Source organism: Vulpes lagopus, chromosome 8 (assembly GCF_018345385.1).
Source record: "Vulpes lagopus strain Blue_001 chromosome 8, ASM1834538v1, whole genome shotgun sequence".
Lineage (NCBI taxonomy): Eukaryota > Metazoa > Chordata > Mammalia > Carnivora > Canidae > Vulpes > Vulpes lagopus.
The window spans coordinates 111,886,480-111,958,568 of NC_054831.1; positions in this window are offsets into that span (position 1 = coordinate 111,886,480).

Sequence of the window (72,089 nt, forward strand, 5' to 3'; positions counted from 1 at the left end):
AGAGATTGCAGCTGTTGATCTGGAAGCCCTTTCTAGCATTGTCGAGGTCTGTGGTCCTTTTCTTACTACAACAAATGGAAGGAACAATGGAAAGAGGAGGGGTTCTGGAGCCAGGCAGAGCAGAATCACAACTCCCTTTCTCCCGGGCATACCTCTTAGATCTTAGGTAAGTTACTGCACTTCTCTGAATCTCAGTTTCCTAAGTCTCTAATATGAAAATAATCACTACTCCATAAGGTTGTTATAAAGATTAATGGGTTAGGGGCACCTGGGTGGCTAGTCAGTCAAGCGGTTGACTCTTGAATTTGGCTCAGGTCACGATGTCAGGGCTGTGAGCTCAAGCCCTGCGTCAGGCTCCATGCTGGGCATGAAGCCGGCTTGGGATTCTCTCTCTCTCTCTCTTTGCCCATCTGCCCTCTGCTCATGCTGTCTCATAAGGAAAAAAAAAATTAAAGGATTAAATGAGATAATGTATGTAAAGCCCTTGGCACATCACTGGAGCTCACTAAAGGGTGGCTTGTGATGATTATTTATGGGTGAAATAATGAGAGGCAGTGCAGTGTTGTGGTTCATAGGATGCTTCTTGAGTGAGACCACCTAGGTTCTCATCCCACCTTTACCTCTTATACAGCATCTTCATGACTCAGTTTCTTTTTTTGTGTGTGACATTTTATGGATTTATTTGATAGAGAGAGAGCTTGTGAGAGCATTAGCAAGGGATGGAGGAGGAGGGACAGGGAGAAAGGGAGAGAAGCTGACTCCCTGCTGAGAAGGGAGTCTTGCATGGGGCTGGATCCCAGGACCCCGAGATCATGACCTAAGCTGAAGCCAGACGCTTAACCAACTAAGCCACCCAGGAGCCCTCCATGACTCAGTTACTTTACCTAAAAATGGCAATTATAGCAATAATAGAGTTTTTCATTTGTGAAGTTATTATGTGAAGTAAGTCATTTAAGGAATGCAAAGTGGGGTGCCTGGATAGTTCAAAGTTGAATGCCTGCCTTTGGATCAGGTTGTCATCCCAGGCTCTTGGGTGCAATACCTCATCAGGCTCTTTGCAGAGAGCCTGCTTCTCACTCTGCCTATGTCTCTGCCTCTCTCTGTGTCTCTCATTAATTAATAAATTAATAAATATATTAAAAAAAATAGGAATGCAAAGCACCCAGTGTCAGGTATATAGCAAGTAGCCAATAGTTTCTAATTTATGGTAAGCATAGGTCTCATATTTAGTGGCACACCTAGTATCTTTTAAAAAAAGGAGATCATTTTTAAATATCTCTCTTTTCTATACAGCAAAATTATCTTCAATAATAACTACATAATAATTAATGAAATTGCTACAATCATTATTGCTTCATTTGTCCTTTAGCTTTAAAACAAAGAATAAGCAAGTTTAAAAGAATAAATTTCAATTTCAGAGATATTATTCCAATTTTGGTAAATATATCATATGTGAATTAAACTTTGCTTTCACCAAACAAAAAAATTATACCTAGCTGTTTGTACTGTTTCACTATGTTACTCACAAATAAAAGTTTCTATTTGTCACAAGGAACAACAGAACTGGAGTCACTCAAATTCCTCATTTTTATATCCCTCATTATATCATTGTTTAGTATGAATCTACCCTATAAATGTAGAAATGTGTCATACTCTAGGGGTTAGAGACACATGCTATGTCGGAAGCAAGCTTGAGCAATTCTGAAACTTCACAGAATTATTCTCTTGAGATATACCCTGTAGCTGAGTTCTGATGCAGTGGGGGGCCCCTGAATAAGCAGAAGTTGTCTGAATTACCTCGTGTTTAGAATATAATATTTATGAAGGCATAAGGAATAAAAATATCCTAATTTGAAGCTTATATATATATATATTGTTAACTCAACTGATAGTGCAACAATTATTTAGAATTTAGACCAAGAAAAGATTTTTTTTTTTTTACTATGAAACATTGATGAACAAAGCTGGAGATGAGGAAAATAAGTAGAATGATACCCCATGTTCGTGGATTGAAATAATTAATATTGTTAAAATTCTATATTACCCAGAGCTATCTACAGACTCAGTGTAATCCCTATCAAGAATACAAAGGTGAGGTGCCTATGTAGCTTAGTCAGTTGTGCATTGGGCTCTTGATTTTTGGCTTGGTTTGTGACCAGGGTCATAGGATTGAGACCCCGTGTCTGGTTTTGTGCTGGATGTGGAGTCTGCTTGGGATTCTTTCTTTCCCTCTCCCTCTGCCCTCTGCTCTTCCTGCCCCCAGCCCTCTCTCTTTCTAAGAAAAAAATAAAGAAAAGAAAAAGAAAAAAATACAAAGGCATTTTTCACAGACATAGGTCTTTTATAGTCTTAAAATTCATGTGGAATTACAAGAGACCCCAAGTAGTTGAGGCAATGTTGAACAAAAAGAATAAAGCTAGAAGCATCATGCTACTTGCTTTTGAAATATGCCTCAAAGCTATAGTAATCAAAAGAGCATGGTACTGGCCTGAAAATAGACTTATAAACCAATGGAACAGAAAGAGAGCCCAGAAATAAACTCACACATTTAGCAAAGGACACACAAGGGAGAAAGGACAATGTTTTCAATAAATGGCATTTGGAAAACTGATAATCCACATACAGAAGAATAAAACTGGACCCTTTCATCACTCTCTATACAAAGATAATCTCAAAATATACTAAAGACTTAAACATAAGACCTGAAACCATAAAACTACTAGAAGAAAACAGAAGGGAAAAATCTTCTTGACATAGGTCTTGGCAATTATTTTTTGGATATGACCCCCAAAGCACAGGCAACAAAAGTAAAAATAGGCAAATGGAATTCTATCAAACTAAAGAGCTTGTGCACAGCAAGGCAACAATCAACAGAGTGAAGAGGCAACCTATGAAACGGGAGAAAATGGCTGTACATCGTATGTCTGAAAAGGTGTTCACATCCAAAATATATAAGGAACTCAAACAACTCAACAGTGAGAAAACAAAGAACCTGATTAAAAATAGGCAAAGGACCTGAACAGACATTTCTCAAAAAAAGACACAATGAGGGATCCCTGGGTGGCGCAGTGGTTTAGCGCCTGCCTTTGGCCCAGGGCGCGATCCTGGAGACCCGGGATCGAATCCCACATCAGGCTCCCGGTGCATGGAGCCTGCTTCTCCCTCTGCCTGTGTCTCTGCCTCTCTCTCTCTCTCACTGTGTGCCTATCATAAATAAATAAAAATTAAAAAAAAAAAATTAAAAAAAAAAAAAAAAAGACACAATGAATGGCCAGCAGGTATATGAAAAGGTGCTCAACATCACTCATCATCAGGGAAATTCAAATCAAACCACAATGAGATATCACTTCATCCCTGTCAAAATGGCTATTATCAAAAAGACAAAAGATAGTAAGTATTGGTGAGAATGTGGAACAGGGACCTAGGTACAGTGTAGGTGGAATGTAAATTAATGTGGCTGCTATGAAAAACAGTATAGAGGTTCACTAAAAAATTAAAAATAGAACTACCATATGATCCAATATTCCCACTTCTGAGTATATGTCCAAAGGAAATAAAAACAGGATATTGAAGAAATTACCTTCAGTTTCATGTTCTAGTGTAGCATAATTCACAATGACCAAGAGGTTGAAACAACACAAATGTCCACTAGTGGGTGAATGGATAAAGAAAAAAAGGTGATATATACACACAATGGATTATTATTCAGTCTTTAAAAAGAAGGGAAATCTGCCATTTCTGACAACATGGATGAGTCTGGGGGACATTATGCTAAGTGAAATAAGCCAGGCACAAAAAGTCAAAAACTACATGATCTCATTTATATGTGGGATCTAAAAATGTTGAACTCATAGAAGCACAGAGTAGCATGGTGGTTACCAGGGGCTGGTGAGGGAGGAAGGAGGGAAGTGGGGAAATATATTTGTCAAAGACCACAAAGTTATGTAGGATAAATAAATCTATAAATCTAATGTACCCTTGATGACTATAGTTAATAATACTGTACTAAATACTGGAGATCTGTTAAGGAAGTAGATTTCAGGCACTTTCACCAGACAAGAAAGTGGTAACTATGTGAGATGATATGTTCATTAGCTTGACTATAGTAATCAACCCACTAGGTATCAAATCTTCATGTCAAATCATCACCTTGTATACCTTCAATATGTAAAATTTTTATTTGAAAAATAATATAGTCCTCATTAATGCTATACTATGGATAAACTTTGGAAACATTTTTCTAAGAAAAAGAAACTAGACACAAAAGGCTGTATATTCTGGGTTTCCACTTATGTGAGATGTCCAGAATTGGCAACTCCATACAGAGGGAAGACAGATTAGTAGTTGCCTTGGGTAGGGAGGACTAGAAGGGCCATAGCTAAAGAGTACAGGGTTTCTTTGGAGAATGGTGAAAATGTTCCAAAATTTATTGTAGTAGTAGTCACATAAATCCATGAATATACTAAAAACCATTGAATTGTGCACTTAAGTAGGTAAATTATATGATATGTGAATTATATCTCAATAAAGCTGTTACTTAAAAAAAAGATTTTCAGTATTTGTCACTGACACAGTTGAAATTGCTGGTGCATGGTGATGATGGAAAGAAAATCAAATTTTAGTTTTGTTATGGTTTCCAAAATATCTACAATGAAAAACAAACAAACAAATAAATAAATAAAATCTCTACAATGAGCTTTGTATCTCTCTAGTGCTCAGTCTGTAGTAGGTCCCTAACAAATACTTGTTGACCTAATTAATAAAAGATAGCAAGCATTTTGATCAGGGGAGAGATCCTGCCTCTAAGAGGGGCACCTCTCCTAATTTAAGAGGGTAAAGAAAGCCTCACCAGCCAGGACATTGAAGATGAGCCTTGAATCATGTGTAAGAGGTTGTTAGGCAGGAGAATGAGGAATAGCGCTTTGACAGGTGGCACAACATGTGCAAAGGCTTGGAGGTGAAAGAAAGAGGATTGTAGGTTGATTAGAAAGATCCTACAGTGGAAGGAGAAGGGTGAAGGTGGGGAGGGGAGAGGAAGAGAGGAAGAGGAAGGAAAAGAGGAGTAGGGCACTGTGGCAGGGGCCAAATCAAAATGTGCGTTTGCAGGACACTTGTCAAAACATTTTAACATTATCCTGAAGGGAATTAAAAACAAGCTGTAGGTATCATAGAGATTCCTGAAGGGTGGGAGGTCAGATGTCCTCTGGGAAGAGTTATGTTGGCCACAAGGTGGAAAACCAGTTCCAGAGAGCAGGGAGGTAATTCGGTAAATGGGCTAAAAGGCTGTTGGAGTAATCCAAACAGGAAATGATGGTGACCCAAGGAAGTGTATGGCAGGGAACCGACCATGAGGAGGGGGCTTGAAAGATATTTAAGAACTAGAACTGATGTGGAGTGAGGAATGGATAGGCATCAACAATGACCCACTGCTACTCAACCCAGCAGTGGGTGAACCATGGTGCATGGATTGATAAAGAGCATTGGCGGTGTTCATTTGTGGTGAGTTTCAGATGTCTGTGAGATATCTCCATGGAAGTATCTGGAAGGGTTAGGTGTGCACCTCTGAGTCTGAGGAGGGTGATCTTGGCCAGAGTCAGGATACAGAGTTATCCAGACACACACATTGACCAGTACTGAATGGCAGGAGACCATGGGGAACTGAGCAGGACTGTGTAGACTGAGGAGGGAAGAGGACCAAAATAGAACCCGATAGAAATAAAGCCTTGTTGGGATGGATATATAGCACTGGGAGGAATGAGAACACCAAAGACAAATTTCTTCTCTCTCTCACTTTCTCTCTCTCTCTTATTTTTTTCTAAGAGCAGCCATCCCTATTAGGAATGAGCAGTTGGGATTCTCTTTGTAATTATAACTTTCAGTCATTACTCTATCTGGGGTAGATGGAAAGGCTCTTCTTGAAGGCTTGCTGCATTTATGTAAGGATAAGGTAAGGATTATCTCCTGTCTACTATCTACCATCTACTGCAGGATTTCTTTTGGCCTGTCAGGAAACTGCCTGTGCCAGAGAACTCATAGCGGGGAAAGAGACAGGTTTGGCATAGGGGCCACTGAGCTTCCTGGGAAAAGTTATACTCTAGAAAACCTCAGACACAACTCTTTGAGCTGTAACATTACTAGAACCTGCCTGCTAGGCTAGGGTAATCCAACATGAGATCCCTAAGCCAGCACAGACTCACCATGAGACAAGATCACCTAGGTCTTGGTGTTTTGCTCACAGGTATGTCCTGCACAATCTGGCTGCAAGATGCATATGTGATTGCACAGGACTGGGGTTCCAGAATGACACTGTTTCCAGGTGGCAAGAATATTGATGCTTATCCATATAAACCCCTGGTTTCATGGACAACTAAACAGAAGCCTTTAGAAGAGGTACTGAACTCCCTACCAATATAGGCAGATGACTGGTGAAACAATGATTGTCAAAAGGAAGAGATTACTGTTACTGTATTTGAACCTCAAGCAAGCCAAAAGATCAGTGAACATGAAGACCCTCATGAAGATGTTTTTTAGGATCACTGCCCTATGTATTCTCCCTCTTTTTCCCTACCCTGAGATAGAAATCTGGGAGATTTTTAATGGGCCAGTATAGAAAACCCGTGCATATAGCTGGAAATACATGGCAAACTCTCTTTGCCCTTAAATGAATCTGACTGCATTTTAGAATAGTTTTCTTCCCCCTTAGTGTGCGATCTTTGAAAATTTTGTAAGTATTAGGCTGTGTAGGTCTCTACGTAGACATATGTAGTTTCCATATGGTGTATAGAAGCATAAAATGGTGGTTGGAAAGAGGTGTCCAAGAGGTGTGGGTTGTGCAATTTCAATTAGGCTTCCTTCTCCCTTTACAAAATCTCCTTAACCATTTGAAAAGAACTTTCAGGGGTGTCTGAGTGGTGGAATCAGTTAAGAATACAACTCTTGATATCAGCTTGGATCCTGATCTAAGGGTTGTGAGACTGATCTCTGTGTCGAACCCTGTGACAAGCCCCAAGTTGAGCCCTGTGTTGGACTCCATGCTCAGCTTGGAATCTGCTTAAGAGTCTTTCTCCCTCTGCCCCTCCCCCTGCTCTCTCTCTCTCTCTCTCTCATTCTCTTTCTCTCTCTAAAGTAAATAAATAAATATTTTTAAAAAAGAATTTTCAAACCTGACTTTTCCCCATTTCTCCATGTAATAAAACATGGTCATGTGATTCTGAATGCAATATAGGACTGTCTGATGGTAAAAGGTTGTTTAATTAGGAACACAGGAAGCAATGTTAGTTCATATTTATTTGTTGATAAACTCAGAGATCATTATTTATAGTACTTTTTAAAAAGTTATACAGTATTCTCTTTGATTTAGGGAAAATAATTAGGAGTAATGCAACAGTTAAATTTAACAAATTTCCTTCTTTCCTTTGGGTGCCTGTCATTTGAACACTCTCATTTATTTCTATTAAAAATTTTAAAAGTGTTCCTTAATTGCCTTTGTCAGTACTTATTATATTCAAGATTTCTATTAGTTTTTAAATGTCCCATTTTATTTCCTTCATTTTTCTCATTAAAGAGACTGGTTAGAAAAATGAATTCAATTCAGTAGCCAACAATTGCCCATCCACTGTAGGTTCTACTAATAAATTGTATGTTGGTTCTTGTAGCCCCCTTGAGACTACAGGGAAGATCTTGAAAAACCAAGTATGATTTAAAAAATCAAAAAGACCTATTGTGGTTTGTTTTAGAGGAAATTGAAGACCTTAAATAGCATTTTTAAAAAAATATGGTGATATTATACAATTCATGCAGTAAACTCAGACTAACATTATTTATATAGCTAGGCCCTGTCTGTCTCGGTTGGCAGCCATTTAAAGCAACTTAAAAGAATATAAGAAATAAAATAAAATAAAATAAAATAAAATAAAATAAAATAAAATAAAATAGAAAAAAAATCAGGGCCTTGAAATATAGGTAGACTAGAGCATAAAAACTGGGGAAAATTAAAATGAGTAAGCCATATTAACATAATACAGTTATCAAAAGTGAGCTGGGTCAAGGATTTGGTTTTTATATCCATCAGTTTTCCTCTGCAGGACTTTTGGTGAGTATTGGCACAGCAAGAGAAGCCAAGGATTGGACTGGAAAAGGAAAGTGAAATCACTTCATCTCTTTCTTAGAAGTAATAATTCTGCTAAAGAAAGGAGACAGCAATGACCACAGAAGTCTCCTACTCTCAAGACAATTGAAATCAGAAGTAGACTAAAAGTAGCTTAGTTACAACCCAGCCACCACTCATCAAAATTCCTGACTCAATCAAGGTGAAAAGACCTTCAACTAATTTCTCTGACACTAGAAGCTTAATATCAAATTACAGTCTTTCATTTCTTTTACATAACTGTCTAGCATAGATAAAAATGTGACACAGGAGAAGGAGCAGGAAACTGCAACCCATAATCAAGAGAATAAATAGCCAATAGAAACAGACAGATTCATACACCTGTCATACATTGCTGGTGGGGTTGTAAAACAGTGCAACTCTAGAAAACACTTTGATACTTTTGTGTAGAGTTAAATATATACACTTACCAAAAGACCTAGCAATTCCACTCTCAGCTCCAAAAGAGAAGAAACATATGCCCCAGTAGAGATCATAAATTTTCATAGCAGCAAAACTTGGAAATGTTCAGCAGGTGAAGGGAAAAACAAGTTCCTCAGGCTAAGGGAACTATTCCCAGTTGAAAGGAAAGAAGTACAGAGGGAACAAAGGGTTCTTGAAAAGACACATACATGAATATGTGTAAAAGATTATTGATTGCTTAAAGCAAATGACCCTATCTCATGGTGTTTATAGCATATGAAGTTAAATATAAAACCACAATAACAAAAAGGTTGGGGGTGACAAATCACTTATAAGGCTATAATTTTAAGGTGAAAAAATTGGTGTTGAGCTTCCTAGAAGCCAAAGCAAAAAGTGAAATATTACTATTTCTAAAATCAATGTGTCCATAGAAAAGTCTATTCTTATTCTTCAGGAGAAATAAAACTTTCTTGTGAGGGCTAAAATAAAATTTTGATTTGCTATTTTTGGAAAGGACACTGAATATAGTGGAAGATACACTTTAAAAACTTCTCTATAATAAAGGAACTAATGTGTTTGTTCAGCATGTTCTTAAAGTATCTCACGATATAAGCCAAAGGCTGGGTGAAGACTATTCTATTGGTGAAAAGTACAATGTAATTTATCATTCAACCTGAAATTGTTATCTGATTGGTCAGAAGGCCATTTCTCCTAACTTTCATATCACATTAATATCTTGAAATGACATTCATGAACATTTTTGAAGCTTCTTTAAATCCTAACATATCAGTAATTGCCTTAAATATAAATGATCTAAATACACCAATTAAAAAGCAGAGATTAGAAGAGTAGATTAAAAATCACCATCCAACAGATTCTGTCTACAAGAAATTCATTTCAAATACTTCATACTAGTAAAAATTTGAAACAATAAAAATCTGCAGGGATCCCTGGGTGGCGCAGCGGTTTGGCGCCTGCCTTTGGCCCAGGGCGCGATCCTGGAGACCCGGGATCGAATCGCACATCGGGCTCCCGGTGCATGGAGCCTGCTTCTCCCTCTGCCTGTGTCTCTGCCTCTCTCTCTCTCTCTCTCTGTATGTGACTATCATAAATAAAAAAAAAAAATCTGCAAAGTGTATATTTTGCTCAAGTTGGTAAAAATTATCCAATACATTTGTGAAGTAATTTGGCAAGTTACTTATGATAAACTAATATCCAAAACAAAAAGGAAAACAAAGGCAACATAGGCACTGGCTAGTTTTGGAATTACTATTCCTATCTTAGCAATTTATAGGGTAGCATGTGTTTACTAAGTGAATATTTTGGATCAAAGTGCAATCTTTTTCAGTGGATTGAATCCATTCAGCTCTGCAATTGGTCCAACTCAGTTATTAGGATAGAGATTGAAAATATTGCATTTTGAACAGAAAGCTAACACTTTTATTCTCAGGAAACTGGCTATCAACCAAACAAGACTTCAATAATTTAGACAAAGAGAAGTTATATTTGAATTTAACAAGAGGAAAAATAAAAGTTAATCAGGACTCAGATCTACTTGTATGTACTGAAATGCTTTTGTTGTTATTATTATTTTTTACTTTGAATCACTGCTCTACTATAGAAAAAAGATATTTGCATCAACAACTTTTAATGTTTTTACTTCCTTTATCTTTTGATGGTGAAAAGAATTTTTAAGAGATTTTATTTATTTATTCATGATAGAGAGAGAGAGGCAGTGACACAGGAAGAGGGAGAAGCAGGCTCCACGCCAGGAGCCCCACGCGGGACTCGATCCCCCGGGACTCTAGGATCACGGCCTGGGCTGAAGGCAGGTGCCAAACCGCTGAGCCACCCAGAGATCCCCTTAAAAGAATTTTTTAAGGCATGTATTTCCCCTCCAAGGATTTTAAGAATCCTTGAATTTTTCCAAGAATTTTTAAGGAATACAAGTATTTGTATTACTATGATAAAGTCAGGGAATATTTTATCGATGTGTTAGTTATAGAAATAGAAGTTTGCATAATCAAGAAGTTTGCATAATCTTAATGCTAAAAACTGATAAACTAGCAGAAAATAAGAAAATAAGTCTCAGTTTGGAATATAGAGACTATAATCCTGAATAATGCATTAGCAAATATAATATAATGTCTTGGGCTCAGATCAAGGGGAAAGAAAATCTCTTAGCATGAATTGCTGCTATGTATGTATAATCACTTACGACTCCACACCGGTTGAAGAAAAAAAGTCTTACAAGTTGGAGTTGTCAAAACATTTTATTTCATTTTTCAAAAAACAACAAAAGCATTTTGGTGTTAGATATTCTGAGTAATGGAATACAATCCTGTCTGCTTATGGCTCTTCTGATTTTATATTGCTATGGTAAATTATGAGCAACTTTATGATGGGATTCTTGATTTACTTTTTAAAAAGACATTAGCTCTATTATTTATTAATTCTAACAGATTTCTTCTATAAAGATTCCATAAATATTAATATATCTGATGGATTGAAAAGATCTGATGAAAGTAAAAAAAAAAGTTATGCCTGATGTATGGTGACGATTTGACAACATTCTCCTTTTATGTTATTTGTTCTTTATTGTTTTTGATAGCAAAAAGTGCAATTAATTAACAGCTCATGTCAGTGGAAGAAAAAGCTGTAGTATTTAAATGTAGAGGGTTTTAGATTCTTCTACCAGGAGAAAATGCATCATTATTTCTAGAAGTTTATGGTCCCATTATTCGAAGTTTTCCTAGATTCAAATTTTGCTAAAAAGTTTTCTTTAATTTGCTACTGGAAATTATTTTCAACAGAATCAAAGGTTTTATTATTAAACTGGAGAAATAACCAGTGTCACATTGTCATATTTTCCCTTTTACAAAGTCTTGAAAATGAAGTAGATCTGGAGCTTGTCTTCAGGAAGACTTCCACAACATACAGATATTAATTAAGTGATTAAGTGCTCATTATGATGATGGGTTGCATGTGTGTTTGTGTGTGTGTGTGTGTGTGTGTGTGAGAGAGAGAGAGAGAGAGAGAGAGAGAGAGAGGCTGAAAAAGTAGAAATAGCACAGAATAATGAATGCAAAAACCCATGTGGCGGGGAATGCTAGTCTTAATGTCTTTTAGTAACATATATACTTTCTATATTTAGTTCAGAAATTTTAAAAAAATTTTAAAAGCCAATTAACAAGTTAAAATTCTAGACCACGGTGACTTCCCCTTCCACAGTCCGCCCCCCCACCCCCCTGCTCCAATTTCAACGTGCAAATGGAAAAGATGACTAACAAGAAGCCCATCAGTGTTCTCCCCATGGACGAGAAGTATGTGGGTAATGAGTGTATATGTACTATTTTAAGTTATCACAGATATTTCTTGAGTGTCGTGTGTGTCTGGCACTGTGCTAAGAGGCTTCCATGTATTGTTTCCTTATCATTTATTGCAAATCTGTGAAGTAGGTGCTATTATTATCTCATTTTTTTTATATACACGAGAGCATAAAAGCCTAGGAACAGATCACTAATAAAACTGAATTGCCCACTGAGAAAGTTATTCTCTTTTAAATTGTCTCATTCCTTGTGATTTCAACAAAGAAGTCTGGGGAGTTTGTATGTTTTTAACACCTCTGTAACATTTGCTAATCAATTTCTCTCCCAAGCTTTCTCTTTCTCACCTTCAATAAAGATAAAGCCCAGGCTCAGAGCCCCTGGAAAGTAATAGTTTTAACTAGATTGTAACAACATTGTTTTGTTTTAATTCTATTTTCATCATATACTTTCTATTTATGGTCAGAGATACTAGTGTTCCGTATTTAGTAGTAGCCCAAATTGCCTTTTGAAATTAATTTAAGTAGAAAAATAGTGAGTCATTTAAAGATATTGAGCAAACAATGACAGTATTTATGAAGGTAGTAAGTAAAAGACAGGTTTGGGAAATAGTGTAGAATGCACTGCTTGCTGCTTTAGTCATTAACAAAAGTTCATACGTATTTTAAAATCCGTTTGTATCTGAGGCACACATTTTCTGGAGATTTTTAAAATGATGTATGTAGCACTGGGCTCTGCAATAATTGATGGTTCTGATATTTATTATCTTTGAATATATAGACCTAAGTTGACCAAACCAACATGAGTACAATGAGCATTTATGATTTTTTTTTTTTACTTTAGGAAGAAAGAGAAATAAAAACAAAAGAGAAAAGTTTAAAACTTAAGATATCCTTGGTTAGGGCAAGACAGTCTGACTTCCATTTTTTAAATAACATTTATTGATCATTTTTGTATGTCAGTCATTTTGCTAAATGCCTTAATGTTCATTACCTCCATTCCTGCAACAACCTCACAATATAAGACCACAGTTGTCTTGGTTTTAAGAAAACATAGTAGATTATCATAGATTAGGAAACTTGATCAATACACTGAACTTCAAGTTTTGAGTCTTCCTATGTACTACCTAACATTCACAGCTATGTTCTTGCTACTGTGCTAGGCACTCTGTGGACATTCTCCCCAATTTCTTAATAGCTATACAGAGGGAAGAATTAACCCAGTAATGTAGGAAGGCGATGTTAAATGACTGATCCACAATCATAAGGTTTTTAAGTGGCAGAGCTGAGATTTGATTCTAGGTTCCCTGGTTGTATACGGTTTACTTCATACTCTTCTGTTTCTTCCCTCCTCCCTCTCTTAATTTCTAGGAAAATTAAGAGAAGGAAAGAGAAATGTAATCTTTAATATTTACCCTCATATTCAACATTTTTGGTGCTCTTCATTTCTATGAATAGATCTGAGTTTCTATGTGGATCAAGTCCACTAGCCTGAAGAATTTCCTTTAGGTATTGTAGTATAGACAGTTGCTGACAAACTGTCTCAACTTTTGCTTATCCAACAGTGCTTTTATTTTCCCCCAATTTTTAAAAGCTGTATTTTGCTGGATATGAAATTCTGATTTGACAGCATTTTCTTTCACAACTGAAAAGATGTTATCTTATTATCTCTTACTTGTGTTTTTTTTTTTATAGGAAGTTGGCTAATGTTGGTATCATTATTTCTTTCTTTCCATGTAAGGTGTTGGTTTTCTGCAGCTGTTTGGGATTTTCATTTTTCATTTTCAGGAGCTTAAGAATGATGTGCCTAGTTGCAACTTCTCTGAATTTGTCCTTTGTAGGTTTTGTCAAACTTCTTAGATCTGTTTTTCATTAAATATGGAAAAATTTACACCTTTATATATTTTTTAGTTTTTATTTTAATTCCAGTTGGTTAACATACAATGTTATATTAGTTTCAGGTGTACAGTGTAGTGATCCAACAGTTCTATAGATCACCTGGCTCTCATCACTACAAGTGCCCTCCTGAATCCCCTATTTGCCCCATTTCCTCTCCCACCTCCCCTCTGGTAACTGTCAGTTTGTTCGCTGTAGTTAAGAGTCTGTTTCTTGATTTTTTTTCTCTTTTTTCCCTTTGCTCATTTGTTTCATTTCTCAAATTCTACAGATGAATAAAATTATGTGGTATGTCTTTCTTTGGCTGGCTTATTTCACTTAGCATTATACTCTCTGGATCCATTCATGTTGCTACAAGTAGCAAGATTTCATTCTTTTTTTAGGCTAATATTCCTCTGTACATATATACATACCATATCTTCTTTACCCATCCATCTACCTGTGGATTCTTGGGCTGCTTCCATATCTTGGCTATTATAAATAATGCTGCAATAAACATAGGGGTACGTGTATCCCTTTGAAATAGTGTTCTTGTATTCCTTGGTAAATGCTGAGTAGTATGATTATTGAATCATAAGGTGGTTCTATTTTTAACTTTTTGATGAACCTCCATACTGTTTTCCACAGTGGCTACACCGGTTCGCATGCCTAGTAGTCGTGAATGAGTGCTCCTTTTTCTCCACATCCTCACCAACACCGGTTTTTTCTTGTGTTGCTGATTTTAGCGATTCTGAAAGGTGTAAGGTAATATCTTATCGTGGTTTTGATTTGTATTTCCCTGATAATAAGTGATCTTGAGCATCTTTTTATGTGTCTGTTGACAATCTAGATGTCTTCTTTGGAGAAATGTCTGTTCATGTCTTCTGCCCATTTTTAATTGGATTATTTGGTTTTGGGGTGTTGAGTGTATAAGTTCTTTATATATTTTGGATACTAACCTGTCATTGGATATGTCATTTATAAAAATCTTCTCCCATTCCCTAGGTTCTCATTTACTTTTTTGTTGATTGTTTCCTTTGCTGTGCAGAAGCATTTTATGTTGATGTTGTCTCAATAGTTAATTTTTGCTTTTGTTTCCCTTGCCTCAGGAGACCTATCAAGAAAAATGTTGCTATGGCTGAGAAGTTACTGCCTGTATGATCTTCTAGGATTTTTTAGTTTCAGGTCATTCACATTTAGGTCTAAAATCCATTTTGGATTTATTTTTGCATATGGTGTAAGAAAGTGGTCCGATTTCATTCTTTTGCATGTGACTGTCCAGTTTTCCCAACACCATTCATCGACATCATTATTTAAAAAACAAAATAAAACAAAACTTTTCCTTAGCTCCATCTTTGTTGCTGCAAATGGCAAGATTTCATTCTTTTTATAGATGAAAAATATCCCATAGTAATATGGCTGAATAGTATATATATAAATATCTTCTCAGTCTCTCTTGTCTTTCTAGTATTGCAACATGTGCCTCATTACTGTCACTCAGGTCACTGAGGCTCTCCAATTTTTTCAACTTTAAAAATATGTAACATTCTTATGGGATAATTGTGACTGCCTTGTTTTAAAGGTCAGCAACCATTTTTCTTCCTTTTCTATTGTCCAGCTCATCCAGTGAGTTTTCTATTTCAAATATTTTTTTGAATGATCATTCCGGCTTTTAATTTCTCTGGATCCATTTCAAATATTGTACTTTTCAGTCATAGAATTTCCATTTAGTTCTTTTCATACCTTCTGTTTTCCCTTGAAGTTTACTCTTTACTAAGTAAGACCATTTTTCATTTAAGTCTTTGAATTTATTTATAACTGCTTTAAAGTCCTTGACTATTATTCCAACTTCTGGGTCATCTCAGTGCCTGTTTCTATTGATGGATTTCATTTTGATCATGGGTCACATTTTCCTGTTTCTTCGTATGTCTAATAAACTTTTATGGTATTCTGTACATGGTGGGTAGTATATTTCAAGGAACCTGAGTTATGATATCTTCCTTTAAAGAATGTTGAGTTTTTTTCCTGGCAAGTTTGGTGTGACCTTGAGTATGTCTATTCCACCTGAGTATGTCTCAGTGACATGGTAATTGTTTCCTGCTCTATCTTGTGGAGTATTACCCTGTTCAGGTTTTAACAAGCACACACGGAATGTCTTCATACAAGCTTCTGGAGATGTTTTCTCTGTGAAGCAGCTTCCTCCCCAGCAGCCCATCCTGCAAGTTCCAGCTGCTTCATTGGTCTTAAAGTCTAGACTTTACCTCCTCAGCTTAGTAGGAACATCCTGTTCTGTTTGGGTTTCACCTTCCTGTGTCATGGTCAGGAAACTGTCCCCATACAGACAGTATAGTAAACAAGGGGCTCACATCATATGTATTTCTTCTTTCTCACATTCCTATGCTACATTTTGCCTAATGTTTGAAAATAGTTGTCTTATATATTTTATTCTGTTTTATAGCAATTTATGATGAGTGCTAGCTAATCTTTCCTTTTTTTCTCCTTCATCTTTGCTTGTGCTATTTCTCCCCTGCCGCTCTTGGTTTCCTCTCCTATTCAAAAAGGGTGATGTTACTATAGACATTACTAAAGACATATATTTGCTGCCCTAATGGTATATTTCAAATTAACCAGGTTTTCTCTTTACATCCCATGCTGGCTTCTTTTTTTTTTAATTTTTTTTTAATTTTTATTTATTTATGATAGTCACACACAGAGAGAGAGAGAGGCAGAGACACAGGCAGAGGGAGAAGCAGGCTCCATGCACCGGGAGCCCGATGTGGGATTCGATCCCGGGTCTCCAGGATCGCGCCCTGGGCCAAAGGCAGGCGCTAAACCGCTGCGCCACCCAGGGATCCCCCCATGCTGGCTTCTTAAAAAAAAAATCTGCTGGTCTTACCTCAATCTTAACACTGTCAGGTGCAATTGAATATCTATGTGGGAAAAAATGTATTTTGACCTTTACCTCACACCATACAAAATAATTAATTCTACATACATGGTGGACTAAGGTCTGCGAATCAACACAATAACACTTTTAGAAGAAAACTGGAGAAAATATCTATGACCTTGGAGTAGACAAAGATTTTTTAAACAAGATACAAAAATTGCTATTCATAAAGGAAAAGCAATTGATAAACTGGAGTACATTAAGTCTGAGAACTTCCATCCCCCAAAATACACAATAATGTGAAAAGGCAAAACATTTTGTATATTCAAAAATAGACCTAAAGCTCCTACAAATCAATATGGAAGAGAAAGAAATAATCTAATAGAAAAATGAGCAAAACACTTGAACAGATAATTCACAAAGAAGGGTGTCAAATTACCAAAAAGCTTATGAGAAAGTAGTACATTTCACTAGAGCATCTAGTATATGAGGTTTAAAACTACTATGCAATGCCACTTACATGCCAACGAGAATAGTGAAAATGGAAAAGACAAAAAAACACCAAGAACTTGTAAAGACATGGAGAAACTGAAACACTGTGAGAGTATAGACTTTGCAAAAGCCTTTAGCAATATCCACTAAGGTAAAAACTTGCTTATATCCACCTGGGTGTGGATTGAAGAGAAACTCATACACATAATCAGCAAAGATAGGTACAGAAGCATAATTTGTAATAGTCATAAATTGGAAACTACTCGAATGCCCATCAGTGGCAGCTTAGGTATATAAACGGTGGTATGGCCACTCAAAGGAATACTGTATATTGAGTATGAATACTATATAGCCATATGCAACAGTATAAATGAAGCTCACATGCATGATGGTTAAAAAGGGGATCCCTGGGTGGCGCAGTGGTTTAGCTCCTGCCTTTGGCCCAGGGCGCGATCCTGGAGACCCGGGATCGAATCCCACGTCGGGCTCCAGGTGCATGGAGCCTGCTTCTCCCTCTGCCTGTGTCTCTGCCCCTCTCTTTCTCTCTCTCTGTGTGTGACTATCATAAATTTAAAAAAATTTAAAAAAAAGGGCATCACACAAAAGTGAAAACTGCATGATCTGTTTCCAAAAATACAAAGCAAGCAAAACTAATCTATGCATGCCATTGTAGTACAGTGGTTACCCTTGAGGGAGTAACTAGAAAGAAGCATAAGGGCTTCTGTGATGTTGATAATGGTCTATTTTTTTAAACTAATTTTTATTGGTGTTCAATTTACCAACATACAGAAAAACACCCAGTGCTCATCCCGTCAAGTGTCCACCTCAGTGCCCGTCACCCAATCCCCTCCAACACCCGCCCTCCTCCCCCCTTCCACCACCCCTAGTTCGTTTCCCCGAGTTAGGAGTCTTTATGTTCTGTCTCCCTTCCTGATATTTCCAACCTTTCTTCTCCCTTCCTTTATATTCCCTTTCACTATTATTTATATTCCCCAAATGAATGGTCTATTTTTTTTTAACATAGTGTTGGTTTGGATTTTTTTAAGGTTTATTTATTTGAGAGAGAGAGTGAGAGAGAGAGAGAGAGAGAGAGAGAGAGAGAATAAACAGGGGGAAGAGCAGAGGGAGGGGGAGGGGAAAGAATCTCAAACAGGCTCCACACCGAGTGCAAAGCCCTGGTGGGGCTCGATTCCATGACTCTGAGACCATGACCTGAGCCAGAACCAAGAGTCAGATGCTTAATCAACTAAGGCACCCAGACACCCCTTAATGTGGGTGCTGGTTACACAGGGGCATTTAGTTTGTGATAATTTATTGAGCTGTATATTCATGATTTGGGTAAATATGTATATATATATCATGTCTGTATATCTATATCTTTATATCTACTTCTATCTATATCTTTATTACACTTAATACTTTTAATTGGTCAGTGACAGAGCTGGCAAAGATCTGTCCCTTTGTTACTGTTGATAGAATTGAGCTGAATGAGAATTTTACGGTTATGGATTGCTCTTGTATCTTGAGTGATTGATCCAGTTTACATTTTCTACAGCCTCTGTAAGTGCCATTTTAAGGACCAGAGTGGCTTGCAGTGGGTTTGGCATCTGTCCCAGCTTCTCTCTTCAAGTGGAAGGTGTAATCTGAATTGCTAGCAAACACACCTCAGAAGCCAGATTGTTCTTTGGCTAAGACCAATGAGCTTTAGAGCTGCTCAGCTCTGTGCGGGGCTTACCAGATGCACACAGATTTAGACGGCTGCCATGGGAGGGGGAACTGGCTCACACTCACTCTCTTAATGCTTTTCACTCTATTTAGGTCCAAAACTCTCCTCAAGAACCCCAGAAAAGTCAGCTCTAGCTGCTGGCCCTCCCATAGCTTTTGTAAGCTCTGGAGTCCTGGTGTTTTTCTTCTGCATCTGCCACGATTAAGTCACATGGCTTCATAGTTATTTCAAATCTTTGGGGCTTTGTTTTGTCATCTCTTAAGGCACAGTTCATATACTTCCTCCTCTACAAAGCCTTCCCTTAATAGCCACCCAGGTGAATCCTTTTTCTATTTGCTCCCATTTTACGTTGCATGAATATCCATTTCAGTTCTCATTATTTTTATATGTAAATTGTTATCTGGACAATTTACTCTGCCTTAAGCATTTGGAAAGCTGAACTACAATCTTTTTGGTTTATATCCTTAAGAACCTTGGTCTTTACCTCAATAAGTTTTTGTTGAAAAGATGAACTTCATGCATATTAATTTGTGTGATTATTTGTTCAGTGTTTGTCTCTCCAACTAGACTATAAGCTCCCAAGGGCAGGGACTGTATCCTAGCACATAATAGGTACTCAATAAATATTTTTAGATAAATGAATGAGTCAAAAATGAAGAGGTTAGTTAGACCAGATCATCTTTGTAGTCTGTGCCAGTTTTAGAATGTTCTAATGAATCAGATGTATTGGATTTAGTTTCTTTAAAAAATAGCTGTGTCTACATATATATATATATATATGTCTGTATACATAAATATATAGACACACACGTAGTATATATATAGTAACATATATGTGTATATAGTTATATACATATATAGTAATACATACGAATGCATGAGCTCAAATCAATCTATATATCTATATATAGATATATACATATATAGTGTATATATGTATATATATGGTTTATATGCATATATATGAATATAGTATATGTATATTATACATATGTGGTAATATATATGTCAATTCAAGTTAATGAATATTTAAATTGGTTTATAGGGACATCACATATTTTTTAAATTGTGTGATTATCTGTTTAATGTTTTTCCTTTCATTTGATTGTAAGCATCAGAGGCATGAAATTTTACAATGTCTTTCTTAACTGGTGTATCTCTAGCACTTGATATAACTCCTGTCATAGAGTAGGTGTTCAATAATGATTTTTTGAATGAATGTAACTAATCCTTGAAAGAGTGAAGATGCTTCCTACTCATTTTTGCACTGCACAAGATTGTGCACATAGCTATCATCAAATATATTTGGGTAGTCTCATATTCTATATATCCATCTTAGAGATTTACTACCCATGTTAGTGTACTAACAGCTCTGAGAGGTCCAGGCTTTTGAACCTAGCCTTTCTCAAACTCCTTAATTCCATTAACTTTTTGCTAAACAATATCTATTAAAATTCTGAAGAGTTAGTATTCCATGGAACACAAATTGGGGAACACTTCCCTGAGTTTATTTAGATTTGCTGATGACTTGCTTTCACCCATCTTACCGGACCAGAGTATAGGTTTTACTGGCTGTCCCAGGTACAGTTCCAGGGGATGCCATTCACAGTGCAACCCCACCATCATAAATGGTGGTCCTGATTTTGTATCATATATTCTATTTCCCATGAAAATTGTATTCTTCTGAGAACATATTTTTAATTTCCTCCTTCTACTTCTAGTAGCAAGAAGAGCTTTATTTGCACAATATGGAAGCTCCTTTTGGGCTTCAGATATGATGGCTTACACTAGATTAGGGATAACCTTAGGCTAAATTATGATGGAGTTAGATATTTTTTTTCTTCTTTGTACCTCTCTTATCTATGCCTCTCTTTCACTCCATTGCCTGAATCCTCCTATGGCAACTTTTCCTTTCTACCCGTCAAAAGCTGTTTTGCATCAGTCCTTTACACTTTAGTCTGAATTGACTCAATCTATCCTAGAGGAATTTGTACCTTAAGCTTTATCTTCTATTGTGAAAGGAAAGCTTCAGGCCTTTATTAAAGTTAAGTCAGGAGGGATCACACTTGGGACAGTGACCCCCACTTGCCAATCACAGGTTAATTGCTAGCTTCACCTTAGGTGGTTAGGACTAGCCCTGTAGAGGACATCTATTATTTTTGCAGATCTGTTCCCCATTATCCTTCCTCTATAAGAATATCCTGATTCTCCCCAACTTTCAGCTCTTGTGCTTGGATAGAGCTCCATAGTTGGTTATGGATGCAGCATATCATCAGGTCAGTCCACAAATAGGATTCTTCTGGCCACAGTAATTGGTTGAGGAATGGTACTTCTTTTAATCAAAGCCAAGAAACACAATGATATTTTTACTGGGAATGCTGGGAGAGCCATGGGTTTCTAGCATTAAAGCAGAAAGGACGTATAGTCTAGAGCACTGTTGCCATTTTGGTCTTTTGTGGAACCAGAGGATGAAGCCACCATAGCCAAGACTCAGTTGAAAGAGAGAGAAACTGAGTCCCCACTTCTCAGGTCCCTTCTAGCTACTCAGGCAGTTCAGTAGAAAATTGAGCAGAATATCCTAATATGATGTTTTCCAAATCTTGAGTCATAACCCACTAGTGAGTTGTAAAAATAAATTCAATGAGTCAGAGCATTACAGAGAGAGAGAAAATAGAGAGAGAGAGAGAGAGAGAGAGAGAGAGAGAGAGAGAGAGAGGGAATAGGCAAGAATAACTGGGTTGCAATGAAATGCATTTACTATTAGGAATCAAAAAGTTTTTTTTATTTCAAATTTTTAAAAAATATTTTATTTATTTATGAGAGACATGGAGAGAGAGGCAGAGACACAGGCAGAGGGAGAAGCAGGCTCCCCTTGGGGATCCTGATGTGGGATTTGATCCTGGGACTCCAGGATCAATCCCTGGGCTGAAGGCAGACACTCAACCGCTGAGCCACCCAGGTGTCAAAAAGTATTTTAAAGTCACAGCTAGTTGGTGATACATTTTAGTAACTTCTTCCTGTATATAGAACAATTATTTCCTTAAATCCTCTAATGATTTAAAAATAATGTATAATGACTAATATTGATTACATCTGATAATTAACAAGAGAGAAAATAAACAATGTATTTTTCATTTTAAAAAAAGGAGAAGAAAAGACGGAACCATGTGGCACCTGTAGCCCTGGTCTTTTCTGTTGGGCTCACCTCATTTCCGTTGTTTTTGCTTTTTAAAAGATATTATTTGGGCACCCCCCGTGGCGCAGCGGTTTAGCGCCGCCTGCAGCCTGGGGTCTGATCCTGGAGACCCAGGATCGAGTCCCGCGTCAGGCTCCCTGCATGGAGCCCGCTTCTCCCTCTGCCTGTGTCTCTGCCTCTCAGTCTCTCTGTCTCTGTCTGAATAAATAAATTTAAAAAATGCTTATTTAAAAGATATTATTTATTTATTCATGAGAGATACACAGAGAGAGGCACAGGCACAGGAGAAGCAGGCTCCCTGCTGGGAGCCCAAATGTGGGACTCAATCCCAGGACTCCAGGATCACGACCTGAGTCCAAGGCAGACGTTCAACCACTGAGCCACCCAGACATCCCTCTCATTTCCATTTTGTTTTTTTTGTTTTTTTTTAATTAACTTTTATTGGTGTTCAATTTACCAACATACAGAAAAACACCCAGTGCTCATCCCGTCAAGTGTCCACCTCAGTGCCCGTCACCCATTCCCCTCCAACACCCGCCCTCCTCCCCTTCCACCACCCCTAGTTCGTTTCCCCGAGTTAGGAGTCTTTATGTTCTGTCTCCCTTCCTGATATTTCCCAACATTTCTTTTCCCTTCCTTTATATTCCCTTTCACTATTATTCATATTCCCCAAATGAATGAGAACATACACTGTTTGTCCTTCTCCGATTGACTTATTTCACTCAGCATAATACCCTCCAGTTCCATCCACGTTGAAGCAAATGGTGGGTATTTGTCGTTTCTAATTGCTGAGTAATATTCCATTGTATACATAGACCACATCTTCTTTATCCATTCATCTTTTGATGGACACTGAGGCTCCTTCCACAGTTTGGCTATTGTGGTCATTGCTGATAGAAACATCGGGGTACAGGTGTCCCGACGTTTCATTGCATCTGAATCTTTGGGGTAAATCCCCAACAGTGCAATTGCTGGGTCGTAGGGCAGGTCTATTTTTAACTCTTTGAGGAACCTCCACACAGTTTTCCAGAGTGGCTGCACCAATTCACATTCCCACCAACAGTGTAAGAGGGTTCCCTTTTCTCCGCATCCTCTCCAACATTTGTGGTTTCCTGCCTTGTTAATTTTCCCCATTCTCACTGGTGTGAGGTGGTATCTCATTGTGGTTTTGATTTGTATTTCCCTGATGGCAAGTGATGCAGAGCATTTTCTCATGTGCTTGTTGGCCATGTCCATGTCTTCCTCTGTGAGATTTCTCTTCATGTCTTTTGCCCATTTCATGATTGGATTGTTTGTTTCTTTGGTGTTGAGTTTAATAAGTTCTTTATAGATTTTGGAAACTAGCCCTTTATCTGATATGTCATTTGCAAATATCTTCTCCCATTCTGTAGGTTGTCTTTTAGTTTTGTTGACTGTATCCTTTGCTGTGCAAAAGCTTCTTATCTTGATGAAGTCCCAATAGTTCATTTTTGCTTTTGTTTCTTTTGCCTTTGTGGATGTATCTTGCAAGAAATTACTGTGGCCAAGTTCAAAAAGGGTGTTGCCTGTGTTCTCCTCTAGGATTTTAATGGAATCTTGTCTCACATTTAGATCTCTCATCCATTTTGAGTTTATCTTTGTGTATGGTGAAAGAGAGTGGTCCAGTTTCATTCTTCTGCAAGTGGATGTCCAATTTTCCCAGCACCTTTTATTGAAGAGACTATCATTTCCATTTTGCTTAAGAAAGTCTTAGCTCAATTTTTTGTCAGGTGAAACCAAGAGAAATTGAACACATTAGCCAAAAAGGTGCTCCTACCTTTTGGGGATTTATGGTTCCCTAACAAAGTTCACCATTGTCAAAAGAATTCTAGTGGAAGAAATAAAAGAAAAACTTGAAAGATCTGTCCAACATCCAAGCACTACCTCTGGTGGAAATATTTGAACTGACTTTCTCTTTGGATCTACAAATATGTCAGTGCTAATGTTATTTCTAAGAGCAGTACAAATTCCTCAGAACCCAAGAGGATCCCAATTCACATGTGCACAAACAGACATCTGTTTGCATGCTGGGGTGACATGTAAGGAGAGGCTGAGAGACTGGGGGGATGCCTCGCACATGCATGTAAAGCATGGCTATGGCTTGCGGCGGAGTGAATTCAGTCTTGGAGAAGTGCAGAAACATCCTGAAATCTATGCTGGAAGGCCTGGGTGCTATTACAGATTGTCTATCTATGGGGACCAAGTGGCTGCCACTTGAAACTCTCCTGGAAAATAGTCCCCTAACCTAACCAGTGTGCCAAGAGGCTTCTAGAAACTTCCTTAGGTCTCTGTGTACTTATCCACCCTCAAGTTGCAAATACCGGCATGGAATCTTATAGAGGAGGATAGGCAGTTTTCTCTGCCCACGAGCAATACAGGGTTACCTCTTAAAGGGGCTGCTAGGTTCAGAAGTGCCTATGCCCCCTGGAAGAAAGGGGTTTCTGGAAGAAGTACAAACACACAGAAAACTCGGTGACATTTCCTTCTTTCTTGGCCCTGTGACAGGTTGAAGGAGGAAGAGGTCTATTTTTCCAGGATTCCCCACTGAAGATTTAGAGCATCCGTTCTTCAAGACGAAGATACAAAGTAGGAAGGAATAAAGGGCATTTTGAAATAATTGGCAGGGAGCCAGTAAAATCAAATAATATTACCGCAAAATCCTTCTAGTCTCAGTAATAACCTGGCAGGGCCTGAGCGCAGGAGCTCTGTTTGCTCTGTAGTTGTTTTATTATGTATTTTTATTGGGTATTTTCCCCTCTATTCCCTGTTGATAGAGGGTACTTAACTGTTTATGAGTCCTGTTCAAGGGTGATATTTGTGATTTTCTGCCTAGAATTCTAAGTGAATGGGGGTGGATGGAGCAGCGGGGGAAGGTCACTAACATGGGCCAGGGTGACAGGGAGTGGAGCTGTTCATGGCCCCTTTGAGCCCGGCCTGTGCATGCATAGCTTACCATGCTGCTGGGCTCCTAGTACCCTTCAGCAGCTCCCACAGCCCAGGGATCTAAGCCTGAGGCCTCAGCAGAGCCTAGGTGGTCCTGTAGGATACAGCTTCGTCTCTCTCTCTCTCTCTCTCTCTCTCTGGCCATTGTTCCCCCTGATTCTGTTATTCCAACCTCCTCCTACGTACTCCATCAACAACTAGTATTGTTCAAGGGCCTCAAAGCAGCCGTGATTCCTTCTTGTTCAGGGCTTTGCACATGCTGTTCCCTCTGCCTGGAATATTCTCTCTGACACAATGAGGCCGGATGAGTTTCCTGTTACATGGTCTCATAACTTCTTACACTTCTCCTTCATAACCCTTGCTTTCAATGTGGGTTTCTTCCAAAGCAGAACCAGGACTGGGATTTGGGAGGTGACCTCAGTGCACATGGTAAAGGAGGGGCATGGGGAGGCTGGGAAGGGAAATGAGACCATTAGTGTATTAGTGGGTAAATACAGCTATGGGTAACTGGACCCAATTCCTCCAGGGACTCTTTGAGAGTCTAGAATGGTTGTAGGCAAACTACGGCTTGGGGGCCACCTGCCTATTTTTGTAAAGTTGTATTGGAATATGGCCATGCTTCTTTGTTATGTACTGTCTGCAGTAGAGTAGTTGTGACAGAGACCACATGGCCCACAAAGCCTAAAATGTTTACTATCTAGCTCTTTGAGGAAAAGCTTGCTGACCCTGCTCTAGAACATGTCTCAGAATTGTCTTCTCAAGGGGCAAGGAAGATGGAGTACTATTCATTGACTCCCTTTTCTCATTGCAAATTGCTCCCGGGTGTGTCCTCTGCCCCAGAGGAAGCTCTCAGGCATAGAGACATCAGTGCCAGGGGAAGAGCTGTCAGCTGTCATTCAAAGTTACAGGTGATCTGCAGGTGCAAAGGGGATGTCGGCATGCTGTCAATCCATAGCACCTACTCTGGCACTTACCACAATTATAGTTGATTAATTAGCTATTGAATTGTGTGATTATTTGTTTAGGGCCTGTCTCCCCTGCTTCACTCCATGCTCCATGAAGGTGGAAACCACATGGTCTCACTTATGTCACATCCCCAGGGCCTGGCACAATGGCTGGCCCATAGCAGCTGGTCAAAAACGTCTGTTGACTGAATGACGAAGGAATGATGATATTGCATACAGAAACCAAGACTCAGAGAGGTTATGTATCTTGGTTAAGGTACAAGAGATTTATACCTAGGCCTTTTGACTACACACCCAGAACATGCTCCTTTTCACAAGACAAAATATAATGAATTGCCCAATGTGTATAGAGGAGCTAGGAAGGAAGAGGATAATGAGGAGCTAAGTAATCATGGAGGAGGTGGGTCAAGTAGAATAAATGAGCTTTTGCAGAAAGGGAAATTCTAAAGGACCCTTGAATAGAGTTTACAGAAAATGTAGGCCTTCAAATGAGAAATGGTAAAAGCAATTGCACCGAGGTAGGGCTGGACAGAGGGCTCTGTTATTGAGGTACTGGGGTGCATAGCATCCTATAAGTGGAAAGTGGGTGTGATTAAGTTTGGGTAGAGGAGGGGAAGCCCTTATCATGGTGGGCCTGGCTTGTGAGACAATATAGGGTCTTCATCTGAAAAATAAAAGTTATTTTAGAAAGGTGACTACCTTAGCTTATTTTGGGGGCAGATCTGGAATATCGCTATAATGTACTGCATGGACAAATGTGCACAAGTGCATGGCAGGGAGGGACACAGACTTATCATCATACATCTTGATGACTTTAGATTGCTTATTTGCCTTGTGGTTTTACACATGGAACTGTGGGTCCTATAAGAGGAGAGTTAGGGAAACTTTGAAAAACAACACCTCACATTTGTTGGATGCTAATCTCACATCTCTCTTGTGATGTGCTAATAATAATAATAATAATAATAATAATAATAATAACAGGTAATACTTATCTAGCACTTACTGTGTTCTAAGCACTATCTAAACTCTTCATATGAATTAAATTATTTTCACAACAACTTCATGAGGTAGATAGTACATTATTATGCTTTGACTACTGAGTATATTAAGTCCCAGGAAGATTAAGATGTTTGCCCAAGGTCACATTGCCTTTAAGTAGTGGAGCTAGGATGCAAACCTAGGGAGCACAAGGGCAGAATCTGTGGATATGAGTGCCATGGACTGTCCAGCACACTAACTTGAGTTGTCTGCTTGTGTCCTTGAGCATCTCTGAAAGTCTTAAACTTATAACTTCTAGTTATAAATTTCCTTGGGGAAGAGTTTACCTGGAATAGCATTTTCCTGCCAACATGAGGGTGGTTGAGTGTTAACCTCAGTCACTCATGTTAGGACCAAAGTAACTGGGGGTAGAATTTTCAAAAGTCAATGTTATCATCAGGGGAGCAGCACGGGTCAGCCCAATACCTGTCCTTCCTCAATCTGTACAGGACACAGATTTCCAAAACCAGGGATACTTTTACAGAATCCCTGTCTCTGTTCATATTTTTCCAATGTGACTCCAAAAGAGCCCAAAGAGAGACATCTGGGTGGCTCAGTCAGTTGAACGTCCAAGTCTTGGTTTTGGCTCAGGTCATGATCTCAGGTTCATGAGACTGAGCCCTGTGTCGGCTTCTGTGCTCATCAGGGAGTCTGCTGGAGATTCTCTCCCTCTGCCCCTCCCCTTTCTTGCACACTCCCTCTCTCACTCTCTTTTTCTCTCTTTCAAATAAATAAATAAATCTTTTTAAAAAAAGTCAAAGATTTAAGTGCAAGTAATTTATTTGGGAGGTGCCAAGGACACCAATGGGGTAGTAGAGACATGATACAGGAAAGGGAACACAGCCAATAAAAGGTGCTTTGTTAGGTCATCTCCCACAGTGGGTGGCTGGAGCTCAGCCCCAGAAGAAACACATGGCCTCAGAATTATCCCCTCCTTGCAAGGGATGAGGGAACCGGGACATTTATACACCAATACTCAAGAATTGTCAGTTGACAGCTCCTTCTGGGGTCCTAATTCCCTAGTACTTCTAGCCTGCTCTGCAAAGGGAATACAGCCTTCTGCAGATCTGGTTGGACCTGGAGGACCTGATACTAATTGAAATACTCCAGGCCCAGAGAGACAAATACGGAATGATCTTACTTATAGGTTGAATCTAAAGATGTCAAACTCACAGAAGCAGATAAGTAGAATGGTGGTTACCAGGATCTCAGGGAAGAAGGAAATGGGAAGATATTGGCCAAAGGGTACAAACTTTCAGTTATAAGATGAATAAGTTCTGAGGATCTAATGTATGGCATGATGGCTATAGTTAAGAATACTGTATTGAATACTTGAAAGTTGCTAAGGCGATAGATCCTAAGTGTTCTCAGCATACACATGCAAACACATACAGAGTTCACTATGTGAGATGATGATGTGTTAACTAGCTCGATTGTGGTAATCACTTCACAGCAAATATGAGTATCAAATCATCACATTGTATACCTCGAGTACATATAATTTTTATTTGTCAGTGATACCTCAATAAAATGGGAGAGCCAGCCCTCAGGCACAGAGACGCAGGGCCTGGCAGGTGGCCAGGAAAGAGTAGTGGGCAGGCCGGGTTCAGCCAGTGCCAGTGGCATCTTTGAGCTGTGGCTGAAGACAAGCAGTATTTGGGTTGTTTGGAGATGGACAGACCTGGGTTTCTAGCCAGGTATCACCACTTCCATCATGACCTTGGATAAATTATTTCATTTCCCTCTTTGGCACACAAGAGGTGGAAAGAGTCTTGACTTGCCAGGGTTGTGAACACTGAACGGGATACTACCCATGGAGCATGTAGTGCTGGGGCTGATGGAAAAATGCAACTTATTACTGTATGATTATTATCATTATTACCTAAAGTGACGCGTCCAAGTGGATGGAAGAGACTTGGGAAGGAAATGCCAGTCTCTGGGGTGCTTAGAGCACCTCAACACGCGCCAAACAATTTAGAGCTGTCAAAAGAATCAAGCTGCATTAGGCTTCCATGAGCATTTTCTTCCTTTTTCTCCCCCAAAAGGTCAAACATATGCTCCAAGTGGGACATTTCCTTCAATCACTTTCAAAATAACAATTTGCCAGAACATTTTTATTAACCTTGAAACTTGTCCAATCTGTCCAGGAATAATAGGCTACAGTGATATGTATGATAATAAAGTCCCAAACAAACCTGGCCCACGAATGACACATGGACTCTCTCTTTGCACATAATTAAATGTTTTTTTCAAATGCCGAATGTGATCGGCACACAGAGCTGGTCCTCCCATGGGGGAGCGTTCACGGGGCACACTGCCAAAGGAGGACGCACTGCTTCACTTTAATAAAGAGGTAACAGCAACAACATTTCCTTCCATAACCACGGCTCCTGGCTTTGAACCATCAGGTGTGGACAAATATGCACTAGGGAAGTGGATGGAGGAGTTAAAGGTACAGATTAGAATTTCTCTGAAGATGGCACCTGGATGGTTTAATTGGCTAAAGCATCCACTCTTGATTTCAGCTCAGGTCATGATCTCATGGGTAGTGGGATCAAGCCCTACGTTGGGCTCCTTGCTCAGTGGGAGGTCTGCTCAAGATTCTCTCTCCCTCCCCCTATACTCCTCACCCCACTCATGTACTCTCTCTATTTATAAAATAAATAAATAAATCCTAAAAAAAAAAGATTTTCTCTCCTACAAGTGACATGTCCTACATCCCCAAATGATGGAGTATGAGAGATCAGCTGTCCTGGACTGGGTCCCCTGGAAATGGACCTTTCTGCAGAAGGCTCCTGGGAGAATGTTCTCAGGAGACATTTAGGTCAGGAAGTGGGAAGGTAGGATTGGGCAAAGGGAGAAGCTGATCCTTTATATAGTCAGAACTCTGACACTGGGATGGCCGTTAGAGGTGTCCCAAGTGGAGGCAAGGTAGCCTGAGCCAATCTTTTTAAGACATTTGGGTTTTCTTCTATTTTGTCATTATGAAAGTGTATTTGCCGAAGTATAAGGATAGAATTTATTTTATTTAACAGCCTTGCACTCAATTTTGTAACTTGTAAATATCCAGACATATGGTACGTGGGCTTCTATTTGTAGTCCTGCCCTGGGCCCTATAAATGTTGGAGGCAGTCTCCAGGAAGGAGTTCAATGTCAGAAGCTTCACGTCCACGTAGGTGGGTCCAGCTGTGGAGGTAGCACACGCAAGCAGCGAAGGCTCTGCCATTTTCTGGCTATGGGATTTTTGTCAACTATAGGTAGACACTGTAATCATTACCCCTTCTTCAATGAGGACATTGAGGAGCAGAGAGCTTAATTCTCTTGCTCAAAGTAGGTAAGTGGTAGAGCCAGGACTGAAACTACATAACTAAACCCAGGGCTGATACTCTACATGGCTCCGTGTGCTCAAGGCTGAGCAGGAACCCGGTCAATCCAGTAGGTGCTTGCCCTGGGTCCACCTCTCTGTTGGCCAAAATTCTCTTTGAACTTTAAGGCCAGTGCAAATGTTACCTCCCCCATGAGACCTTCTCTGATTTTTCTTAACCACATTTCTTTTTCTTTACATTGTTTGTGCCTTTCTCAGACACAAGCTTAAATACCCTGATTAATTTTTAAGTTGCCTCCGTGTGTATCTTCAGGACTAGAATATAAGTTTCCTGGTGCCAGCCAATCTAACATACTCGTCTCTGTATCCCTTTATAGTGGCTTTCTGTTGCTATGTAACAACGTCTCAAACTTAGGAACTCAAAACAACAGAAAGTGATTATCTCACAGTTTCTAGGTCTAGAAGTCTGGGATCAGGGTCCGCTAGTATGCCAGTTGGTTGTTGGCTGAATCCATTTCCTTGCAGATAATAGAACTAAGCTCCCGTTTTCCTGTTAGCTGTCAATTGGGAACTGCTCTCAGCTTCAAGCCTGCCCGTAGTTTCTTGCCAGGTGGCTCCCACTGGCACTTCACGACTTGGATGTTTGCTTTCTTCCAAGCCAGCTGGGGTCCATCTCTCTGATATCAGCTGAAGAAAACTGGTTTTTAATGCACTCGCATGATTAAGTCAGGCCCACCCAGGGTAATCTCCCTATTGCAATGCAATGTAACAATCCCAGGTGTGGTATAATCATATTCATAGGTTCAACCCACACTCAAATGGGAGGGGATGATACAAAGGTGCAGGTCACTGGGGATCATCTTAGAATTCTATTATACCCTCTGACCACCTAAATGTATCCTGTCCGAGCTTGCAAAGCATGAACACTTCCTCATTCAATTTCTCTTTTTTTCCCTACTTAATTGTGTTTGGCATGGGAACACACAAGAATCCAGGATGCCTGCATTCCTTCAGTCTGGGAGGCTAAAGAAGGAACTCATATCAAAGAAGGTGGAAGTGATCGGGGTCTCTTTTATTCCTCTTAATCCAGTCTTTCCAAAAATAAATATACCACTGGGAGAATACAAGATGATTTTCCGTGGCACATGGGCATGGTAATAAATAATATTGAAGCACACAGTGAGAAATGCATTCCCTTTTCAATTCTTTTTTAATGCCTCTTATTACATTAAGGAGAAAGTCTCAGTTTGGTGCCAATATGTCCTTAACACCTCCTACACTTGCGAATCTCCCTTTTTAACAAAGAGGCTGAAGCTTGGAGACTTAAAGATGCAACAGTATCAAGTGAACACTGAACATTTTTGTTTGCATTGTGCCAAGTTTTAGGTCCCTTTTCATTACAGCAAATCCAACCAGCCTTTACTTATAGTGCCGAAGAAAGATTTCCTTATTAAACTTTTATTTAAGGAAAAAGTCAATGTCCATTTAAGTGTAATTATTATATAAATAATAGTACTGGTGGTTCATGGATCTGGCAAAAGTCCTCTAGGTAGGGTGTCAATGATGGAAGTTGGGGAAAACAGGAGTAATATGGGCAGCTGGGCCTGGGCTGGAGCTGAATCTGCAGGTAGGAGCTGAAAGGAAGTTCAATTGCTGACATACTGAAAAGGGAGCAGGAAAAGCCTGGGCATTGGGGCTTGGCTTCTTCACTTGGCTTACTTCACTTGGACCACTTATCAACTACACAACCTTGAGCATTCACTTCCCTTTCTGGACTTGCAGGGTCCAGATGTAAAGTGAGGAGTTTGAACTTAATGATCTCCGGGGTTCCTTTAGATCCTGACTTTCTATGAATCTGTGAAGGAGGCAGGCATTATGTAGAGCATCTCAATAATTCTGACCCACATTTTAATATGTTGCTATGGAGGGGCATCTGCGTGGCTCAGTGGTTGAGCAGCTGCCTTGGGCTCAGGGCATGATCCCAGGGTCCTGGGATCGAGTCCTGCGTTGGGCTCCCTGCAGGGACCCTGCTTCTCCCTCTGCCTATGTCTCTGCCTCTCTCTGTGTCTCTCATGAATAAATAAATAAAATCTCAAAAAAAAATGTGTTGCTATGGGAAAAAAAAAATCTCCCCCTAGCTGATCATTTACAGCAAGGTTTCTTTCTCTTTTTTTGTTTGTTTTTTGTTTTTTGTTTTATTGAAGTTCAATTTGCCAACATATAGTATAACACCCAGTGCTCATCCCATCAAGTACCCCCCTCAGTGCCCGTCACCCAGGTACCACATCCCCCCGCCCACCTCCTCTTCCGCAACCCTTTGTTCATTTCCCAGAGTTAGAAGTCACTCATGGTTTGTTTCCTTCTCTAATTTTTCCCACTCATTTCCCCTCCTTTTCCTTATAATCCCTTTCACTATTTCTTATAGTCCCTATATGAGTGAAAACTGCTCTGTTGACATTTGAGGGAAGATAATTCTCTGTCATGGGGACTGTTCTGTGCATCCTATAGGCCATTTAGCAGTCTCTCTAAACTATAGATCCCAGTGGTGGTCCCTGAGTTATGACAACCAAAAATGTCTCCAGATGTTGCCAGATGTCCCATGGAGGGCAAAAATGCCCTGGTTGAGAATCACGGATTTGGGGAAAACTCACTTGGTTTTGTGATATTCGTTCCATTGATTCTAATAGCAAAATGTTACTCAAACTACCCAGTTGTATTTTTAGGCTGCAAGTTGCTTTCCATGCATGGGGCAGTAGGAGATTCAATGTCACCAGATCCATTGGCTCATCAGATAATTCATTCGCTAATCATTTACTGAGTATGTTCATAGTGAACTCCAGTCAAACAATGGTGAACATGAACTTTCAAGAACTTGTAGCTACCTACCATTGATTTATGCACCATCTCTTATAAAACATATGTATTAAGCTATTACTTATGTGCCCATTCTTCCTCTAACAAATATCTCTTGCATGCGGAGCTTTTATTAGCATTATGCTGAAGCACAGAAGCACTGAGCAAAGACAGCCATGCTCTCCATCCTTAAGGAGGTTCCAGCCTGCAAGTCACTCTGCCAGACACATTCAGGCACTCAAAGGTGACAGTGATGAATGAATATGAATATGATGGATGGAGGCGACCTCAAGTAGGCTCCGATTTAGTAAGAACAAGGAAGCACATAACCTAATTGAGTCCATGGGAAGACAAGAAGAGAGATAGATTCTCTCTAGCTAGGGAGATTACATAAATCTTCCTCAGCGCATTGAATGGATAACTAAAAACAACATTTATTAAGTCTAACTCTGTACTCATTTTATAGATGGGAAAACTTCTACAAAAGGCTGAGGAAATTGTCCCAGGCTACTTAGTGAGTGGGATGCAGGAAATGGAGAAAGGACTTGAATCCAAGCACATATACCTAATAACAAAGTCGCATAGACTTGTCGACTTTCCCAGGCAGATACTAAAGAGTGCTGGGGGAGTTTTCAGAGGGAGTCAGAAGTCGTGGAAGTGCGAGGGAACAAAAGTCAATAAATGTCTGCTGATCATCATCTAAAGGAAGGCTGCCTAAAAGCAAATGTCCCAGGCTTCTAGACTCCCTGGAGAATCCAGCCCCAGTGGGAAGGATGCTGACAATGATACAGAAAGAGAGCAAATACGGTGGCCACAGTGGGAAAGATGAGCACAACTTGAAAGTAGAAAAATGTAAAAAAAAAAAAAATCTAAAAAAGAAAAGAAAAGAAAATTGAAGTGGCCAAATTCAGAATGAATCACACAGAACATGATATTCTCTCACTTTACTTGTTTAGGCCCTTGAGTCCATACAGGGTGTCATCAGAGAAGGGATCCCTCTTAATGAAACTTATTAAGGGAAGTGTCTACCCATTCTTACTTTTTCTCTTGCTTTTCTCCTACAATCTGCTTGCAAAAAAAAAAAAAAATCCAAACTTTCAAGACTTCACCCATTACCAGAGATGCAAATCTCTGCAGGTTTTTTGCTAGTTCCACTTTTGAGCAAACTGTATTACCACAGAGATCATTTCCCATGTCCCACTAAGGAGCAGGGGAGTATTTTCAGTACGTGCTGTACATGACATCAACATGTGTTCCTGCAATGTGCTTTCATCTCCATTTGCTGCCCTCTCCCTGTGATTTGTGATTTATTCATAAATAATACAAAATCTGAGAGCGAATGGAGGAATTTTATCTTGTTCCATCAAAAGAATTTCTGTTGGAATGGAGACGTTTTTCTGCTAATGATCTTTAAATATCTTGAAAAACTAGTTGTGTCTAGTCACAAATGCCTTAATGCTGAAAAAAATTACTCAAGAACTCAGTTAGATGGTGGCTCTTGAAAATGTAATAAGGTAGAACTGTAGAGCAGATGATATTATAGCTGCATTATTAGAAATTGGCAGCCTATAAATCTTTGATAATTAAACCTTTGGGAAACTCATTGTAGTTACCTTGATGGGCTCCAAATAACAATAAATATCATGGCTGATACAGATTGCTTTTGGAAAAAAAAAACTAAAGCAAGTGATCAAAGTGGGTATGTCTGTATCTCCACTAGGTTATAGGCTCACTGAAGTCAGGAGAGGGGCTTTGTATCTCACAGTAGCAGGTATAATGACTTGCCTCATGGGGTGCTGGAGCTAACTTGTAGAGTTAGACAAGCTGCAGGAAATTTGCAAGCCAGTTGTAATATCCCTGGTAGCTTGAAATTGGCCACGGTGGAAATATTTACTCCATGGAAATAGACAAACACAACAAATCAGGGCTGTTTCTTGTTGTTGTTGTTGTTGGAGTGAGTGCTGATTTTATGCCTATAATCCAGCACCCAGGAAATGTTCCCTCATCTAAAATTTGGGAACCTCTATTTTGGGGAAATAACAAAAAACACATCCTAAACTAATGCTTTATGACCAATTGAGTTGAGTTGGGATTTTTTCCTTTGTTGTCTAAAACTCACTCTGGACTCCATCTCTCATTAATAGAATTATTTTACAATATACGTGAAGATCCCAGGGTAGAACATTTCCCCAATTTTTCAATCATAAATGGGCCCTTGTCGTATAGGCTATGTCTACAAGAGAACACATTTCCAACTTTATTGGGTATTGCACTCTTTTCACACTCCCTTCCTGCTTTAAATTAAGACTCTGACACTTAGCACATTAGAATTAATATTCTGATACCAATTTGGGGCACCAGGCATTTTGCCACGGATAGAAGTATCTCAACATGACCAAGAGCTAATTCATGCTGTCTAGTATTCCTCTTCCAACAGGAGGAGAGGATAATATATGAGAGAATCTGGGCATGGGCATTCTGTCTTGTTACTGTGATGTGTTAGGCTGATAGCCCAAGGGATAAGTCAGTCCAATAGTAAGCCACCTAGATAGAGCTTGAACAAGAACAGGAGACAAGGTAAAGAGTGAAGGAAAATATGCACTAAGGAAAGCCAATGCAAGAGGAAGTCTGGTGGGGATCAGAGGAAGCTGGACCTGTATATTCTAGGAGGGAAGTCTGGGCAATGGCATAATCCTGGAATCAAACTGTAGTTTGATTGTAGTTGTAGAGATTGTTATATTCCCACTTCCAATAGCCATGGGCGTGGATGTGGTGAGACCATGGAAAGAGACTTCAGCAAAGCCCATGATCTCAAGGAGCTTGCAGATGGCTTGAAGAGCCATGAAACATGCAGGGAAAGGGGCTAATGATGAAGTTAGAAGAAGCATGTGTTAAGGAAGTGGAAGGATGATCATGAATGTCTTCAAGGATGAGATAGGATTTAAAATGGTCCTCAAAGGACAGGTAGAGAGGCAGGCAGGCACTCTGGGTGGATGCAAATAACTTAAGCAAGCAATAAGGAAATGTTTAAAGTGAAGTTGGCAGATGAAGATGGCATATAGACCCATCTGACTACTATAAAAGATTTACCATGGCCACACTTTAGATAGTTAGAAGTTTTGGCTAATAGGCTCACCAAAATTTTGATTTTTATTAATAATTGAAATGCAGTAACAATTTTTATGTTAAAAGTACCCAAAAACATATACTGGAGAATAAAACTAGATTGAAAAAAAAACTGTACTTTTTTCTTCAGTCTTTAAATTATGTACTTCCTGGTCATTGTCACTCTTTTGTACACTGAACACATTGCTAAGGAGATGGGAGGATACCAAGATTAAATCATCTATAGTTTTTTAACTTCAAGTGGTAGGGGAAACAGGACTAACATATGTGTAATGATAACAATGAAAATCATGAATGCTCTTAAAAGGAATATAGATAAAAAACTGTAGATATTATGAAAAGAAGGAAGAGATTATCTATGACTGGCAGTAATCAGGGAGGCTTCATGGAGAATGAGAAGGATTTATAGCATCGACTCAGCTTAAAAATCATCTCCAAAGAGACTTTTCCCTGCAACTTTAACATATAAAATAGGTATTTTCTTCTGAAGCATTCTAGACTAGGACACGGTGGGAAAAAAAAGAATGAAGCATTAAGGGTCTTTATAACTAAGAGTTGTGTCAGGAGATTATCACCCCCTATCTTACCTCCATATAGATGGGCTGGTTTGGTTGAGCTTGCTCATTAAATATTTCCTGAAAGTATTCTTTCCTTATGCCAGGTATTACTGCAGTGACTGGGGATAAAGTGGTTAGTAAGACAGACATAGTCCTGGCCCTCAAGCTGTATATGTTCTGTGAAAAGACTAGCATCAGTCAAATAATCACATGATGCAGTAAGGACTATAAAAGCAAAGGAGATATGAGAACACAGCACTGTGATATCTGACTGGGTCTCAGGACCTGGAAAGTCTTCACAAATAACTAATGAAAATAAAGAGATGAGTAGGAATTTACCAGGTATAAAGGGCAATGGGTAGAAGTCTCAGACAGAGAGAAGAGTGGGCACAAAGGCAGTGAAATGAGAAGGAGAATGTGGCCAGAGCACAAGGAAGGAGAGAGAGAGAGATTAAAACAATAGAGGTCCTGAATCATGGATTATCTTGAGGAATTTAAACTTTATCCTAATGACTCTTGGGAGTTTCTGAACATTTTTAAATAGAGGAGTAACATGGAAAGGCTTATAGTTGAAAGATTCTTCCAAATGCCTTTGGGAGAATGGGTAGAGTTTGGGGGGAAAATGGCAGTAGCCTTTTCATTAGAAAAACACTCAACAAACTAGAAATAGAAGGAATTTCCTCAGTCTGATAAGGGCATCTACTAAAACCCACATCTAACATCATACTTGGTGTAAAACTGAATGCTTTTGATCTAAGATCAGAAACAGGACAAAGATGTCTGTTTTACCACTTATATTCAGCATTATACTGACTCTAGTCAGACAATTAGGCAAGAAAAATGAATAAAAAGCATCCATACTAGAGAGAAAGGAGTAAAGCTATCCTTATTTGCAGATGACATGATCTTGTATATAAAAACCCTAAAGAAACCAGAAAAAAAACTATTAGAATTAATAAGAAGTTGAGATAAGTTTCAGAACACAGGATTGAGATAGACAAATCAGGAACTAACAAAGAAGAATGTAAAAATGAAATAAAGAAAACGATTCAATTTGCTATAGCACCAAAAGAATGAGATACGTAAGAATAAATTAAACAAAGGAAATACGAGCTTTACATTGGAAACCATAAAACATTATTGAAAGATCTAAATAAATGGAAAGATATACCATGTTCATGGATGGAAAGGCTTAATATGGTTAAGATGACAACACTCTCCAAAGAAATCTACAGATTTAATGCAATCCCTATCAATATTCTAGCTACTTTGGGGGGGGGGGGGGACGGGGAATTGACATGCTGATCCTAAAATTTATACGGAAACATAAAAGACCCAGGATAGCCAAAACAATTTTGAAAAGGAAGAAAATCAGAGGACTCACACTTACTGATTTCGAAACTTATTCTAAAGCTACAGTAATCGGGATCCTTGGGTGGCGCAGCGGTTTGGCCCCTGCCTTTGGCCCAGGGCGTGATCCTGGAGACCCGGGATTGAATCCCACGTCGGGCTCCCGGTGCATGGAGCCTGCTTCTCCCTCTGCCTGTGTCTCTGCCTCTCTCTCTCTCTGTGACTAACATAAATAAAATAAAATTCTTAAAAAAAAAAAAGATTAAAAAAAAATAAAGCTACAGTAATCAAGATAGTATTAGCATATGGATGAACGCAGATCAATAGAATGAAACTGAGAACCCCAAAATAAATCCTTATATTATGACCAATTGATCTTTGATGAGGATGCCAAAATCATTCAATGAGGGAAAGAAAAGTCTTTAGTACATAGTTCTTCTATGCACTAATAGTCTTTGTCCAATTTCAAAAAATGAGCAAAAGCTGTGAATGTACATTTTCTGAAAGAAGATATAGAAATGACCACTAAGTCCATGAAAAGATATTCAACATCATTAGGGAAGTGTAAATCAAAACCATGAGATACCACTCCAAACACACTAGGATGGCTAAAACTTAAAAGTCAGACAATAACAAGTATTGGTAAAGATGTAGACAAATTAGAACCTTCATACCTTGCTGGAGGAATTATAAAATGGTACAGCTACAATGCAAAAGCAGTTTGGTAGGGTTCAAAAAGTTTAAAAAAAAAAAGTGTTATCATATGGCCCAGTAATTCTATTCCTAAGTATTTAACCAAAAGAAATGAAAATACATGTCCATATAAAAAGTTTGAACATAAGTACACATATCAGCCTTATTCAAAATAGATCCAAAGCAGATGGGGCACCTGGGTGGCTCAGTCAGCTCAGCATCTTGGTTTCAGCTCAGGTCACGATCTCAGGGTGGTGAAATCAAGTCCCACATCTGGGTCCATGCTCAGCTTGGAGTCTGCTTGAGATTCTCTCTCTCTCTCTCTCTCTCTAATATAAATAAATAAAATCTTTAAAAAACAAAGAACTCCAAAATATCCCCAAAGTAGAAACAACCCAAATGTTTATCAACTGATGAATGGATAAACAAAAGGTGGTATATTCATACAATGAAACATTATTTGCAATAAAACAAGAATGAAGTACAGATACATTCTACAGTATGAATAGCCCTTGAAAGTACTATGCATGTGAAAGAAACCAGACACAAAAAACCCTACATTGTGTGATTCCCTTTGTATGAAATGTCTAGTATAGACAAATCCATACAGGCGGAAAGTAGATTCATAGTTGCCAGGGGCTACAGGAAGGTTGGAATGGGGATTGCTGATAGGTATGGTGTTTCTTTTTGGGGTGATTAAAATGTTCTGGAATAGATAGGGTGGTGGTTGCACAACATCATGAATGTACTAAAAACTATTAAATTAAAACTTCCACTGGTGAGTTTCACGGTAAGTGAATCACATATACATAATACTGCTTTTAAAATTTTACAAAATGGTAGCAGAAAGCCAGTCTAATGTAACAGTCCTGGTGAGAGATGATCATGGTATAGAAGAGGGGGTGGCTGTGGAGATGAAAAGAAGTGGACAGATCAGAGACATATGATGGAAAACCACTCACAGGACTCCAGCAGTCCACTCCCTGTCACCGTCACATCATATCCAGCCCCAGCTGTGGTTAGTGAATCTAGAAGTGGTGGTGGAGTAGGTTTCATTCTGGTGGGGCTATTTTTCCTCAGCCAGACATTGAGTATATCCTCATATGAAGCTGATACAGTTAGAGTTCAGCCCTGTTGTGGTAGTATCTAAGCTTGATCCACAGTGGGGCTGCTTTATGTAAGTCAGTTTGGACACTGATTCAACATCAAGAAGGCTAGACCTTAATTAGTACCTGCTCCAGCAACCAGCTACAATGCTCCCTCTCTCTTTCACGTCCTTATTTCACTCAACCCAACTCAACTCAACTCAACAATTCAAAGCTCAACTAATGTTAATGGTATCCATTGGTGGAGGCTTTGCTTCTCTTCTGGCAGTGAGCAATGAAACAAACACTGTGTCATTTTACAGCCCATTAGATCTGTATCGTTATCATTCCCATCTTTTTTTTTAATATTTATTTTATTTTATTATTTTATTTTATTTTATTTTATTTTATTTTATTTTATTTTATTTTATTTATTCATGAGAGACACAGAGAGAGAGAGAGAGTCAGAGACACAGGTAGAGGGAGAAGCGGGCTCCCTGCAGGGGACTTGATCCCAGGACCCTGGGGTCGCGACCTGAGCCCAAGGCAGAAGCTCAATCGCTGAGCCACCCAGGCGTCCCTATCATTCCCATCTTAAAGATGAATATACAGAAGTTCACATAGTTTAAATAACTTGCTACAGATCTCCTAACCAGTTAAGAGCTAGAGTTGGAATTTTTACCCAAGTCTATATGCTAAATTGATGCTTTGAACCACTACATTTATGTGGGACCAGCCACTTAATTTGTAGCACCCAGTTCAAGTTGGAAATCCGGCACCTCTCATTAAAAACTTATTAAGAATTTTCAGAGGAAGAAAGCAGAGCATTAAGCAAAGAGTAAAAAGCTCCTGAGACCAAGGACCTGTTGGGCTGCACAGGTTCACATGTCTATGAAGCTAGCCCTGCCTCTGTGATTCTCCTATTTGCCTAATGACCAGAATTACCCTGGGGAAGTACATTGCTTTTGTGGATTTCTAGATCTCTGTCCCTAGAAAATCCAGTACAGGAGGTTGGGGGGAATCCTGGAATTTGTATTTTAACAGGTGCTTTGGCAAGCAAATTGGGAAAATTGCCCTGTGTTGTGCATCCTGACTTCCTCAGGTGGAGGACCTGCTCTGTGCTTAGCACTGTGTATGTATTGGGGGAGTGGGAGAGGGGACAGTAGGTATTTTGGGGCAAGTCCAGTGGATGCATTATGCAGAGTTCCCATCTTGGAAATTTGGCCCCTTCAACACCTCCAAAACCCAGAGAGGGGCTCCTCTATTCATCTGAGCTGGAACTGCCTGAATTTTAAAGCACTGCACAATTTATGCAGAGGAAGTCTTTCAAGAAGGAGAGCTGGGCCACAGGATTCTAATCTTGAATATTCAGGAAAAGCAGCATGTCCTATTCAACACGGCTGATCAATAATGAGTGCATTCACACTCTAAATGTGTGCATTATGTACAGATACAAAATATACAATGCCCCCAAAACGGGGAAAGACATTTCTGATTGAATTTTTTTGTTTGGGTTTATAAAAATAACTTGTGGTACATCAATTACTCTCCATTTCCATGGATACAGGCAATACTTTATTATGTAACTCTACAGCTGTGCCGGTTTTTAATATAAAACCCAGATTTTTTCATCTATTTCTCTTTCATAGTCACTGAACTGAGATAATAACATCTTTTACCTATGAATGTATTCAATTCCTTTCTTTCCCCCCACCATCCTGCAAACTATTATTGATTAGAATTTCATTTTGTGGCTTTTGTAATAAAATCTCCAGTAAATGTTACCATTGCAGGCAGTGGAAGGGCGGAGAGGGAGACAGTCATTCTTTATGTAGAGTGTGTGTAAATATGGGTGTGTAAAGAACGCAGTGTGTGTGCACATTCTTCCTGGTCTAACAAGTGAACGTCTGGGCATTGTACTGACTTCCAATTTGCTCTAGGGCAGTTTTCAAATGACTATTTATGAAATGTTGAAAAACATTCCTCTACTTTTTTTTTTTCTTTTAAGAATCCACACCCTCTTTTCTGAGGACAAAACTCTGTCTTCCCACCTCTATAATTTGCAATTCTGTGCCTTTGTTTTAACTTCCTGGTGAGGCTCCAGGTTGGTGGGTACCATCTAGTTCTTTCCAGAAGAGAAATGGCTTCCCATCGTCCTAGCAGGGGTTGGGGCAGACAGTGATAGGAAGGAGAAAGGGAAGACAGGAAGTGGCACAAATATCCAGGGTAGGCTGAAAAGGGAGCAGATTAGGTGAGTGAAGCCAGATGGGACTTGAAGGGCTCCTTGGGGGGCTTCTGCCTTAGCAAATTATCAGCCATTTAAAATTATTCCACTAGCAATACAAAGTGTGCGTGTTTGTGTGTGTCTGCATGCGTGCAAGCAAACAGGTCTAACATAGGGACTTGGAGGATTAACTTGGGGGGGGGGGTCTATCAACTCCCTGAAATTTTTTGTGAAAAATTGCATATATGTCAGCATGTGCTTTTTTGGAGGAGAGGATCTGTTTTAGGTAGATTTGGGGTGGCTGCCTGGCTTACAGAAATTCTTGGAGAAGTCATTTCCCCCCCTTGGATGACAGAGCCAGCAAAGAGGCTTGGGCAATCATCACCATCCTGATCATACTTAAGAGGTGGGCACCTGACACTGGCTGGGCCAATCAGAGTCCTTCCCTGGGAGTTTCCCACCTGATCTGGAGAGAAAGAGCTCACTTCCCTTTCTGGGTGATGGTAAGAAGACTCAGCCATGGTGTCCATCGCGTGGCAAAAGCCCATCAGCAGTAAGAAGGAATAAGACTTATTGGTCAGAAGCAGAAGCGAAGGTGACAGGCAGAGAGAGAGCACAAAAGAATACCGACAGCACTCCATGATTTGGTTATCCTTTGGGTCTCTTCACTCATGCCCCTTCTGAATTTGGATATTTGGGTCAATAAATCGCCTTTTTTGGGGGTATGTTAATTCTACTGGATACCTGTCATCCACAGCAGAAACACATCTCGAAAGGAGAGAATCCAGTTTTTATCAGATTTGTGTGACCCAAATTGGGGTGAGAACCAATGTGTGTAAGCCCTCCTCTCTCTGTGATGATTTTAAATAATTAACATCTCTGGGATAGAAGGTTCAGAAACAAATGAACAATAAATAATGCTGGGATAAATGAGGAGGAGTTGATTCCATGCTCTCCCCATTGGTAATAAGATTCCAGGAATGAATATGGGGCCTCCAGGTATTGTCCTATGTTGCTATTTTCCTTGGAATAGCCCCAGAGGTGATGCTGCTGACTTTCAGTAGGCACTTATTAAACACCACTGCATGCACAGCCCCAGGCAAGTTACTGTGGAGATAAAAGGAATGAGGCTGTTGTCCATGCCTCCAACTTATATGAGAAGGTGGCCCAGAGAATATTTCCCAGCTACATTGCAAGCAGAAGTGTGAGGCAGGCTGCGGCAGAGACCACCATGTGTGGAAGAGGGGCAGGGCAACTGGCATGCCTTCCATAACTATTGTTTCCTGGCTCAATTATCTAAATAACTAATCAATGCAGGAGATCACCATAGAACAGAGAAGAATGACAAATTATTATGGGATGCTCAGCATTGGGCCTTATCCCATACCCCTGTGGATATCTTTCTCAGGAGAAACGAGAAGGAGAAGTGCACACGAATTCTACTTACTTGGCTTTTCTTTTAGGGGATCCTCAGTGACCCAGCCTCCTCTCGTCAATCAAAGGGTTGTAATAATGATTTCAGCCCCTCCCAACTTTATTGAGGTTTTGTGAGGACCTAATGGGATATTTTAAATTCAATGTGGTTCATGTATTCCAAGGAGTTGTATCTAGACCTATGCTGGCATGCCTTGGTCTGAGAGGGCAAAAGGGCACGAGTGATGTCATGTTCTCTTTCTGGGCCAATTGCAGACATCACCAATTGATCCTAGCACTCTTCTTCAACCCGGCTGTCACCTTAGAATCTTTCTCAATACATCTCTCTGGGTGGCCCCCACCACTGATCAGAGTTGGTATATAAAATGAAACCTATTAGGGGTCTCTGATCCAGGTTTTTCAAATGGTTGCAGGCTGGGGATCAATTTCCCAACTAATCGCTGGGGAGAGATAAAGATATAATGATATGTTGCCAACCACTTTGAAAAGGACAAAGTGGTGTGACTTTTAGGCAAACATAAACAGGAATTTAGGGGTTAGGAGGAAGGAGTTGTCATTTTAGCTGTTTAAACACCTTTGCTATCATTAATAACAGGGAGCAGGAAGGTTAGCTAAAATCACTCTAATTACCTCCCCCCAAGCATCCCAGGCTGAGCCTGGCACTGAACAGTCTGACAAGTCAAAACAGGACACAGTGTAAGTAAGTCATTATTACTTTTTGCTCCTGGGAATTTAAGAAAGTGAGAATATAAGAACAACCTGATGTAGAGAGAAATAAAACAGACCAAAAAATGCATTTAAAAATAAGCTTTCAGTAGTTGCAAAAGAGAGCATTTGCATTCCTCTTGGTATGTTTACCCAGAAGTGAGCAACCAGATGCGAAACCCTAACTCCATCAACAACTGATTAGAGCACACAAGCAACCTTAGGCAGGGACCCGAAGCTTCAGTCATCATAATTCTGAGTCCCACAGCAACTACAGTGCCTCAGGCTCTCTCCATATTGCTAGTAGCTTTGCAAAGTACTCTGGACAGAGCTGATTTCCTAATTTCCACAGTGGCTTCCAGGCCACTCGAGAGTCCCTCCAAGGCTTGGGCTCAGTATTTTCAGGGTGCCTACCCACAGGGGTCACATCCCACTGGAGCTGTACGGCTAGCTGAGTCAGAGCTAGATGCTTCAGCAAGCTGGGCCAATAGGATTTTCTTTTCCCAAGTTTGGTTTGAATTATTGGGTCTTTAGTAGGTGACATTGGACCTACAGACCATTTGGATATGAAGAATAGGAGTTCAGAGCAGTTGGGATGGCTGCTTGCAGGCAGAGCAGAGAAACTTCAGGTGAGAGGGGTGGTAACAAGACTGACTCTGCTTTCTGAAAATAAAGTCTTTTTAATTTCAGCTAGTTTAATTGGGCTTCTGTTCTCTGCAAGAAACCCTGTCCTGACTCAAACCACTCCTCCAGAGCCACAAACTGATATTCAGGCAGCAGCAGAAGTGACTTTATGTGTTGCAAGTTTACAGCCCTTCCTTTCAAACATCACCACCAACTTCCAACACCGGAAGAAATTTCCTTTCAGTCTTTTTGATTATCTGTGTTTGGTGCTTGTCTTTAATACCCAAGACTTAAGGGATGGTGAAGCCACCCAGAGTTAGCAATGGCGGGAAGTTGCTTCCGCTCATAGAGCTGGAGGGACCAAGAGAGGATGAGGTGTTCCTAGGGGCAGAGCAATATCGGTGGGAGCTGGGGCTTTAGCTACTGCTGAAGGCAAAGTCCAAGAGAGAGAGGAGTATAAAGACTTTCTATAAAGCATAAAGGCTTTAGCTTTCTCCTTTCTCTCACTCCGGTCAATCTCCCATTGGGGCTTCTTCCCATTAGACTCTCGCCAGAAGCCTGTTGTGAAGGAAGCTTGGATTCCGCAATTTGGAGGCATCAAATTATGAGAGATGTAAAGGGCAGGGCAGGGCGGCTAAGTGATCTAAGAGCAAATGGGTCAAGTGACCAGCACATAGGGTCATGCAACACAAACCAAGGCAAAACACTTCTCAGGAACCCCTGTGGCCCCTTGGCCCAGAAGAGAATCAAGGACCTGAAAGGCACATGGCATTTGATAGATGACCCTTCAACCAGTTCATATACCACCTGCTCTGAGGCCATGCCTGGTTCCTGGAGGTCCCACTTACTCCTTTCCACAGGATGCTACTTGAACTAGGAACGACCAGGAGCCTTTTCAGTTTCAGGTGGTTCTTTTTAAATGTCTTGTTCGCTTATGTCATTAGGTCACTGTCTCTGCCCAACTCTGAACTCTGCACCCCCTGTCTTTGTTCTCACAAGGTCACTTTTCATGGAGTAGTAACATGCTTCCCAGCAGCTCTAGGCTTGCATCTGTTGGCTCAGTTTTCAGTAAAAACTCAGCACCTTTTTCTTAAAACTTCCAGCCACCAAAATCCCAGAGTTGAGTTTCGTCGGCCTGGCTTGGGTCAAGTGTCCATGGCTGCATTGACCACTGGGGCCAGGGGAGTGGAAAGCTCATGTGCCCTTCCCTGGAGGCCATGTGCCCTTCCCTGGAGGCCAGACATGAGTGGAGTAGGGCAGAGGTCAGGCTCATCTGAATGGAAGGGACATTTGCCTAAAGAAAACTAAGGTACTTGTCCCAAGAACAGGGGATGCTGGGCAGGCACAAACAGTAGATATCTATGGCCCTCCTTCTAGTACCTCTATTACCTGCTTGTCCCTATTTCCCTGTGGTCCTGACTCATTAGGAAATATTATGCCTTATTCACCTCTATATCTCAACAATGTCTGGCATGGTACCAGGGACCAATGAAGCACTCAGTAAATGTGGAATTGAATTGAGGTGTAAGCACTTCCATTATATACTTATTTCTAGAACACGATGGGTATTTCTCCCACCCTGGTAGGGGAGGGAGCTTGAATTTCTTACACTCATCCCTATGGTGGGTGGTGGGCAGAAAGGAGCAGCACTGGCCAAAATGCAGCCCTATCACACCCCCATATCTTTTCCTTGCCACCAGGTCTCTTGGGGACCCTGGCCAACCCAGCTGAGAGCTCATCTCCATTTGCTACAAATTAGAAAACCAGCATTTTCCCTTCAGTTGGCCTGAGGCACAATCTTTCCCTTCCAATTTGAATTGCATATAAGTACAATTTCTTCCTGTTGGATGTTTAAGGACAATCTGACACTTCAGTTGTTTTTCCTTGTCTTTCATTTTTAAAAGGGAAAACACATTTTAGAGCCCTATTTGGTATTCTAGCCCCCTTTTAGAAGGATTGTGAGCAATACACTGCAAAACCAAAATTCCTCAATTACTCTCTACAAATTAGCTTCAGCCTCGGTCTTTGCACAGGGCCACCACGGAAGTCTGGGCTCTTTTAGTAACTGGCCTCCAACCATCCTCCCAAACAGAATCATTGTGTGTCCTGTTTAGAAGTGTCATTAAAAATGAAGACCTGTCAAGAATCCCTTATAACAATGTTGGAAATTGTATCCACAAAGATTTTTTAAATGACTGGATGGGTTTTAAGAAGGCAATGGAACACTTTTAAGGAGTCATAATGTAATAAATCAATCACAGTACCTCCATCTTGACTATCATGTTTTTATATATTTATTGCAGTTTATGGAAAACCATGCTGTTCATTCTTTCCTCCCCCCTCATACACACCTTCAAAATTCAGAGACATCTAGGTAAAGCATATTTATATTTTAGGGGATCTATGTTTGTTTTTGGTATTGCTCACCCGAACCCATCTTCGAAGTCTCTGTTGGGGCTTTTTAAAATTTTATTTTCAATGTTCGTTCTTTTGGGGGGGATGATATCAGTTAGTGTTCCTTGACTGTAAGCAACAGAAACTGATTCCAACTAACTCAAGAAAAGGAAATGTATTGTAATGGTACCAGGAGCTCCCAGAATTGTTGAGAGCCTTGAGTTTGAACAAGCAGGGGCAGGAACCAGAGTAACTCTGGAGGGCAGGAAAATCAGACTTACAGGAAGTTTCTCGTGGACAAGTGTGGCCAGAACACTGCCACCACCTCCAACCATGAAAACACCTTCCCTTTACTTCACTCTTTCCCAGGAAGAAGCATCTGATTAGCTGAGCTAAAGTCATGTCTTTGCTCCCTGGCCATACTGAGGAGGAGGGAGGAAAGGTAGATGCTTCTGCTTCCGCACTGGGAAATGGGCACCTGACTTGCCATACCATCCAGGTGACACACAACAGGAGAAGCAATTTCCCAAAAAGAAATCATCAAGCTGCTCAGAAGTGATATTAATTTAGGTAATGTCACCTGTTACCATAGATAATATCCCTAATTATATTTATTGGCTTAGCAAAATAAACATTTATTTCTCCCTTACATAATAGTTTGCTTTTGTTGTTCCTAATTGTTTTTTTTTCCATTTTAAGTTACTTTTTTGATGTATGATTGACATTTAAAGAGCTGTACATATGTAATGTATGCAATTGAGTGAGTTTGGGCACATGTATATACCCATGAAAATATCCCTACCATCAATATCATAAACAAATCTATCACCTCCCAAAGTTTCCTCCCATCTTTATTATTATTATTATTATTATTATTATTATTATTATTATTATTATATTGGTAAGAACACAACCTAAGATCTACTCTCTTAGCAACTTCCGATACACAGCACAGTATTCCGAACTGTAGGCACTATGCTGTGTGTTAAATCTCCAGACTTATGTTTTATATCTGAAACCTCATGTCCTTTGCCCATCACCTCTCTGTTTTGTCCTTCTCCAGCGTGGCAATGACCACTCTACTCTCTGTTCTTGGTTCAACTGTTCTTAGATTCCCCATATATGTCAGATTATACAGTATTTTTCATCCTATGTCTGGCTTATTTCACTTAGCATAATGTCCTCCAGTCCCATGCATAGTGTCACAAATGACAGGATTTTCTTTATAAGGCTGAATAACATTTCATTGTGTGTATATACCACAATTCTTTTATTCATTCATCTGTTGTGATAGACATTTAGATTCTTTCCAACTCTTGGTTATTGTGAATAATGTTGCAGGGAACAGGGGAGTGCAGGTATCTCTTTCAGAACTTGGTTTCAATCCCAGGAGTGGGATTGCTGGGTCAAATGGTAGGTCCATTTTTAAACTTTCAAGGAATTTTAATACTGTTTTCCAAAATGGCTGTGCCAGTTTTTGTACCCACCACAGTGTGCCCTTTCTTCATTTCCTCACCAATACTTTCTTTTTTTCTTCAGTAGTACCCATTCTAATAGGTGTGAGATGATACCTCGCTGTGGTTTTAATTTTCATTTTCCTGATAATTAGTGACATGGGGCACTTTTTGATTTGTCTGTTGATCATTTGGAGAAATGTGCAAATCCTCTGCCCATTTTCAAATCCTATTTGTTATTTTTTGGTATCAAGTTGTGTGAATTCCTTATACATTATGGTTATTAACCCCTTATCAGATACATGGTTTGCAAATATTTTCTCCCTTTCTATAGGTTGTCTTTTCATTTTGTTGATTTTTCTTTGCTGTGAATAACTGTTTTTAGTTTGATACAACAACCTCACTTATTTATTTTTGCTTTTGTTGCCTGTGCTTTTGATGTCATATCCAAAAAAACCATTGCCCAGACCAATAGTAAGGAGCTTTCCCCCCAGGATGCCTGGGTGGCTCAGCAGTTGAGCATCTGCCTTTGGCTGGGGGCATGATCCTGAGGTCCTGGAATCCAGTCCCACGTGGGGCTCCCTGCAGGGAGCCTGCTTCTTCCTCTGCCTGTGTCTCTGCCTCTCTCTGTGTGTCTCTTATGAATAAATAAAATCTTAAAAAGGAAGAGAACTTATCCCACAAAGCTTTCTCCTAGGAGTTTTATAGTTTCAGGTCTTCCATTTAAGGCTTTAATCCATTTTGAATTGATTTTTGTGTATAGTTTATGGGTCCAAGTTCAATCTTTTACATGTTGATAGACAGTGTTCCCAACACTATTAATTAGACTATCTTTTCCCCATTTTGTATTCTTGGTGCCCTTGTCAAAGATTAGTTGACTGTAAATGCATGGGTGTATTTCTTGGCTCTCTATTCTCTCCATTGGTCTCATGTCTATCTTATGTCAGTACCATGCTGTTTTGATTGCTACAGCTTCATAATATAATCTGAAATCAGGAGGTGTGATGCCTCTAGCTTTGTTCATCTTTCTTAAGATTGCTATGCCCCTGTGGGGTCTTTATGGTTCTATATGAATTTTAAGATTATTTTTTCAATTTCTGTGAAAAATGCCTTTGGAATTTTGATAGAAAATGCATTGAACCTGCAGATTACTTTGGCATTATGGATATTTTAACAATATTAAATTCTTACAATCCGTACACATGAAACACCTTTCCATTTATTTGTGTCTTCTTCAGTTCATTCATTAAGGTCATAGATATCAGTGTATAGGTCTTTTACCTTCTGGTTAAATTTATTCCTAAATATTTTGTTCTTTTTTGTGTTTTTGTAAAGGATATTGTTTTCTTAATTTCTTTTTTGGATAGCTCATGGTTAATATATAGAAATGCAACTGATTTTTTGTATGCTGATTTTATATCCTGCAACTTTACTGAATTTGTTTAACAGTTTCTGTGTAGAATTTTTAGGGTTTTTGTATATATAGGATTATGTCATCTGCAGAGACAATTTTACTTTTTCCATTCTGATTTGTATGCCTTTTATTTCTTTTTCTTGCCTAATTGCTCTGACTAGGACTTCCAGCACTAAGTTGAACAGGAGTGCTGAGAATAGGCATCCTTGTCTTGATCCTGATCTCAGAGGAAAGATACCAGCTTTTCATCATTGAGTATGAGGTTAACTGTGTGATTGTCCTATATATCTTTTATTCTGTTGAAGTACATTCTTTCTACAACTAATTTATTGAAAGTATTTATCATGAAGTGGTGTTAAATTCTGCCAAATACTTTTTCTGCCTCTACTAAAATAATCATATGATTTTTTTTTATCAATAAAATGCCAGGTTGCCTAAAGAGTGATTTTTCCAATGTCACCAGGTAAGTGAAAGTGACTGGATTATGACCAGGAGCATTTTGACAATTTAAAAAGTGTGTGTGTATGTGAATATAATGCAGTATGATATAATATAATATAATATAATATAATATAATATAATATAATTAATATAATATAACTTAAACCAATGTAGCATATTGGCTAGAATGTAGGCTAGGAACATAGTAAACACAGGTTTGCTACCTTAATTTCTTGCTTCCATATCATGGGTCTTTAGCATTAAATTCATATTAAATACACTATTAAGCAAAGTAATAAGCTGGAGATGTAATTCTGATTAATGCTATGTCATTTCATGGTGAGATAGAAAAGGTCATTCATCCTGTGGAGACAGTGTGCTACAGTGCCTTGTACACTGGATTTAGGGTTGGAAGAGACGTGGGCACAGATTTTCACATTTATTGTGGAATCCCTCTAGTGACTATATCAGGTTAGTTATTATATTTTTCAGTTCTCTGATTTCTTTTTGGTACTTTCTATATTTTCTGCCTCTTAATTGAAATTTTGGCTTTGCCTACGCAAAGTGGTCTCCTGACCTTGGTAAGCATCATTACGATGGCTATTTTGAATACTCCCTTAGGTAAACTTCACTTCCCTAGGGTTCGTTTTTGAGAATTTTTCTTGTTCTTTTGCTTGGGAATTTATTTCCCTGTTTCTTTGCTTTCCTTTACTCTCTCTGTTGATATCTGTGCAATAGACAAAAAAACACCACCTTACCTGGTCTTCATGGACTGGCCTCATACAGAAGACCCACACCAGTCACCTGGCCAGAGATTGTGGAGGCGTTTCTACCTGTGTGCTGGCCTAATCTGCTTTCTTTGCTCTTAGCTGCCCCTAGGCATCTGGAGTACACTGGATTCCACCAGCTTTCTGGACAAGTAAGACTAAAGCCAGGGAATCTGTGATGAAAAGGAAAGAAGTTTGGTCATTGATGGCTCTTTTCAACTCTGTTCCTCCCCCTGGGAGAAACTGGGAGCTAAGGGTTTTCCTCCCAATTCTATAGCACAGTGCTGGAGGAGGAATTATGGGGATAGTTTGGTGCTTATCCAGAGTTCAGGATCCCCTCAATAGATTTCTGATAAAAGGAATTTATCTGCAAATTGTTGTTGACTTGTATTTGTAAGGGGGAAGGAAGGTCAAGGTTTTCTTATTCTGACATCTTACTAACGTTACCTTTCTCCCCCATAAAATGAAGAGGTTAGAGGACAAGATTTTGCCAGTCCCTTCCAGTATAGTAAATTATGGAATGCAAGTGTACTGTCCTCTCCCAAATCATAACGTACCCCATAACCCTAATTATGTTTCTACTCATTTCATTTTGCCATAAGTTTTCATATAACTGAATGACAGCACGGAGACCTTCATTGACACCCGTGTAGGAAGAGGCACCTCATTGGATTTGCATGGCCCTTCCTGCCAATCTGATCCACAGAACCTTGTCATGAGCTGAGCCCCCCAACATCACATGTTATAGCTTCTTATTCTATGAAAGAGGAAATAGATGTCAAGGATCTGCTCAGATCCACGAACTTCAACATGAGTTGGGGTCTCCTGCATTGCTTACCTCAGCCTGTCACCGTAGAGGAGAGGAAATGGAGCTGTCTCAGCCACCACCACCATCACCTTATCTCATAACACAGTTGGTTATCTCACCCTCTCCCGGAAATAGGGCTGCATTTCAGCATGACCCCATTGTGCTCCAAGCCTGGGTCTAACCAGATTGGACCCACAGATTCCAAAGGTGCAACCCAAATCAGAAGTGTTGACGAGTGAACACTTCGTGAGGCAAACTCCATCCACTGAGAGAAAAAGGAAGCCAGAAGTCTGCACATAAATTCTTCACCTCTCCTTCTTCCAAAAGTCAATTCCCAATTATAGTGATTCCACAGTTTTCCCAGGGATGTCTTGGAGACATGACCAAGAGATTGGATGTGTTTCTTGTGAGTCTGTGGCCAACTCAGCAATGTGCTCACTTGTATTTGCTTTTCCTCCATCCCTGCTCCATATCTCTTTTCCTTCACTCTTAATGCATTGGTATTGTACACTCTAAAGATTTATTTATTTATTTATTTATTTATTTATTTATTTATTTATTTGAGAGAGAGAGAGAGACTGAGAATGGGAGGAGGGGCAGAGGGAGAGGATCCCACGCAGACTTCTTGTTGAGCATGGAGCCTGACGCAGAACTCAGTCTCACCACCCTGAGATCATTCTCTGAGCAGAAACCAAGAATTGGATGCCTAACAGACTGAGCCACCTAGGTGCCCCAGTATTGTACAATCTAATAAAGCTCTAGCACATGAGCTTTGCGTTGGGTGGTTCTATAAGGAACTATGCTAAGACAACACTTTCAACAGCATCTCCCCCAGTACTGGACACTTACTACTCACATTTGGGATGCTACTTTAGGTGTCCCACATAGATACACAACACTGAATCCTGTGGTGAGAACGTTGCTTTTGCATCAGTTTGCTTTCCATCTTTTTAACTATCCCTTGGAGAAAATGTCCATTTGGAGAGGCTTTGTCTTAACTAACTCTCCACAACACCATAGGTTCCCTCTCAACAGAGACTAGATCTCAGCCACAGGACGTTAAGCAAAAATAATAATTACGTATCATGGAATCACCTTATTTTTGTATCCAGTGGATTTATTTTCTGTTTAGCTTCTTTCTACTCATAATTTCAGTTACACTGGTGACATACATTTCCCTTTTAAATAAAATGAGCTTTAAAAGGTTAATTAAAAATAAATAAGCCAACAAAACAGGTAGGTGATCAAAGATAGTGAAGAAACATGCCCATTGTGCATAGTGCAAGGATTTGACCCAAACCATGAAGGTGGAGCACAATCAACTGAAATCTGGGAAACCAGCTTACAGCAAAGACTTTTTTTTAATTCACCATTTTAATTTATTTTTTAAAGATTTATTTATTTGAGAGAGAGAAAGAGAGAGAGAGAAAGCATGTGAGTGGGGGGAGGGGTAGAGGGAGAGAATCTCCAAGCAGATTCCCACTAGGTGCTGAGCCCAATGTGGGGCTCTATCCCATGACCCATGAAATCATGACCTGAGCCAAAACCAAGAGTTGGATGCTTGCCCAACTGTGCCCCCCAGGTGTCCCTTGTAGGGCTGTTGCTTGGGGACAGCAAAAATCTGCCAGTTTCAAATTCTTCTTTTTTCCTTGCTAGACTTAAATAGACCCTCGAGCTACACATGAGGAGTCTCATCCCGTGAGCCATTAACCACAGCGGTTTCTCTGAAGTTGGTCTGGTTGCGGTATGGCCTTAGCCTTACTGTCTATCAACTCAAATTGCGGGACCTTCTGTGATCACTTTTTGGCTTTCTCTCCAATTTAGGGTACTCAGTGTTAGAGCCAAGGGATGCCACAATCCCCTATCATCTCTACTGCTCTGCATTGTTGGAGACAGTAACCGATGGCAATTTATTCTATTTATTCTGTAAGTACTTCTGGAAGAGCATCAAGTCCTTCTTCCTGCCAGCTTGCTTCTTCTAGGCCTTTTCTATCTGGAAAGTTTGCCATTTCTACAGACTCTTCCCTCCTTTCTCTGTGGCTCAGGTGCTCTAGCCCACTCTTACTGCCTGCCATTTCTTATTTCTTTCTCTTCTTCCATCTCTCATTCTAGACCTCTATCTCCTGGGTTTCTTCTCGAGGGTTCTCTAGGACTTCTTTTGGCATTCCTCACAATGCTGAAAACTCAAGTGTAAATGTCCCCTCTCTTCCATAATTCACAGAAGGTTTCCCAAGGTTTGGAAAATGCCATTGCAAAGATACCCAGGCCCCTTCCTATAGCCCATCACCCTCTTCTCCTGGCACCTACACACTGAACCAAATCCTCTTTGCGATTTGGTGTTCATTTCCAGGACAAGGGCCCAGGAGTGTGGGGTCTTTACCCTCCAGTGATTCCTCTCATGCCAGAACCAACAGAGATGACAGTGCAGTCTTGTCTCCTGCCCTACGCTATCAGGACGAAGATGCCATTAGCCCCACCAGACCTGAGGTTGTGATCACAATGGGAATGCCCAGGGCCCCTGGGTAGTTCAATGGTTGAGCATCTGCCTTCAGCTCAGGTTGTGATCCCGGGTCCTGGGATCAAGTTCCGTATCAGGCTCCCCGCAGGCAACCTGCTTCTCCTTCTGCCCATGTCTCTGCTTGTCTCTCTCTGTCTCTCATGAATAAATAAAATCTTAAAAAAAAAAACCCAACAATGGGAATGTCCAGCTGAGAACCCCAGGCTTCATTCACATGGTGGAGGCTCCTGGGAGGGTCCTGAGGACATAGAATACCTATCATGTACTCCCTCTTCTGGTCTCCCTTTTGAAAAATAAGCCAGGAGAGAAAAGGGAAGGGAACGAGGGAGAAAGGGGAGATGGAAAGAGAGGAAGGAAGAAAGGGAAGAGTAAAGGAGGCTTCTGTTTTGTCCTCTGTGAAATATAGGTTTTCAGCTAAATAATAGACCTGCCTCTATCACCACGGCCGTAAACACCTGGGATCAAGGAAACACAGCCTCAAATTCTACTCTTAAACTCAAGGATAATGACCTTGGTGAAAATCTGCTAAGGCCTCCATGACAATTGAAATGGCAACGTTGAATGCCAGGTTTGGAAAGAATTGATACCCCCTGCCTTGGGATGGGCTTCCCAAGGCAGTGAGGGCAAGAATTGTGTGCACTTACCACATCCTAACGTACTTATACACACAACAATCTGGAAGGAATGGAGCGAGTTTCCTGCACTTCCTTTTGATGCAGCCTTGGCACCACCACCTCCTGGAAGCCTTCCTGATTACTGAGTCTGTTCTTCTCAGGGACAGTACAATTATTAATTAACCTAATAATTAACCTAATTATTCACCACCTTGTCTTTTCATTTGGGCATTTTTCTTCCCTCCTTGTTTTTTAACCCTGCCCCCAAAATGATGTCTCACAGAGATGCACATAATAGGTGGTCAACAAATGCTATTTTTTGAATGAACAAATAGGGAAGTAATGTGGTCCAAGTCAGAAGGAATGGAGGAGTCTTCAGAATCCGATGTTCCAGCTCCAGTTGCACTATTACTTTAGTAGTGTGGCTCTAGGCAAGTCTCCTCAATTCTTTGACCCAGAGCTTTCTCACATGTAAAATGATGATAATAACACCTACCTTACAAAGAAGTCTCAACATTTACAGGTTGTGGTAAGCAGAATGATGCCTCCCTGCCAGGATGTCCACATCTTAATCCCCAGAACTTGTAAATATCTTATATTGTGCTACAAAGGGGAATCAAAGCTGCCGGTGGAGTTCAGGATGTTGATCAGTTGATCTTAAAAGAGGGAGATGATCCTGAGTTACCTGGGTGGCCCCAGTGTAATCACCAGGGTCATTAATAACAGAACAGAGAAGCAGGATTGAACCAGAGTTGGTGCTCCGAGAAGAGCTCAGCCCCACATCACTGGCTTTGGGGATGGAGGAAGAGGTCATGAGCTAGGAATGAGGGTGGCCACCAGAAACTGGAAAAGGCAAGGAGATGAAATGTTCCCTAGAGCATCCAGAAGGAATGCAGCATTTGCTGATACCTTGCTTTTAGCCCAGTGAGATCCATTTCAGATTTCTGATCTTCAGAACTCTAAGAAAATAAACCTGCATTGCTTCACGTTCACTAGTGTGTGCTAATTTGCTACAGCAGCCATAGAAAGCTAATACATAGGTATTGTGTGGAAAGTCCCTGGCACACAGTGGTCACTTTAATAGTTGATAGCAGAGAAAGGAAGGAGGAAGGAAAGGAGGGAGGAAGGAAGGAAGAAGGAAGGAAGAAGGAAGGAAGGAAGGAAGGAAGGAAGGAAGGAAGGGAGGAAGAGACAGAGGTTACTGTTCCCAGCTAAACTATCAGCAATATGAAGGCAGTGTTTCTTCTTGTACATTTCACTTGACACCTAGCAGAGTGCTGGGCACACACCAACGCTTAGACAGGCCTCTAGACTCAAACTGAATTTGACCTTTGAGGATTGATAAATGCTAGCAGGAGAGATGGGAAAATGACACAGCATGGAAGAGGAGCCAGAGGGATTTATACCAGGCAAACTGACTTCCTCCCAAAGTGCAGGCTACCCCCAAATGCACATAATAGAGAAGCCAGGTTTTAATGCGGCTGTGCCATGAGGCTCCAGATGCAGATGCTAGGAAAGATGGGAGTGAGGACTCTTAACTCATCTCCAGGACACAGTAAAGGACGCTTCTCTGGGTGAGAGATGCTGCCCATCAGGGGGAAATGTTCGTTATGATCAAGCCCGTTTCTGTTTACCAACACAATTTGCAGAGACATCAGGCTGAGTTAACCCAGTGCATCGAAGAGCCAGGCCCTGGTGCTAGCTAAGACAGTGAAGGCCCTGGCAGAGAAGGCTTTTTGCAAATTTTCTGGATGCTTTTGGCCCCCCCTCCAGATGTCCAGTTCCTAAAGAGAAGACTCTTGGTTTATCAGGATTCCACTGATGGATAGATCAGTAGGACTTTGCTGCAAATCGTAGAATGTCTTCCTTCATTTAAAAGAAAGGAAAAAATTTAGTTTCAGTTCTGAATGCATGGGGTAAGAAACCCAGAGGTCACTTTCTCTTTCTTTTGAGCTCTCTCTCACTCTCTTAAATAAGGAGAAAGGCTATATTTTTCCATGGATTAAGTCCAACACAGAGAAAACTGTCACTGTGAAAACAATAGAATTTATCTCCACTGATATAGCTTGACACTGGGACAAGTGCCTGAATTGTTGCCATAGCAATAAATGTGTCGGACTTATGCATGCGTTTTCTGCTATAGGATTTTGATTAATGGCATTGACTAAATGGTGTGAAGGGGGAGAGATGGTGCAGAAGGCCCAAAGAGAGAGAACCAGGCTGCATAGCGTTTGCCGTGGTCCACTATGGAGGATGGCCAGTGGGCTTGGCTGCAAACCAGTTAAATGGGGGATAGAATCTCGTCCACGGAGCAGCATCTGCCTGTTGGCAGTGCCTTGTGGCAGGGGTCTGGGAGGTGGCGAGGAGGGTGCAAGACACCGTGGTGAGAGCTCAATCAGGGCCTGAGAGCTAATGAAATCTCGCTGCTTCCTGTGTACCTGTGTGCTAAGAATTTTGTGTCTCAACTTAATTAATCCTCATACACACCCTATGAGGTGGTTATTAATATTTTTCTGGTAAGGAAGTGGAGGCACAGAGAAGTCACTTAACCTGCAAAAAGTCACACAGTACATGAGTGGAAGAATCAAGATTCAAGCCCAGGCTGCCCAGACACAGAGGCAGAGCTTAGCCACTGCACTGTGCTTCACTCTAAGCACCAACTCTACCCTGTGACCTTGCCTATCAAGCATGGCAATGAGCATGGGAGGGGAGGGACGATGGCTCAGTGAAAGACGTCCCCACTTTTGCAAAGTCCATTCATGCAAAGCAGTCAGAGCTTTCTGAGGTAAGAGGGCAAATTTTACTGGTTACTAACATTGTAGGCACTCTTGAAGTGCCTGGGGGGGCTTGTGAGGTGCTACCCACAGTCTGTACCAAGCACTTCAGGTTCTCTGAGAGGCAGGAACACAGGACAGCCAGAGTGTGGAGGCTTGATTCCTGACTCGCTGCTGTCAGGGTCACCTTGGACTGCACACCTGTCTGGCCTCCATCCACTCATCTGTGAAATGAGTGTGATACCACCCCACCTGTGGCTGTGGGTATTTAATGGGATGATGTCATGCAAGCACTGAGCCCAATGATCAGCACCCTCCCTCAAGTGAGTCCTCAAATGAAACTAGTTTTTAAGACTCATTTTCAGGGCACCTGGGGGGCTCAGTCAGTTAAGCTTCCAACTCTTGGTTTAGGCTCAGATCATGATCTCAGGGTCGTGAGATGGAGCCTCACATAGAGCTCCAAGCTCAGTGGGGAGTTTGCTTCCCTGCCTCTCTCTCTCTCTCTCTCTCTCTCTCTCCCTCCCTCTCTGCCTCTCCTCCTGTTTGTGTCCACTGTTTCTCTCTCTCTAAAATAAATAAATACATCTTAAAAAATAATTTCACTAATAATTATAATTTCACTAATAATTTCACTAATTCACCTGGTGTTAGAGAATCCTTTCAGTTTTCAATCCTTTGCTCAAACAAGTTGTCTGCCACCATTTTCTTGGATTTTTGCTTCTGTTCCTCTTGTTCTTTATTTTGTTAATATTCCTTTTCACTTGTGAACTATATCTCCTGAACATGCCCTCCTATCTCTCTTCTCTGTTTCAAAACTCTACTCCCTTGGATATGAGGCTAGATTTGTCATAATTCTTTTAGCTTTTTATTTTCAATTTTTAGCAATAAATGTATATAAGGAAGGCTGTTTCTCTAAAGTGTCTCTATTGTGCTGGGCTACAATGTTACTGGTCTGATTTCATTCATTCATTCATTCATTCATTCATTCACTTCCCCAAGAATCATTTATTGAGTGTCTATTATACACCCATATCATTCATCATGTCAGATAGTCACAAGTTCTCTGAAGAAAGAACAAGCATGGGAATGGACCTGAGAGTGACAGAGGTAGTTATTGTGTATGGTGTGGCCAGAGAAGGCCTCTCTGCAGAAGCAGCATTTGAACAGGGTCCTGAAGAAAGTAAGAAGCAAAAGATGTGGATTATGGGGGTGGGGGGTGAGGTATTCTAGGCAGAGGGACCAGCCAGTACAAAGGCCCTGCTCCATTTGCAGGAGCAAACCTGTTTGCTCTGGAAAACAGCTCAAGTGGAAGACTCCAGGAAGATGGCTATCACCTGGGTACTTCTTTCTGCCTTACGGTTATTTATCCCATAGTATAATTTTTTAGGTTTTTCTCTAATTCCTAGAAATAAAGGTTTTTTTCTTTTCCCCCCAAGAGATGGAATTTTGAGTTGGTTCATGATGTCTCCTTGAATAATATACAGTTTGCACTTTAGCAGAAATCCTTTGAATTTGGGGAGGCGGATGGCATCTATCTTAGGTTTAGGGGCTGCTGCTGGGAGGTTGATGGGATGAAAAGAGGGATGTACCCCATATCCCACTGCAGAAGGTCAGGGATGGTGAATACACGGCATGAGTGCCCCGATCCCATGGCAGATAACACTTGTTGCTTATGGTGCTTTTTCTTGCCAAGTCTTGAGTCCACTTCAGAATCCTTCTTGACACTCCCAGTTAGTCATGATTGGACCCAGATGAAAGCTTTTTGTCATCCCAGATGATGGTTTCTGACAGTATGCACACAAATTGAATGTTTGCCTTAGATCAATGAAACTGCTAATAGGTAAACTTTAAAAATATCCTTAAAAATGGAAATTTCATGTGATTAAGTCTATTACATTGAACTTATACAACTCTGTTTAGTGGACCTTTGATAGGAATTCTTTGGTTAAACGGAGATTTCTTGTCCTCTGTGAATGCTTAAACCCTAATACATACCCTACTTTACATATACTGAATTTTCTTAAAATGAGACCCCTCATTTATTAATATCCTGAACATCTACCTTGGCACTAGCTCAATTTCCAGGTTTGTCTATTTTTTTTCATCTTTTAAGACTATGAGGTGGTTGAACCCAAAAGAAGGAACCCCCCCAAATACCAATAGGCCATAGCTTTTCCCTTTAGCTTCTATGCAATAGCTTGTTTTAGTGTTCCTCCCTGGAAGAGGTTTTTACTTTCCTCACACGTCACTGTAGGGTTGTGGTGCATCCCTGTGGGAGAAGTGTACTCCCTACCCCGTTGACATCAGGCTTAGCTGTGTGACTTGCTTTGGTCAATGGAATGTGATGTATGATGCTATGGGCAGAAGCTCTAAAAGGTATTGCATGGATCACTTTTTTGTGCTCTTTCCTTCTGCCATGAGACCTGGATTTTGGGTTGTGAAGATAGATAAAGGGAACAGAAGTGCAGAGCCTCACCTTTGCTGGAGGGGATGGAGCCGGTGAGAAACAAACCTTTATAAGCCACTGAAATATTGGGGATTGTTTGTCACTGTGACCTTACCTAGTCAAAGCTGACTAACACATTCAGGCAGCATCAGACACCATGTTAAGAAACAGCTTTCCTAGGGGCCTATTCTGGGTGAGGGTCATATAGCTATAGAGTTCTCTTGGGAATGTTTCAGTTTACACACCCTGTTAATTTTTTAAAGAAATTTATTTATTTATTTATTTGAGAGAGAGAGCATGAGTGGGCGGGGCAGAGGGAGAGAGAATCTCAAGTGGACTCCATGCTGAGCACAGAGCTGGACAAGGCGCTTGATCTCATGACCCTGAGATTGTGCCTTGGGCTGAAACCAAGAGCTGGACACTTGACTGACTGAACCCCCAGGTGCCCCACCCTGTTGATGGGCATGGAGGGTGTGGGGCCATCCAGTCTTCTGGACACAGCATATGATTCATGTGTCAGAATCTTGTAGTACAATGTATCCAGACCCCTGATCACAGATGCTTTGTGGGGGGAAAAAAGAGAGAAAAAGAGAAAATTTGCCTTCAAGTAAGTTTGGAAACAATGTGTTAAATGAAGTTAAACAGGTTTCTTTCTGGCAAGACTTCTCAAAGCTTTTAATATGCTAGGGTGCATTGTGAGTCTCCAAGGGAAGCGGCATATATAGAATTCATTGTTTTCCAAATTTGTTTGATCATGGAACTCTTTTTTTTTTTTTTCATGGAGTATTTCATGGGCTTAGTGTTCTGAAAAAAAAAAAAAAAAGAAAGAAAGAAAAAAAGAAAAAAATCTCAGCAAATGCTGCCTCTGGTGGTAGCAGACTTTGTGTATTTCTCTTGTATTTCCCCTCTCCTCCAGCCATCTGTCCTTCCCCCTGTCTTCTCCTTCGCCATTGTGTGTCTTCTCTGCGCCTTTGCACCTGCTTTTCCATCTCATCTTATCATTCTACTTCCCCCATTTCTCTTCCCTCCTTCTGTTCTTTCTTCTCTCCTCTCCTTTTCCCTCCCAGACCCTATTGTCCCCTCCTAGCCCATCCTCCTGGTCATTCTCCTCACCCTTTTCTATCTCTCTCCCCAGCTTTTCAAGAAACCAGAGAGTTTTCTCTGACTAGATGACCCAGGGGAGTGTCCTGCCTGATTGTCAAGTATCATTCCTGAAAAGGAAAGCCAGCGATGGTGCTGCCCGCGTTTCCCAGGTGTGGTGTTAATTTTAAAGTGATGGGCTTTAACACCACATCAGCCTCCTTAAGGAGAGCTCCTTTGTTCTAGACTCAGACAAAGCAGCACAGTCAGCCTTAAAAGAAAAAAAAAAAGCTGTTTCATTTTATATTGGAAAAATACAATGTGACATCTGGAGAATAAATTGTTCAGTCAGCCAGAAATACGCCTCGTAAAAATTGCTTAGGTTTCTGTAACAAGATTATTTACTGCGAGTGTTCACCTATAATACAGCACACTTTTGAAATGGACCTTTTATGAAACACATCAAGAACTGTAGAAATGTATTCAGTGCATTAATCTACAACACTGAACACTTTACCACACTTTTAGAGCAGATTTCAAAACTCAGACCATCTAATGAGATAGAAAAAAGTTATTCTTGTCCTATATTCATTCCAGTCATGTTCTATACAGAGCCCTTGGGATATTTAACATAATGCAATAGGTTTTTCAACATACACACACACACCCACACACAATCACACACACTGTTACACTCTCACACACAAACAAAATATATGACTGCTCAGACAAGTATTCAGTTTAGAATGCACTAGGCCCATATTTCAACAGCCTGTGTGCAAGGCAAAGGCTGGCTATTTTAGATACCAGAACTTTATAAATATTTAAAGATCTTGATTTAATCCAAACGAGAGATCGCTCAGGTGCTGTCAGTTACTTTCCATAACTCCTTCTTTTCTGATCAGGGGGTGACAGTTTGGATAGCAATCTCCTGGCAATTTGAGGAACAGCCTCAGTTAGCATCTGGCAGCTAGGTCTGGGCCCGAGGTGGCTGAAGCAGGTGGATCGTGGAGAAGTGGGTCAGGCGGGGGAGGCAGGGAAAAGCATGCCCTATATTGCCTGCTTCACTGACCTCCTCTTTTTCTTTGCCACTCAGATTGCAGAAATGGGCTCTTCCAGATAGACAGCTCAGGATTGGGTGATCTAGACGCTTCTGCTTCGGAGTCAACTCAACAACTCCCTTGGTTCCACGGTCATCAGTTCTAGAAGATCCAAAACACAGAAGAGACTTATAGAAAGACTCTTCTATCAACCCAATGAGTGGGGCTGGACTCTCCAAGTTCACCTTGGCCCAGAGATTTTGGAGTTGCTGCTGACCGAATTAAACAAAAGGAAGAGACCAGTGTGGAAATCCTGGGGAGGAAAACAAGAGCTGCTCCAGAATTCTCTCTGGTGCCAAAAGTCACCTAATTTCTCCACCATCACCTCCTATCCTTTTGGTACCCCCATGTAGTAAAGGCTGCAGGGAACCCAAGGTAGAGCCAGGAGCAAGTGCACATCATCTGTCTTAGAGGATGGAGGTCTCTGGAGGAGTCGCCACGCTCTACATTCTGAAGGTCTCTCCTCTCAGACACCGAAGCTCTGGAGAATGCTTGCAGGGTTCTGACTGTTCTCAGTGCAGAGGGGGCCATTTCCTTCTACCACTTCTCATTCACTTTGCTGAATTTCAAGCCTCTCTTCTGGCTCACGTCTGCCCTCCTGGTCTGGCAGAGACTAAAGAATGACTTTTTTTACTGCCTCTGCTCAGCTTTCTCAGATTTTTAAAAAGATTTTATTTATTTATTCATGAGACACACACAGAGAGAAGCAGAGACACAGGCAGAGGGAGAAGCAGGCTCCCTGCGGGGAGTCGGATGCAGGACTCAATCCCAGGACCGCGGGGTCACGACCTGAGCCAAAGGCAGATGCTCAACCACTGAGCCACCGAGGTGCCCCTCAGATATTTTTTAATGGGTTTTAGCATTTTCCATTTTAATTTTTGACTAAGTCTCACACTCTAGGTAATTCACAGCCTCCTCGAGAAACTTTATTCTACTCACTATTCCATCCCTTTCGTGGCAATGTTGTCTTTGCTCTCCATGGTCCATCCCAAGACACTTGTCATTCACCAAGCCCTCCATGACCCTCTAGCTCACACCACTTTTTCCCCTGTATCATCTCAACCAATTTATTGAACCATTAACAGTCAATCACGCATGGCCTCGCCTCACTTCATCTAATTTCCCACTATGTGTTCAGTAGAGACATGGGAAAATGCAAAGACTAGCAGACCCTGGGTAAGAAAACCAGGAATTCTAACTTCATTGCACCATTGTGTATTTATCATGTCAATTTTGGGCAAATGCCTTGACAATTTTGAGCCTCGTGTTCCTTATCTACCAAATTGCCACCTCAAAAAAAAATGCTGCTAATATTAAGAGAAGTGAGTGAAAGCAGTTCGTAAACTGAAAATCCTAGAAATCTCAATAGTATTGAGCTTCTTGTCTTACAGTGGCTTCCATTTTCCCAGAGTGGCCAAAAAAAGTGTTGAACACACAATAGGAAATCAACAGACCTTCATCGAATAGAATGTTTAGCTGTTCTCATCCCCAAGGTGTCTTTATACATGCTAGTTTCTGGAAGGTCTACTATAAAGCATAGAGCAAATACTAACCAGGATGAAAAAGAGTTGAGTGCCCTGTCTGTGCTTTTCACAAAGATGCAAAAAGCTGAGCTTAGATTGTCCTTTACAATTTTCTAGAAGCTGGGTTGAGAGTTTTGTCATAGAGAACTCTCTGGAATGTTGCTGGCAGAAACCTGAAAGTTTAGCACAAACCAAGATATGATTTTTTTCCCTCCTTCTTTCAAGAACAGAGAATACTAATAAATTAGGACAGTCATTTGATAGGTCAGAGGTTGCTGAATGATTTCCTGTACGGAAATGAATATATGCCTATATTAAGGAAAAGTGAGAAACATAAAGTCTTAGTGAGAGCCCATTTGATTAAGAATTTGGTTGGCTTATTTCTTGGTATTTCTCCCCAAATATCATTTTCCTTGAGTTCTGAAAATGGCAATGGATTTCGCTGTGGGCAAGAAGGGATACCTTCTTTTCCTTTGTTTAGCTAGTGTCCCAGTGGTGGTGGTGGGGGGTGGGCGTGGAGTGTTGTTTCTGGCTCTGATGGGCCAAAGCCACCTAGATACTTAAAGATTCTACCTTTAGGCTGAGTCTTAAAAGAAATGTGTGTTGGGGCACCTGGGTGGCTCAGTTGATTAAGCGTTTGATTCTTGATTTGAGCTCAGGTCGTGAGCTCAGGGTCCTAGGATCAAGCCCCAAGTGGAGTTCCGCACTTAGCAGGGAATCTGCTTGAGATTCTCCTCTTTCCCTCTCCCTCTGCCTCTCCTCCTCTCCCTGCTCATTCTTACTCTAAATAAATAAATAAATATATTTTAATTTAAAAGTGTGTGCTATTCATGGATATAATTTAGCTATTAAGATAGTAAGAGAAGGTGAATCCTTTCAGTCAGCTTCTGTGAGTTCTAGAATCTCTATGTTATTGCAATGGAAAAGGAACAAAGCATGGCCTCTTCCAAAGAGGAGAGACAGCAGCAAGTTTAACAGCCCCCATTAGAGATCCTGGGCTTTGCACCCTGGGTGAAGCAACCCTGTTTCTCTTCCCTTATTCCAAAGCATGGAAATGTCTCTAAACTTCAATTTGACCTTAGGGGAAGTTGCAGGTTCTAAACTGTGGTCCTACCCACAGGAATCACTCCATCCCCTTCAAATGGTTTCTAGAAAGGCTTGAGAAAATCATATATGGACACGGGCCTTGTTCATTGGTGAAAATTTCCCTTTAAAAACATTTTAAAGGCATTAATTGAAAAGCTTTTCAGGTTCAAGATCCTGTGAGGCAAACCGTGAGCTCAGTGGAGAAAAGACACAGTCTTTTCAGTCATATACTATGTGCTGAAGAAGACCGAGCTATACAGAAGCAATGATGGCATCAGATTGACTGTGGAAAGTACTGTAATATGTGTACAAGTGCTCACTGAAAGAGAGGGGAGGAAGACATCTATGTAGGCAGAGGAAGTAAAAAAGAAGACAATCTAATAAGGGCTATCCATTGGTGATCAAACCAGTATCTTCAGCCATGGCTGAACTAAATATGCTTTAGCCATGACTTCAGCACCAGATTGATTAAAGAAGCATTTGTGGAGTCCTTGACATGCCACATTGTAGGAGAGGTTCTAGAAATTCAGCATGTTTAGGCCCTGTAGATGTTGGTTGGGGCATATTACCACTTGGGATTTTTTTTTAATCTCCTCCTGTATATCTGCTTGGTCTTTATGATTCTTGGTGGCCACTAGCAGATGGGGATTCAGGTACTGTCAAAACTATTTGGAGTTCTAAGTAACATAAGCCAATTCAAGAGAGTTCAAGCAAAAAGGGGGAGGGGGCGGAATAGAGGATTTACTAACAACTATGAATATCTCATGGAACCCAGGGGAAGAATATAGTTGGGTTGTAGAACAGAATTACTATCAGAACCTGGAAAAGTTGCTAGGGATCAAGGTAATGCTCCCTCTCTCTCCTTTCGGCTTCTCCCCGAGCATCTTTTCTATTCCCTTTTTATAGCTATTCCTATGCTTCTCAGTCCATGGAAAAAAATGGGCACCCAGATGTCCATGTATCCATCATATTCCATCATTCACACAGACTGGTTATCTCTGAATTCCTATTTCGCATTCCTGGTAGAGAATCTGTCTGATGTAATTTAAGCCACATGTTTCTCTTTGGTCCAATTAAATTTCTAACACCTAATTTCAAGCAGAAGGGAGGGGTTTCCCCACATATCCAAGGAATTCTTCAGCACCTGTAATAGGTGCCCTACAATTCAGTCCAATTCTGACACTATCTACCTGGAGGTAGCATCAGATTCCAAGGGTTGGCGGCTCAGTTCTACAAGATCACTTTCCTACTTCAGATGCTGATTACAAGTCCAAGTACTTCTTACTGACCACTTATAAATGAGAGGTCCCCATAATCCCCTTTTCAGTTCACTTAATTTGCTAGAGTACCCCTACAGAACTCAAAGAAGCATTTTACTTACTAGATTACCAATTTATTATAAAGGAATATAACTCAGGAACAGACAAATGGAAGAGATGCATAGGACAAGGTATGGGGATTGGGCCTGGAGCTTCTAAGTCCTCTTCAGGCACACAAATCTTCCTGAATCTCCATGTGTTCAGTAACCCAGAAGCTCTCAGAACCCCACTCTTTTGGGTTTTTATGGAGGTTTCATTACATTGGCATGATTGATTAAATCATTGACCATTGGTGATTGAACTCAATCTCTAGCCCCTCTCCCTTCCCTGATGTTGGGGATGGGACTGAAAATACCAACTGTCTGATCACTAGGTTGCTTCTCCTGTCAACCCTGGGTGCTTTCCAAAAGTCACCACATTAACATAACAAGAGAAACCTTTATAGCTCCTATCACAGGAAAGTCCAAGAGTTTTAGGAGCTCTGCCAGTAACAGGAAAAGACCAAATATGTATTTCTTCTATAAACCTCAATATCACACCAATCAACTTTGCCTATAGGATTGGTCAAAGAGTAGAAACACAGCTGTCAAGGTCCCATCCTTGTGGTAAAAAGAAGCCTCTTTAAAAAGAAGAAGAATGCTTGGAGACTGGGCGGATGGCTTTCCCATCCCCTACCTTTGAAAAATATATAGTATCTATGCCTTTCTAAGTGCCTGTGCAGCAGGAAAATAGCCAGTTTAGGGGAAGCTCATGCATAGGTAGAAATAAGAAGAAAAAAGAGCATTGTAAATTTTAGATGCCATCCTTCAGAAAACAGCGATATGAACCTAATCTTCATGACCTCAAGTTTTGACCATGTCAAGATTGTGTTTCTGTATGTTCCTATAGTGATTACAAGTCTATTTTGTGGGATCTCAATAACTTTGCTCTTTACAAGGTGTATCATTCTGCATTACAGATGTGTATATGAAGCTTCCAAACAAGGCTGGCTCACGAAGGCCCTAGTAAGTCCAAACTCTTCGGTATTAAACACAGCCCTTTAGACTGTGACTCCTGCTACTTCTTCTGTCCCAGCTGTCACCACTCCTGATCTAGCAGTTTATGTTCCAGACATTTAGAACTCCTTAAGATTCCTGAAACAATGCATGGTCTTTGTGACTCCATGCCCCAGAACAACCTGTTCCTTTTTTCTGAAGCCTCTTTCCCATCACCCATTCATTTCACAAACTCCTATTTACTTGTTAAAAGTGGTTCACAAATAACTCCCTCCAAGAAGCTGTCCTTGAGCACACACACACACACACACACACAGCCCACTAGAATGGGATGATGAATTCGCCTAACTCAACAAAAAATGGCACTCCAAGGTTGGATGCATAGCATCATCTGCAATCTTTGTTTTCTTCATCCATAAATTGTTCACATATACTAGACATGACTCTAAGCTCCCTTAGAATGGCTCCATTGTATTTATCTTCATATTGATTCCCCTACAAACATATTTTTGCTCAAGAAAATAGTATAGTTTGGAGATCAATCACAGGAAATATACTGTCAGATAGACCTGCCTGGGTTCAAATCTTAGCTTTTCTATAACTCTAGGCAAGTTTTCTTATTCTCTTTGTCTCAGTTTCCTCACCTATAAATGGGGAATAATCGTTAAGACTTATCTGTAAGGGGTATAATAGGGTGATTTGATGAGATAATACATGTGACATAGTAAGCCTTCGACAAATGTTGGAAATTAAACAAAAATCTTCTCAAAAGAATTTCTGGGTGGTTTCTTTTTTATAACTTAGAAAGTAGTTCAACAACAACAAAACATCTTGTGTACTTTGGAGACCTTCACTGAGAATAATGATAAACCATTATTTCTTAAATGGGCCAAAGTACTAGTTACCAGAAAATGCTGATTCATAAATTCAGTTTCATCTCCCGCAGTTAGCTTTGATTCCATTTGCCTTTTCCTAGATGGCGAATAATTGGAAGGACAGGCTGAGCTTTGATTTCACACTTAGGGATTCTCATCAAGTGTCACGAGGTTATTGAGATAAAATGTCCTTCCTGAGCTCTACCATCCATCCCATCCTTCTCCGGCTTGTCAGCCAAAAGCCTCTTTCCAATTCATCCCCAGAAAAGTGTTCCTCTCAGGACAATAGAGGGGCTTTTGTAAAGTTCTAGAACTCTGACTTTCTCAGCCAGAACTCCAGGGGGAATAACTTTTTATTCTGCGAGAGAAATCAGAGACTGGAGGTGGGAGGGAAGCAAAAGAAAAGAAAGAAATTCTCTTTCTTATGCAGGCTCCCCCATGCATGTGTGGACACACACACACACACACACACACACACACACACACACACTGTGAGCTGTAGGATTTTTGGATTTGTAAGAAAATACACATATTTTTCTAAGTCTGCTGGTGACAGCTCTTCTTTTCAAATCTTATTGGAGGCTGCTCTGTGTGCCCCATGTTCAAGATGTGAAGACAAGAGAGTTGGCACGTCCCTGCATTTTGGTACTCACCTTCTCACACTTGCTCCCAGCCACTCATGCACTTGATCCCGATTCTTTTTCTTCTTTGGTCTCTTTTCTTTCTCTGTTTCTCCTCTCTCCCTCCCCTCTTCTCCCCTCTGTTCCTCTTTTCCTCCCCCTACCTCTCTCCTCTGTTATTGGAGGAGCATAGTCATTCCTAGTCACATTGTGTTCTCAACTTTAGGAGATGAGATACATTTCCAGCTCCACAAAACCAGTCCCAGGACTGTGCTCATCACGCGTGAGTGCTGCTTTTGTGGGCAGGCACATGCCCGGAGGGATCCTGGCACCTGAACACAGCCAGGCAGCCTCTTGCCTTGTGCTATAGAATGCAGACACTGTTGCTCCATCCAGAAGAGCCTGTGCTTCCAGAGCCACTGCTTTGGCCGCAGCCAAGCTACTCTTTGAGCTCTTTATTTTAAGACCATTTCTTGTTGGATTCTGCTGCAATCTGTCTCAAAGAACAAAATAAAATAAAATAAAATGCAAACCGCAAAAAGAAATGGACTTATTACCACGCACTGATTGCCTGGCCCTGGAACATGATGGATCTCTGGAATGATGCAAATAACTGTTTTAAATCTGCTGCCACTTTTCTAAATATTAGCATTGGTATTAAACAGAAATGTCTCCTGCCAAAAAAAGAACACTAGGTTTAGGGCCAAAGGGAGTCAGTTCTGACATTCATTATCATTTAAAAAAAATATTTCAATTTGGAGGAAATGAGATAGGGGATAACTGGGTACAGAAGAGAGTTGTGGGTTTTTTTTCTTTTTCTTTCCTTTTTTCTTCTTTTGAGAGGGGGTTGGGGCTGAAGCTGTGCATGTCAGAGAATTTACCCAGGAGGATGGCCAACCTGCAGCAGAGTCAATTTAGTTACAAGATCAAAATCTCTTGACTCACAGGAGACAGTGTTAAAAGGTTGGGAACAGCTACAGATCTGTTAAAATCATGCTTTTGCAGCAAAATCAGATTCTGAATTGCTTTACAGGCTCTTCATTTATAAAGCTCCTTTCAAGCTGGCAGATTTTCGTCCAAATAGTCAGGATGCTTAGGAAGCTGTTGAACCAAGGCATTGACTTCATACAACCCTCCTCCCCACCCCCACCCCAAAGCCCAGCCCCTACCTAGGTCAAGTCCAGCTGCTTGAGGGACAGGAAGAAACAAGTGAAGTCCCAGACTAGGCCTGGTTTTGCGGTGTTTGTGATCTAGGAAGCCACTGCCTGATGCTCTCTTGCTGATCTTAATAACAAACACATTAACAACAACTACTGAGCACTTACTATGTGCCAGACACTGTGCCAAATATTTGTGGACAGGGGTCAGCAAACTACAGTCCATGGATGATTTCCAATCCACCACTTCCTTTTGTGCAGCCTGTGAGCTCAGAATGATTTTGACATTATAATGGTAAAAAAACAAGACAAAAAAACAAAACAAAACAAAACAAAAACACAACTATTTCATGACTCCTGCAAATTATATGAAAATCCAACTGTAAGTCTATAAGTAAAGTTCTATTGGCTCATGACCGTCAAATTATTTATGCATTATCTGTGACTGCTTTGGGGTGGCAATGGCTGGGTTAAGTGGTGACAGTAGAAATTGTAAGACCCCCCCCCCCCCCACCAAGCCTAAAATATTTACTACCTGGCTCTTTACAGAAGTTAATGGACCTGTGTTTTTGGAAATAATCTAATTTTTACTGCAAACTTCCAGAGTAGAGCCTCTGGCTACCCTTATGGCTGTTGGGGGAAAGGGGAAAGAGATGCAGAGAAGTCATTTTACCTATGCACTTAGCATGACTTGCTTTTTTCAAAGTCACTTTTGATGAAATTTCTTTTAAAAGGAGGCACTTCTACAGGTGCTAGGGAGTAAAAGTGGAGTAGCAGGCAGTCACTGACTCTGGAGACTTTTCAGTTAAAAGTGGGAGCTGGATATATGTAGATAGTGTAATTCTTTGAATTCATAAAACACTTTTCTTTCATTTATTTATTTAAGAAACATGTATACAACAATTGTTATGCGGCAGGTCCTAGTCTGAGTGCTTGACAAATGTTAACTCATTTAATTCTCTCAGCCACCCTATGAAGTAAATACTAATCTTACTTCCATTTTATAAATGGGGAAATTGAGGCACATATAATTAGTTTAGTACTAACTCCGAGTCTTACAATTAGTCAGTGGCAGAAGCAGGCTTTGAACTTGTTGACCCTGGTTGGAATGCCCTTGCTCTGCACCAACGTACCATGCTGGTTTTGCTCTCTTAACATAACATTTGCTCCTATGGCAATCCTATGGGAACAGAAGTGGACCTGCTAGTACCACTTAACAGAGACAGAAACTGAGGGCCTAAGAGGTTCAATGACCCATGGATGAGCACCTATTTGGTGGGAAAGCCACTCATGCCCTGCCATCCCCTGCCTACTTCACTTCATATCACCTTCTTCTTGCCTTTTTGCCCTTAAACAGCATTTTATTTTCTTTGGAGTTCACTTCACAGTTCTTTCCTATGAGGTTCCCTCTTCCTGCAATACCCCTCCCCTGTTCTCTTCATGCACGTGATTCCTTTTTATCTTTCAAATAAGGTGATCTTAGCAAAAGTTAGATCCTGCTTATCCCGTGAAAAGATCACCAAATAATAGCGTTTATTTCTCTCTTTCTTGCAAAAGTATGTGTAGACATCAAAGGCTAGTAGGCAGTTCCATAATCATGCAGGACCAGGCTCCTTCTTCTTCAATGGCCCTATCTTAGATTCCAAAAATATTGCTGTAGCTCCTGCCATCGCATGTGACTTCCAGTCTGC